The sequence below is a fragment of the Pezoporus wallicus genome, unplaced genomic scaffold (genome assembly GCF_028554395.1).
Source record: "Pezoporus wallicus isolate ANWC-B61680 ecotype Strahan unplaced genomic scaffold, APGP_CSIRO_Pwel_v1 contig_11133, whole genome shotgun sequence".
NCBI classification, from domain to species: Eukaryota; Metazoa; Chordata; class Aves; order Psittaciformes; family Psittacidae; genus Pezoporus; species Pezoporus wallicus.
In genome coordinates, this window is record NW_026636583.1 from 2,295,053 (window position 1) to 2,363,306 (window position 68,254).

General features: G+C 58.0%; 2 protein-coding genes and 1 long non-coding RNA gene across 6 annotated transcripts; all 3 read left to right on the forward strand.

Annotated features, from left to right (window-relative positions):
* Positions 1–3,409: 3,409 nt before the first annotated feature.
* On the forward strand, positions 3,410–29,758 carry ZNF512B (zinc finger protein 512B). 2 transcript variants are annotated; one of them, XM_057400951.1, is made up of 17 exons: positions 3,410–3,452; positions 6,996–7,118; positions 8,628–8,707; positions 9,413–9,541; positions 9,883–10,055; positions 10,227–10,480; positions 11,200–11,271; positions 13,303–13,437; positions 14,544–14,668; positions 17,141–17,233; positions 18,003–18,101; positions 18,735–18,905; positions 19,556–19,747; positions 25,459–25,560; positions 26,907–26,969; positions 28,968–29,066; positions 29,362–29,758. In XM_057400951.1, exons 2-17 carry the CDS (start codon positions 6,998–7,000, stop codon positions 29,653–29,655), a joined length of 2,202 nt encoding a protein of 733 aa, XP_057256934.1. In that variant the 5' UTR covers positions 3,410–3,452; positions 6,996–6,997; the 3' UTR covers positions 29,656–29,758. The 2 variants fall into 2 exon arrangements, with proteins under 2 accessions (XP_057256934.1, XP_057256935.1); XM_057400952.1 differs by lacking the exon at positions 3,410–3,452 and having other exon boundaries at positions 6,338–7,118; positions 18,735–19,019.
* A 5,373-nt stretch (positions 29,759–35,131) lies between these two features.
* On the forward strand, positions 35,132–57,797 carry UCKL1 (uridine-cytidine kinase 1 like 1). 3 transcript variants are annotated; one of them, XM_057400955.1, is made up of 15 exons: positions 35,132–35,217; positions 42,380–42,573; positions 43,032–43,138; positions 43,323–43,493; positions 43,648–43,719; positions 45,440–45,629; positions 46,127–46,188; positions 52,883–52,902; positions 54,908–55,006; positions 55,263–55,356; positions 55,587–55,649; positions 56,027–56,149; positions 56,385–56,492; positions 57,091–57,247; positions 57,715–57,797. In XM_057400955.1, the coding sequence occupies exons 1-15, from the start codon at positions 35,168–35,170 to the stop codon at positions 57,789–57,791; spliced, it is 1,587 nt and encodes a 528-aa protein (XP_057256938.1). In that variant the 5' UTR covers positions 35,132–35,167; the 3' UTR covers positions 57,792–57,797. The 3 variants fall into 3 exon arrangements, with proteins under 3 accessions (XP_057256938.1, XP_057256936.1, XP_057256937.1); XM_057400953.1 differs by lacking the exon at positions 35,132–35,217 and adding an exon at positions 38,546–38,878; XM_057400954.1 differs by lacking the exons at positions 35,132–35,217; positions 52,883–52,902 and adding exons at positions 38,547–38,878; positions 49,339–49,355.
* On the forward strand, positions 46,204–48,543 carry LOC130594793 (uncharacterized). Its single transcript, XR_008971168.1, has 4 exons — positions 46,204–46,481; positions 47,142–47,181; positions 47,846–47,865; positions 48,326–48,543. It is a non-coding gene; the product is annotated as an uncharacterized LOC130594793 (long non-coding RNA).
* Positions 57,798–68,254: the final 10,457 nt, after the last annotated feature.

Below are 68,254 nucleotides of genomic sequence, written 5' to 3' on the forward strand. Positions count from 1 at the left end.
CTCTGCACACATGGGTTAAATTCTGGGCTCCTCATCCCTTCCAGTCCGTGCACTGAGCATGCAGAGATGCTGGTGCTGGCCCATGTGAAAAAGGCTCTGCAAACCCAGAATCCATTGTATTCTACCCAAGGTACCAGCCTGAAAGGCACTGCTGGGGCCAGCTGGGTTAGTGTGTTCTAAAGTTACTCACTGCATAAGTGCCGCTTGAGTCTGTCCTGATCTCAAGGAGAGGCACAGCCTTTTGGTCCCATCACCCAGGGGAGATCTGCAGCCAGAAGATCGGATTCTTCCCTGCCTGTCCTGTAAGAGAATCCACACCAAGGACTCAGCCTCTGTGGGAAGCTGGGTACGATGCTCTGCACACCAGGATCCATCCGATGCCGGCTGTATAATTGCTTCCCCCACCGCTCCTCTTCCTGGGGTCTGTGTCCATTTAATCTGCATGCTCAGTGGCTTGGACTGTTTCATCTCCGCTGCCAAGCACCTTCTCCAGCATTTATGTGCTCCTTTCCTCTGCCCTCGCCTGCCTTGCACAGTGGGAATGGTAGGAATGGTGGGAACAGCGACCCTGGAGCCTGGCACACGTGGTCCTGTCCCCACCATGGCATCTGCGAGGATGATGCCACGAAGCAAGAGGAGATGTGATGGTTTTCCATCAGCACATAGAGAAAGGCAGCACTGTTGCCCCTGCTCCTCTTCCTCTCTCCTTCCTCCCCTTCCCAGCACAGCTCTTCCACACCGGTACAACTCTGCACGTGAAACAAAACACTCCTCAGCATCTGTTCAACATTTACTGTTCTTTTCAAGTCCATTCCTTGGCTCCCTCTGCTCAGCGTGGCCTGAAAAATAGCAGCTGTGGTTGCGTTTATATTGCACTACTTCAGAGTTTCTACACCTCAACTGCTCTCCAAGCCCCTGCATGACCCCACGGGTGACCAGGCTCCGAACATCACCCTCTCCTCCTCAAGACACCAAACTGTGCTTTGAAGATGCGGAAACCCAGTGGCACTTCCACACACACGCAAGTTGCATGCGGTGACCATTGGGATGCTGCAGCGGAGGAGTCCGGGTACCATCTGCAGCCCTGTAGTGAGGAGGAGACTCGGAAGGTGCTGAGGATGCTGCCAGGTCCCACGTGAAGCTGCCTGACAGCCCCAGCAGGCAGCTGCCTCGCTGCCTGCTGCGGGTTAACAGCTCTCCCGGCAGGCAGCTCGTTGGCTGGGAAGCAAAAGCGCCTCGGATATGCCTCGTTTTGTACAAAGGAGGTGGGTTGTGCCCGTCCCTCCCACCCCGCTGATCACCCTCCGTTCCGCAGATAATACCCAGCAATTACACCGAGCTTTCCCTGCTCTCCACAGACATTAATTAAGCTCTTTCCCCACGGTGGAGACAAAGAGGGGAACCGCAGGGGAACTTCCAGCTTGGATCGGGGTTGGGGTTTTCGGGTTGCTTTTGCGTGCCCGCACCACGGGGCCTCTCAGGTCCCGCAGCACCGTGTGATGCTGGTGCAGACTGGCCCCCGGAGCGATGGCTGCTCTGGATTTCCCTCTCCCATGGCAGAATTTGCCTGGTTTTGCCTGATTTCTGGGCTGCTGTGGGCATTCGGACGGCGGTGCTGGATCCTAGCGCTCCCAGTGAGCCAGCTGAGTGCTCCTGGTGCCAGTAAGCAAGGCTGGCTCTGCCCCGTGGCAGCTTCCTGGGTGACACCCCGAGAGCAGGAGATGGGGAAACCAGACTGTCCTATGGGCACTGCATCAGCCTCACATCCGATCTCATCCCAAAGAGCTGGAGAGGCTCCGCAGCCTCCTGGAAGCTGCCTGCAGCCCGGGGTTAGAGCAGGGATGGATGGGCAGAGCATCCTTCCAGCACCATAGGAGGCAGGATAATGGGCAGGGCACCCTGCGGAGTAAGACGATGGGCAAGGCACCGTGCCTGGATACTGGAGGGTGTGAAACAGGCAGGGCGCCCTGGAGGACCGGATGACAGGGAGGACGCCCTGCCTGCATCCTGGATGGTAGAAAGACGGGAAAGGCATCCTGCCTGCACCCTGGATGGGCAGGATAACGGGCAGGACACCGGGAAGGGCATGATAACGGTCAGGACACAGGGCAGGACAGGATAACGGGCAGGACAGCCGAGAAGGGCAGGATAACGGGCAGGACACCGGGAAGGGAATGATAACGGTCAGGACACAGGGCAGGACAGAATAACGGGCAGGACACTGGGAAGGGCATGATAACGGTCAGGACACAGGGCAGGACAGGATAACGGGCAGGACACCGGGAAGGGCAGGATAACGGGCAGGATAATGGGCAGGGCAGAATAACGGGCAGGACACCCGGGAAGTGCAGAATAACGGGCAGGATAACGGGCAGGACACCCGGGTAGGACAGGATAACGGGCAGGACACCGGGAAGGGCTGGATAATGAGCAGGACATCAGGAAGCGCAGCATAACGGGCAGGACACAGGGCAGGGCAGGATAACGGGCAGGACACGATAACGGGCAGGATAACGGGCAGGGCAGGATAATGGGCAGAACACGATAACGGGCAGGACAGGATAACGGTCAGGATAACGGTCAGGGCAGGATAACGGGCAGGATAACGGGCAGGGCAGGATAACGGGCAGGGCAGGATAACGGTCAGGGCAGGATAACGGGCAGGATAACGGGCAGGGCAGGATAACGGGCAGGGCAGGATAACGGGCAGGGCAGGATAACGGTCAGGATAACGGGCAGGGCAGGATAACGGGCAGGGCAGGATAACGGGCAGGATAACGGGCAGGATAACGGGCAGGGCAGGATAACGGTCAGGATAACGGGCAGGGCAGGATAACGGGCAGGGCAGGATAACGGGCAGGATAACGGGCAGGATAACGGTCAGGATAACGGTCAGGGCAGGATAACGGGCAGGATAACGGGCAGGGCAGGATAACGGTCAGGGCAGGATAACGGGCAGGATAACGGGCAGGGCAGGATAACGGGCAGGATAACGGGCAGGGCAGGATAACGGGCAGGACAGCGCTGCCCGCACCCTGGAGGGGTGGGAAAGGGACCGGACCCGCCCCGCCTCGCCCTGCCCTGCCCTGCCCTGCCCGGGTCATCCCTCTCCGCGCCCGCCCCGCTCCGGTCCCAGCCCCGGTCCCGGTCCCGGTCGCTCCTCGGAGCCACGCGAGATCCGCGGGCGCGGGGCCGGTGCTGGGCGCGGGGCGGGCCGGGCCGGGCGGGGCGGGCCGGGGAGCGCGCATGAGCCGCGGCGGCGGCGGCGGGCGGGAGCGCGGCAGCGGAGCGCGGTGCTGCCGCGGGTGTGGGCGCGCCGGGGAGCCCCGCACGGCCCGGCCCGGCCCGGCCCGCAGCCGCGGGTGGCACCGCCTCGCCCGCCGGGGTGGGGTGGGGGGGGGGTGGGGCTTCCCGGCTCTGCGCGCCCCGCACCGCGGCCCGCAGCCGCCGAGGTAAGCACCGAGCTGCGGCCCGGCCCCCGCCGCCGCCGTTACCGACCCCCGCCCCGCAGCCCCCGGCCCGGCCGCGCCGGGGACCCCCCCTCCCTCCGCCCCGCGCTCAGCGCCCCGCTCCGCTCCGCTCCGCCCGCCGCCGCGTCGCCATTTTGCCGCTCGCTCTTCCCCTTCCCGGCGGCGCGGCCGGGCCGGGCCCGGGCCTCCCGTCCCCGCCGGCCCTCGCTGGGCCCCGGCAGGCCGCGGGCAGAGGTGTGAGGCCCGGTGCGGCCGCGGCGCCCCCCGTGTCCGCTGGGGCTGCGGGACACCCGCTGCCCGCCTCGGCGCGGCGAGGGCTCATTGTCCGCCGGGGCCGCGCGTGTGCTTTGCCCCCCCGGGGTTCCGTGCCCGGGGCTGGGAGAAGGGGAGGGATTGGCCCTAACGTGCTGCCGACACAAACTTCACCGTGCCCGGAGCGGGAGCTGTGCCCTCCGCAGGGGTGATGGAGCACGGCTGCCCCAAGGCACGGCTTTGCGGGGCGTCACCAGCGCCTCGGTCCCTCGGTGGGAAGCCTCCGGAGAGGGTGAATCTGATCCGTGCCAAGGAGGCTCCATCGGCTTCGTTCCCGGGAGGTTGCGGGGCCGTGGGTTCAGGTTGGCAGTGGAGTTGCAGAAGTGATGGGCAAGGCAGCGTCCTTTGGTGTCGGCATCCGCGCTGGACTTGTCGCATCCCTGCCCGCATCCTGCCTGGTCCGTGGCGCCGTGGGCAGGGGAGCAGCTCTCTCGCCTTTGGAGGTGTTGGTAAATTGGAAGACATCGATGGGTGGCCAGTTTGGGTCCAGAGCATCCATAGCGATGGGACTGGGTTGGGAGACCCGCCAGGAGAATCAGTGGTCAGCACCCATGGGTGGCTTTCCTCCTGAAGCCATGAGGCCATCGTGGAGCTGAGAGGGTCACAAGCATCCCTGGCTGTGTTTGCGCTCCTGCAGACCCGATCCGAGGTCACGGATGGGTATTCATCCATGGAATTAGCTGTCCTTTTCCACTTTATTCCCACTTTCCAGGCTGTGCATGGAGAGAAAGAGCCCACTGGGGCTGTGAGCGCCTGGGACACTGTTGTTCCTTAAACCGGGCAGAGAAGCACGTGGCTGTGCTGGTGGCTCCGGAGCGGTGCCCTTGGCACAGCGGGTTCCCAACCTTCTCTCCCTCTTTCCTGTGGCCACAGGCTTCCTCCTCACCCTTGCTCTCAGCACCACCAGCTCAGCCTCTGCTCGTCCCACGCTGGTCCCTGTGTTGGCACGGGAATTCTTTCCTGGAGCTGGAGTGGGACACTCGGGAAATGCTGCTGCAAACTTGTAAGAAGTCACCTAAGAAGAGCTGGAGGCTTGATCAGTGAAGTTCCTGCTATTCCGAACCTTCCCACACCACATCCTCACCCTGCCGATACCTTCTCCCATTGCTGGATGCAGAAGGGTTTTCACCATCACAGAAGCAGGGAAGGGCACGGGCTGTTGCCCAGTTTCAGCGTGTGTTACCCTAAAAGGAGTGAGAAGTTTGGACATCACAAAGCAAGAACCAACAAGGGGCTGTTTTTTGCTCTCTGCCCCCGGGGCAATTCCTCTGGGAGCTCTGGGGTATTTGGTATGGAAAAGCAGATGTTCAGAACCTCTTATGCTGGCTGGAAAGGATCCCTTTGAGAGGACAGATGTGTTGAGGGGCAGAGCTGAGCTGAGCACCTCGTGCTGATGGTTTTGGGCAGGCAATGTTGGAGGTGATGCTCAGCGTCGCTGCTGCTCCGGTGCCTTGGTGTGCGCTGCCATAGGGCATGCCGGGTGCAGGACGTGGGCACTTGGCCATCACTGGGGTCTGCCCTGTGCCATCACCCTTTGCGAGTGCTCCTGGAGCTGCCCAGCGAGGTGGACACGGAGGTTCGTGGTCCGACAGCAGCCCTGCACTGGGGTCTCATTGCTTGCTGTGCTGGTGGCCACCATTCGGTGTGTGGGGTCCTTGCTCTGCCTTTGCCCTGGTGCTCACAAGGGGCAGGGTTGCATTTCAGCACTGGCCCAGGTTGCTGTGTGCGTTCCCCCCTTGGTTTACACCCTGTTGTAAAGCACTGAGGTCTTGTTCCAGCTTTCAAGTCGCTGGTCTTCCGTGAGTCTTCTTTGAGCAGCTTGTCTGAGCATCACTGAGAGGTGCCAGGAGACAGCAGAGGAAGGAAGGGACTGGCATGTTCATCCATGGAGGGTCAGGGTTGGTCTCACACAAGTGAGAGTGGAGCTGTGATTTGGGAAGGGGCCGCAGGGATCCGAGCATCCCCACGGGCAGCTCAGGTCTCCCATCAGAAGACTCCAAGTTAGCTGAATCAACGCTGCCTGCGTTCACCAGCACACACCAGAGAACCTGTTGCCAAGGCTGGAATGTCTCGCTTGATCCCATTAACCTTTGTGTCCCTGCCACCACATACATGTCACCAGCCGAACGCGTGCCGGAAGCTTTGGCCAGCTCTGGCAGCACGTGCGCTGCATGTGATGGGCCTGATCCCGCATGGAAAATCCCTGGGGCACCTCAGAAAGGACTGATGGGCCTTTGTGTCTTACGTGTTGATGGCGTGGCCGATGAGCCGGGATGCTCTCCTGACCTCTGCATCCCTCTGGGGACAAGGAGAGGCAGGATGAATGCGGATGCTCAGTGCATCCAGTCCGTTGAGTTAAACGGTGCCAAGTGTGATCTTGGTTGGAGGAATTTGGGAGGAGGAATCAAATCTCTCTGTGTGGGTTGAGCATGGGTGAAGAAGTGATTAGTTGGCACTTCCCATAGTCACGCTGTCAGTGCCTGGCTGAGATCAGCGTCCCGTCCCATCCAGGGTCTCATCCATGGTGGTCCAGGGAATCACCTCCCAAGAGCCTGATGTTCCCAACACAGCCCCATCCTCAGATGTGTCCTTGCTTATGCTGTTGGGAAGGGAGGAAGGTGCTTGAACCCACCCCAAGGCACTGCCAAAGCAGAGGGCTGTCCTGCTGCCCGCTTCCGTTGGGAGCAGGCGTGGGCCTTGTGCGATAATGCCTGATGTTCATTATTTATAGAGCAGCCAAATTGAATTATTAATAGGGAAAATTCAGATAACGTCCCCACTCCTCAGTTTGTAACAGTTTCCCATTAATAAGGAAAATTGGAAATTTATCACTACATCTGCTCATTAAAACTCACTCCGGTTTTCTTTTTCCTTGGGTGTCTCAAATGAAAGGCGAGGAATAAACGACGAGGAGAAAGCCATTTATTCCCTGCTTCTCGGGGCAGAGGCAGCCCATCATTAAAGTCTTTGCTGTTGGATGTGGAGGGGAAACCAGCCTATAATAAAGCAGCTTTTCAGCCATGTCCGTTGTGGCGTTGCTCGACTCTAGAACAAACCCTGGGAATCGCGTCCTGCTGCTTCTCTCTGTGGGACTCTGTCGGCTGTGGGATAGAGCCCGGCTTTCCCTCCCTCCCCAGCAGCTCTCCTTGCGTTCAGCATGTGTTGCTCCCGGCTCCGAGGAGTGAATTTTAGTGCCTCTCCTGCTTCTTTCAGAGATGGCGGATTCCTATACCTATAAAGGTGGAAGGAAAACTGCAGGCTCGCACAAACCCGCTGCCAGCAAGGAAAGCAGGACAGAGACAAGGATAAACCCACCGGCAGAGCTGCCCAAGCTCGGTAAGGACATGGTTTTCCTTTCCGTGGAGGTGGATGGGGCAAAGGGGATGAGGCTGGGGGGCAGGATTGGGGGGGGTGGCTGCCATAATGAAGGGGTGTGAGTGCATCTGATCGTGCCTTTGCTTTAATCCACCGGGGAGAGCTGTGCCGGTCCAGTAAATCCCCTTGGAGCTGCAGGGGGAAAGGGAAGGGAGCGATGGAGCCGGTGTCTCCCTCGGTGGCTTAACGAGATGGGTGTCTCGCCGCTGTTTATCCTGCTGGTAGCTGAGTGGGACATCAAAGGAGGGAAAAGGCTTAAATGAGTTCAGCCCATCTGCTGTCTCCTGGGTCGGGGAGGCTTGTGAGTCGATGAGCCCCGGGGGAGCCGCTTGCTAAGGGCTGTCACTCTGATGGATGGCTGATTGCTCTATCCAGGAATCTCCAGGCCCGAGGAGATTCGTTTCCTTCTGTCTGCTCACACTGGGCTCATCCACAGAGGGGCTCTCACTGCCTTTACGGTGCTCAAAGCCAGGTTGGGCACAGGGGCTTGGAGCAAGCTGCTCTAGTGGAAGGGGACCCTGCCCGTGGCAGGGGTTGGAGCTGGATGGGCTTTGAGGTCCCTTCAACCCAAACCAGTGTGGTTCTGTGGTTCTGTGATAGTGAGGGGTTCCTGCACCCTGGGTGAGGGTCAGACCTCAGTGATGTATCTGGGACCAGGCACCCAAAATCAGCAGCTTTGCAGGGAAATGCCTGTGCCCTAAATGCTTCCCAAATGTCCCTCTTCCCTTGAGGGGCTTGAAGCTGTAATTGCTAACAGGGGGCTATAACTTATTACTGATGGGAATGAGCTCCAGCTGTCCCCAGTATGAGCATACCTGTGTTCAGGAGTGGTTTTCCCTGCACCACGTATTAGCAGCCCTTTTTTAGCCCTTGCTTCTGGCTTGGATGGACTGAAAGTGATGAGGGGGAGTGAAGGACACTTTGTGATGAAGATACTGCATTGTTCTCGCTGGGATGGGGCTGGAGGTGGAAATGGCTGACAGGGCTCGTGTCATCGGGGTGAATTAAGCTGGATGCAGTCACTTTGCTGGGATGCAGCAGCCTGTTGGCACAGGGAACATCCTTCCCAAGCCAGGTCTTGGTCCGGAGAAGGGATGGGATTTCTGTGCTCAACAGCCTGCCCAGACACAGATTTCTTTTGCTAAGTGGCGTAGTTGTTGAAGGATTTCTTCCAATGCAAGTGGAAGGATGGATTCCAAAGCACCCCGTGGCTGTGCTGAAACTGCTCTGTGGAAATGAAAGGAGATGTGTCAGTGGGTACCAGGAGAAGCCACTGCCTCCTGTGCAGGTATCTGCGGGTGTAGGGGCTGTGCACTGAGCTGCAGAGGAGCTGGCATTGCCTTCCAAAGGGGAATCTCCATCCTTGCCAGGGCAGGGACGCTCAGCCCAGGGCCCTGTGTGTGTCCATAGACTGCGTGGAGCGAGGGAAGCGGGATTGCAGCAGGTGATGGGCGCTGCCTCTGTTTGCAGGGAATGCAACCAGTGACAAATCCGAAGGCAGGAAGAAAGGACGACCCAAGGCTGAGAACCAGGCACTGAAAGACATCCCTGTAAGACCCCGGACCCTCTGCTCCCCAGTGCCCTCCCTGCCTTGCCCTCCACATCTTCCTGCACTGCATGCTCCAGCCAGCCCCATTCCAAGGTTAAACCTGCCCTTCCCGGGGGCTTAATCATCAGAGCAGCCTTGCTGTGGGCATAGCAAGATCTTTGCCCCTCCATCCCCTCCATGCAGGCATCCAGCATCTTCCAAAACCCTGGTTAGGGAACACAAACCCCCTCCGGGCTCCCCTTCCCAGCGCCATGCCCAGATGAGCTGGATTCTCTCACAGACACGTCAGGTTTGACTGGTGATCTGGGAAAGGGGTGATTTATTCCCCACAGAGTTGTGCAGTTTCATTCCCACACGGACAACACAGGGAGCAGTTTGTCAGGAGAGCGTGGCCATGGGGTGATTTATTGCCTAGATGAAATATGGGTGATTAAATCACTTAGGTGGCTTCTAGCCTGATTTATTCCCTTAGCCTGGCTGGGAGCGTGCGTGTGCTCGGGGAGGCACATTAACCTGTAGAGCCTGCAGCATCTGTCCCAGCTCCTCTGGCTGGAGGGAGCACCACTGCACTGCAACACAGCCCTGGGTTCCCTTTGGGGCTGGAAGGGTTGGACAGGGATGATCAGAAGGTCCCATGTGGCCCCTCAGGATGCAGCTGGACGCATGCTCTTCCCTCACCAACGCGTCTCGTGTCTCCTGTTCCCAGCTCCCCCTGATGAACCAGTGGAAGGACGAATTCAAAGCCCACTCCAGGGTGAAGTGTCCCAATGCAGGCTGCTGGCTGGAGTTCCCCAGCATCTATGGCTTGAAGTACCACTATCAGCGCTGCCAAGGGGTAAGGGGACCAGAGGGATGCCTCTCCTCTCCAGTGCCCTGCTCATACCTTACCCTCTACAGGGTAAAGCCCCTCTTGGGCCTTATACCACCAGGAGAAACATGACATTAAAACAGGGAGGGCATGGCTGGGCCAGAAGTGGTTCATGAGATGTGCATGAGGGAGACTGGGGTCCCTCCAGCTCAGTGTGAGGTTTGGCTTTGGGGATCGTGGGCTGTTGGTAACCATTTGGAGGGGCAGAAGGATGCTACCCGTGATGTGTGTGCATACCTGCATCAGGAAAAGCCCGTCCCTTTCATGGCCTCACATCCACGCTCCCCTGTCTCTCCCTGCTCACACAGGGTGCAATCTCCGAGAAGCTGACGTACTCGTGCTCGTACTGCGAAGCTGCCTTCACCTCCAAAACCCAGCTGGAAAAGCATCGGCTCTGGAATCACTTGGATCGGCCTGTGCCAACCAGCAAAGCAGAAAACAAAGTGCCCAAGGCCATTGGGAAGAGCAGTGGCAAGAAAAGGTACCAGGCTGTGGCTGGGCTGCGTGGCGGTGGTGTAGGGATAGCTGGGAGAAGGGGAATGTGCCCACCTCCATTCCCCATGATCCAGGCTGGCGAGGCGGGGGGGGGAGAGGTGTCAGGACATCTGTGTAACAAGCCCTCTTTAAACGAGCCCTCTGTGCTTTGCCCTAGAGCTGCTGAGAGTTCAGCTTGCCCCACCATCCATCCCAAACAGGCAAAGACGGACAAAGCCGTGGGCCAGGGCCACGCGGAGAATGGCGAGTGCCTGGCGGAGAGCAGGGAGAGCAAGGAATTCCACATCGCCGGAGCCGAGGCCATGGCAGCCGCCACCCCCACGGCCAAGTCCTCCAGTGGCAAGGACACCATGCAGCAGGGGAGCAGCCAGGCCTCGCTGCAGGAGGAAGACCCCGAGAGGATGAAGCACAGTAAGATTAGAGCCCGGGGCTACGCTGGTTCCAGAGCGCAGAGAAGGGGTGTCCTTGGGGAAGGGGCTCTGCTCCAGCCACTGCGAGTGTCTTCCTGAATGTTCCCAAGGTTTAGCATCCGGGTGACTTGCCCCCAACTCAGTTTCTTGTGGCTCCACTGGGACTTAAAGCCTGGTGGTAGCTGTGGTAGGTGTATGGGGGTCTCCGAGGTGCCAATACAAGAGGGACGTGGAGCTGCTGCAAGGGCTCTGCTCTGGAGCCAGGCTGAGAGAGCTGGGCTGGGTCAGCCTGGAGAAGAGAAGGCTCCTGAAGGGGAGAGCTTAGAGCAGCTCCAGTGCCTGAAGGGGGTGCAGGAAACCTGGAGAGGGGCTTTGGACAAGGGATGTAGGGACAGGCCAAGGGGAATGGCTTTAACCTGCCAGAGGGGAGATCAGCTGCTGAGGCTGTGGAAACCACTTGGCTTCTGGCACAAGACCAAGCCACCACTTCCACTCTTTGAAGGAACCCTGGATCCCGTTATTTCTCCTGGGGTTTTGGGGTGGGAAGCAGCATCCTGATGCTGTTTGGTGCCACATGTTTCATCGTGGTAAAGGCCTCCTCAAGGCGATCCACTCCTGACATAGAGCACGTGCCCACCCCATGCCCTGGTGCTGCTGGATCCCCCTGGCAGTGCAGGTATTTGACCAAATCTCTCTCTCTGTTTCTCTCTTTTGAGTCAGGAAGGAAACAGAAAACTCCTAAGAAGTTTACGGGGGAGCAGCCGTCCATCTCGGGGACTTTTGGGCTCAAAGGTAATAGAGGGATGGCTCCGGTGGCTCTAGGGTTGTAGCTTCATCGTGGGGTGTTTCAGGGAAGCCCCTTTCCCAAGAGCACTCCCTGGGGAGGAGGAACGTGACAGACACATGGGGACATCACATGGGAGGAGCTGGTGCCTTTGACCATAGGGGTGTTGTAAAGGGAATTGAAGGCGGCGGTGGAGCTGGCACTGGTAACAGCCCTGGCTGCTCTGCTTGGAAGCCTGTTGCTGGGAATTAGGGGAAAGAGGATAGGATCCGGGTATGTCCAGCTGTATCACAAGAGAAATGAGCTGCTGACACAAGCAAGGCACGAGAAGCACCAGCTCATCATCATCATCCCACCATCCTGGGAAGTCACAGCATTTCCAATGGCATCGAGGGGGGGTTCTGTGCCTAGAAAAGCTGCGTGACGCATCCATCCCTCAGATGATGCTCCAGTGCTGGTCGCCCACAGTCAAGAAGATGAATTCAAGGGAGAAGAGAAGTGTTGCTGGGATGTTTCCTGTGAGGAGGCTCAGGAGTTGCTGTTTCAGCCTGTCAAAGCAAGAGCAAGTGGGACTGTGCTCATGCTCCATAGGTATACCCAACTGGGATGGAAACCAGGAGCATCCCTGCTACGAGAGCAACTGGATTCGGATTGCCCATGAAATATGCTTGATGAGGGAAACAAAAAGTGGATTTCCAGGCAGGAGGCAGCGCCTTCCAGTGCGAGAGGCACTCGGGGGAGAGGCACTAATGGCTTTGAAGGACTTAAACACGTATTGACGAGCAGTCTGGATGTGGTCTCTGTGACTGCCTTTCCCCTTGCTCCTGGGATGTCTGGGGTTGTTCCCCTTAACAGCCCCAGAGACACTGCCACAGGCTGAAACGTCTGCTGTGGGTTCCTCAGGGAGAAGCTGGTCCCCCACTGACCCACTTCCTCAGGTGGAGAGTGAAGATGAGGCAGGCGTTTGCCTCCATCCCACTGGGCTCAATGTGGCAGTTCTCTCCCCAGAGACAAGGCTGCCACCAGCCCATCACGGGTGCTGTCTGCATTCAGACCCAGGCTCACAACCCACGCTTTCAGAGGGACGTGGACCCTCTGCCCCTCACGTTTTCCATTTCTTGGATATGCCAAAGGATTCTGTGTGACAGAGCAGGATCGGGCAGCACTGCTGCTGCTCGCAGGCTCCCAGCACGTGCTGACCCTCCTGCTGCTCACTTCACCCTGCTTGGTACAGGGATGATGCTTTGGTGGTTGGCAGCGATGCCTGTAGCAGGCTGAATGGGAAGCACATGCTTTGCCCAGGCAGGGATGAGGCACAGACAAGTTGGGATTGTGGATGTGTTTTGGGGAAGCTGGCGGGGAGCCTGGCACTCTGCCTGCACGGAGAGCCCTGCCTTTGATGCCTCTCTGCTTTGCAGGCAGGCTTGGTGACGGTCACCAGCAACCCAGGGAGCCAGACCAGCTTTCCTCTTCCCCATTTGCCTGTCATCCAGTCACCCCTCTTCTCCTGCTCCTTCCTGCCCCTTCCCAGCGCACACTGGGATGGGAAGAGATCCATGTGCATCATAACAAATGCATACAGATCCAGGGATGGAAGGTCCTGCATCTCTCTGGTGTCCAGGATCCCAGAGTTTACCCAGTTTTATAAGAGGGACCACAATTCCTTGGCGTAAGCGATCAGCCTCTCCAGTGCAGGAGCAGCAGCAGGAACTTCACTTTTATATCCTGCATTTGCTGCTTCAATTCCCCATTTCAGTTCGCCTCAAAGTGCCCTTCTGCCTCCTCCTGTCTTTCTCCCAGTCTTCCTTTCCAGCAGCACCCTACCCCACTTTGCCATGGTGTTTCCACAGTTCATAAACTGCCTGGGTTGGGGGAGACGATTCTCTTCGGAAACCACCCCAAGCTGTTACGATTGCTTGGCATGATTCTGGACCTGATCCCATGTGCACATCCTTGGCAGGGCTGCAGCCAGTTTGCTGCCTCTGGATTAGTGGAAGGGATTTTTTTCCCTTGCTAAATGGGAGTTGGTCTCTCTACAGGTCTCGTTAAAGCAGAGGATAAGGCAAAAGCTCATCGAGCCAAGAAGCTGGAGGGAAACACCAGCGTGGAGGAGCTCAAAAAGAAACCTCTAGGAGCTGCCGTGAAGAAGGAAACGGCTGTGCATCTACCAGCAGGTGAGGCTGGGGGAGGCAAAGCACGGGAGCAGGCATGTATGGTCCCCACTGTGGTCCCCACGTTCACCTGCAGGTCCCATATCCCTCCTTGCCCAGCTGGGTGAGCTTTCCAGCAGGTTTGTGAGCAGAAGCAGTACAAAATCCAGCTCTTTCCACCTGGCTTCGCTGTGGCCACACTTTGGGGCAGGGAAGATGGCATTTTTCTAACCATCATCTCCAAGAACGATGGCAGTGCAAAGCTCTAAGCATGGTTATGTCTTCTCCGAGGCGCATCCTACATCCTAGCACAGGTTGCTTGCCTTGCCTTAGGAGGTGTGACAGCAGGAGGAACGCAGGATGTGCGAGATAAACACAGCTGCAGTGCCTTGCACTGCTTTCAAATGCAAACAGATCACCCGGAGAGCTCAAGAGCTGTGCAAAGGCATCCAAATAAACAGACTTGGTGGGTTTGATTCAGGCCAGGCTTCCCTTGCTGGAAGCCCAGCATCGCTGTGCTGAGAATCAGTGTGAGCTCTGGACCTGGAGCAGGTTTTGACCCCATGAATCCCTTATTTTAGGTAGTTTTTAAGCCAGGCACAGCCATTCAAATAAGCAGATGCTTGAAAGCTAGCACTCCTCTTGCTGCCTGTGTGTCTGCTGGGAAGGGGATTGCACCCATCCCAATGGAGCCGAGATGCTCACCTTTGTTTTACTCCTGCTCATTGTTTCATGTGGCAGGGGGAGGTTATTCCACACATGGCAAGGTCAGGCAGCCAAGGACGTCATCATGTTTTAACTCCCAGCTTGCAGGATGTAGCAGGGTTGGAAAGGGGGGGGGAAACCTCCTTTTCCCTATCAAATGCCACCAGGTCAGATATATGAAGAGACCCGGGGACCAGTTTGTTCAGGCAGCTTCAGGAGCTGTGGGGCAGGTAGAGCTGTGTGGTTTGTGCCTGGTTTGGGCTTGACCTATGCCTGGGAGAGTGTTTCTTCTTTACCATCAAGAACTTTCCCCAATTCAGTGCTTTTTAAGGTGATAAACAAGGCTCACAGCAGGGTTGTCCTCAGCCCAGGCAGGCTGGGGGCTCTGTGGCTGGCTGTAACACCTCTCTCCTGTCCCTCACCAGCAAACCCTGAGGACCAGTGGCAGCGGGAGATCAGCGAGAAGGGAGAAGTCGCCTGTCCCACCTGCAGTGTTATAACCAGGAAAACTATCGTGGGGCTCAAAAAGCACATGGATGTGTGCCAGAAAGTAAGACTTGCTTTATCCAGTCACCCACATATGGATTGTGTAAGGGAGCGGATGCATAGGTGTGCCACTCATAAATGTGTACTGGTGCTCGGGGCTGGGGTTGATCTAACACTTGCTGGTCATCTTCAGAGGGAAGATGATTGCCTCGCATCGATTCAGAGGGAATTAGACACCTAATTCCCTGGAAGTGTTCAAAAACCATATAGATGGAGGCCCTTAGTGACCTGGTTTAGTGGTTTCACTGGGGTAAAGGTTGGCCTTGATGATCTTAAAGGTCTTTTCCAACCGAGATGCTGAACCCCTTTGTGGTCTGAGGCCCTGGCCCCGGTGTCTCCAGGTATTTCTAGTAGCTAAATGAATGGCTGTGAGGCTGGAGAGGCTGTTGGAGCTGTGTCTAACCTGGCCTCCTCCTGAGTGCTGGCTGAGGGATTTCAGTGTCCCACGCTTTGCATCAGGCCGGATAAATTGTGGCCGAATGAGAGCACGTCTCGGGGAGGCATCGTGCTTGGATGGGCTCAGGCGGGCTGTCAAGAGCAGGGCTTCAGTAACGGTGCAGTGAGCAATGGTCTCTGTGCCACGCCACCATCCATCAGAGCAGAGGATTACGTCCTCATCCGTCACCTGGCGCGGTGCGGAGCCAGCACCGCAGGAAGGCAACGTGGGATCGATGCCTCCTGCTTGGAAAACATGGGGCTGGGCTTCGATTCCACATCCATTTTCTGTGAATGCCCTCCTCAGCCTTTGCCTCTCGATTTAGTGGGAGGCTGCTCTCCCTTTCAAACCCTGGACTGCAGCGATGCTGGGCAGAATCAGAATCCTGCCTCCTCTGGTGTCCTCCGGGCTGCGGTGGAGTGGGATCTTGGCCATCACTGCTCATGTCTCCTGTGCTTTGGAGCATCTCCCAAGCTAAACCAGGCTCCATGCAGGCCTGCTGAGGAGCGATAGGCCACTGTAAATAAGCTTCATCCCTTCAAGTGGGTGTTTTGTCACCCTTCCTTGGGAGGGACAGTCCTTGCTGGGGCTGGGATGCTTCACAGAATCCCTGCCAGAGCAGTCTGTGGTCCATTGAGGACGGTCCCTAAGCTCTGGGTGTATGACCACAGGCCCAGCTCTCAGCATTTCACCTCTAAGAGGAACCTATGGCACATCCGTAGGGAGGTCCCACTGCTACAGGCATGTGGTATACCCACCAGAAGTGACCCTGGAGCAGAGGCACTCTCTCAGCTTGCTCTCTGCTTTAATGACTGAAGTATTTCTTAGCTGGACAATGGGAAGAGGATGTGCAGGCTCCCAGAACTCTTATAAACCAACAGAAATTGGTTTCTCCATTCCTTGCTTGTCGCTGAGCAGTCTGCTCTGTTTCCCTTGGGTTTGGAAAGGAAATAAGGGATGGGGACAGTGGCAACATGCGGGGGCCTGAAAGAGGCGCGAGCAGGTAAATCCTGCCAGTGTCCTGGGTCGGAGGGCTTGTTAGAACATGGACATGGCATTCTTCAGTGTGGACCTGAGGGGTAAACCCCAAATTGGCTGGCATTGGTATCTGGTGAGTTAAGTGGCTTTTAGCATCCACCCTGTTAGGATCAAGCGCTTGGGTCTGGAGCAAGGTAAACTGATGGGAGCACAGGTACATGTGAGTCGTTCCCAACTGGCTGCAGTGAGTTCATTCTTCATTTCCCCAGGACTTCGGGATGAGGAGGGATTTGCAGCTCCATCTTCATTCCCTCTCCAGCTTCTAGTCCAGGCTTGACTGAAGGGGGAAGTGGTGAAGGTGAAGCATCAGCCAGGCAGGAGGAGCAGGAACGGCTGCAGCCATCCAGGCACCAGTTCCCTGTCAAGACATCCTGTCTCTTGGTGCCCAGAATGTTCACCTCCTGAGTCAATACATGCTGGTACCTGCCCCAGCACGAGTCATGTTCTGCTTATTCACTTTGCAAGTTCCCCTTGCACATCGGTGTGTGCATTCAGTGCCTCTCCCCAGTCACTCAGGAAGCCAAGTCAGGTCAGAAGCAGAGCAATAGGTGGTGGCAAGTGCTCTGATTGTCCAGCAGCATCTGGATTTCAAACAGCCCAGGCACCCAGAAAGGGGTTTGTACACCAGCACCTGCAGTAGTTAATAGTGCTGCAGAGCACAGTCCTCTAACATACTGATAGATCAAAGCTGCTCCTCTGTCCTAACCCTTTAACAGGAGAACTCAGATACCGGGTCCAGATGTTTGCAGCCAGCGGGGCTTTAAATCTGCATCCAAAATGGAATGTTTTCCAAAGCCTGGGGCATGTGGGTTTGATAACGGTATCCAGGACCACAGAGAGAGCACCCCTGAGCTGCAGGCTGGGACTGGGATGGGCGACAGGGTTGCCTGCTGGGTCCCGCTGCTGGGTGCTTGCTGCCTATGGGGCTTAGTGACAAGCAGCCCTTGGAGGAATGAACGGTGGCCTCTGCCCCCCGGGGTGACTTGTCTTTGATTCCTTCAGCTGCAGGATGCCTTGAAGTGTCAGCACTGCAAAAAGCAGTTCAAGTCCAAGGCCGGGCTGAATTACCACACCATGGCTGAGCACGTCAGCAAGGTAAGAGCTGGGCTGCCCTCTTCTCGTGCCTCGATTCTTGATGCAGATGCAGGAGGTGAGGCTCTCAGCAGTCTCTTCCCTTTGGGTGAAGGAAGGGTTCACACCATCACCTTCACAGCATTTCCCATGCTGCTTAGTCCAGACAGTGGCCGAGCGCAGCCGTTCCTTCCCTGGCAGCTCCTTGTTGATCCTGGGAGCAGAGCAGAAAACACACCAGGATTTCAAATCCCGGGATGGGGGAGATGCAGTGAGTGCGGTGAGGTGGATTTTGAGTGGCAAAGCTCTGCCTCCAAAACCGCCTGCAGAGCCGGGGCTGATGGGCTCTGCCTTGCACGAACCTCTAAATCCAGCTCTCCACTAAGAAGCAGGCACAAAATCTCTCATGGATAATGTTTGGCAGGTACCAGTTTAGATGCTGTGCTTGAAAACCTGGTGGTGTACCTCCAGGATACCAGGGCAAGGCACAGCCTCATCTCTATGTGTCCTGTGCTTACCAGTTGTGACTTTACCTGTGCAGTAATCTCCTGCTCTTCAGTCTGGCTGGGGAATCCTCTGTGCAGGAGCTACTCCTGAGTTTCTCAACTGGCCCTTTGGGTGCCAGTGCAAGAAGGGCATGAGCAGGTCCGGCAGCTGACAGTGCAGGTGTTGGTGTGTGGTGAAGCAGTGGGAGATCCAGCTCTTCTACGGCAGAGCTTTCCCACCTCCTCCTGCCGCAGAGGACACGAGTAAATGGTTGACTCTGTCACTTCTGTTACTTCCTTGTTTCCAGCCTGTTCCTGTGGAAACCACTGGACTTGGTGAGCAGGAAGAGCGGGAAAGGCTGAGGAAAGTGCTAAAGCAGATGGGAAAACTGAAATGCCCCAATGAGGTACAAGAACGATTCCTGTTTCTCCTTCTGTGAAGGGTGGAAGGAGTGCTCCCCAGTGCAGAGGGAGACGTGCACTCTCCAGGCATCCCTTGGCACGTACTCCACTTCTCCACCTTAGCTCAGCCATCCCGGTCCCATCCTGCTGGCTCTGTGCGCTGGGGCAATGGGGCCTCCCAGCAGGAGGGGGGGCACAGGGCAGGTTGAGCAGCACCGAAGGGCAGGTTCTGCTTGCTGAGCTCAGGAAGGGGCAGAGCACAGCATCCAACCAGACCAAACCACGCTGAAAACGGTGGTGAGCTGCTTGCAGACAAGTCACCACCAGGGCGTGTGGCAGAGGCTTGGCCCTGTGGGTGCTTGGCTCAGTGCAGGCAGTGCCTCCCGGTGCCTCCTGTGTGTCTGTCTGGAGGGCTCTGATGCTGTGTCGGGGCAGGTAGAGCCAGAGACAGGGGATGCTCCCTCCGTCCTGCACTGCCGTGGCTCTTCAGGGGTGAGGGGCTGCTCAGTGATCACACATCACCGCAAGGGGATGGGTTGGTGGAGCTGTGTGTGGAGGGCTCTCCTTGGGTTGTGTTCCTCCCTGGAGCAGCGGCACATGAATCCCCAACCTTCCTTATCCTCTCCTTATCCCTGCAGGGCTGCGTGGCCAACTTCTCCAGCCTGATGGGCTACCAGTACCACCAGAAGCGGTGTGGGAAGCAGCTGGCCGAGGCCGACAAGCCCGTGTTCAGCTGCCCACACTGCGGCAAGAAGTACAAGTCCAAGGCTGGCCACGACTACCATGTGCGGTCAGAGCACACGGCCTCGGTGAGCCCCCCGGATGCCTCCACAGCCCAAGGAGCGGGGCCATCCCCCCCCACGGGGGACTGCAGAGCTGCAGAGCCTCTGGGCAGGACAGAGCCAGGCAAGGCAGGTGCAGATGTTGAACCGATGCTGTTGTCTCCTTCGCATCCCTGTGCATGCGGTGTCCGGGGGGGTGGAGGGGGGGACACAAGCTATAGACCCCTATGAAAAAGCAGGAGGCTGTTTATGGGAGCAGGATGCTCGGCAGTGTTCCCTTTCCCTGGTGCCCGCAGGGCTGTGCTCCAGTCCCACCCTGCATCCGTGCTGTGCAGGGAAGAAAACCAGAGCTCAGGCCACTCCCTCAGCAGTAAGCAAGCGCCGGCTGCTTGCCAGCACTGGGGTGGCAGGATGCATCCCTGGGGAGCATCCTTTTCTGTTCTCTTGATGCCTACTGACAGTGCATCCGACTCTAATAAACTCCCTAACTCAAATAAACGGAGACGTTTATACACGTGGGAGCACCAAAGGATGCAGTCAGTCTGATGTTGGTGGCTCTTCACCCCCCCCGCATGATGCAGGTCGTGCCAATGCGGAGCCCAAACCCCAGTATCCCATCGCAGGGGGAGCTCCTCTTCTCCCCTCGGCATCCCCATCCTGACTCTGTCTCTTTGCAGCCTCCGGAGGAGCCAGAGGTGAAGCCAGAGCCTGGTCCCATAGAAGATTTCGAAAGGACCCCGAGCGGCCGCATCCGTCGGACGTCGGCACAAGTGGCTGTTTTCCACCTTCAGGAGATAGCCGAGGATGAGCTCGCCAAGGACTGGACCAAGCGGAGGATGAAGGATGACCTGGTGCCTGAAACAAAGCGGGTGAGGAGCCTTTGTTTCTCCTCTTCTCTTGCAGCAGCTGTACATGGAGCTCCTGGGAGGAGGCAGCGTGGCTCAGGGCTCACGTGTCTTGTTTCTGTGCGTTAAATCAATTAGCTCTGATGGCAAATCTATTGCTAAAGAGCCCACCCAGCCTCAGCAGTCTGGAGGCTCTATAAGAGCCTGGCAGCCTTGCCCGTTCCATTGCCAGGGCTCAAGTCTAAATGGAGCAAAAGGTGATGCTTTGTGGGCAGTGCAGGGATCAGAGGGTGTTGTGGAGAGAGTTCAGCTCTGGTCCATGCTCAGCAGTGAAGATGGCACTGGCAGCCAAGAGGAGTGTGTGGAGAGAGTAGAGGTGGATGTGAAACCATTTCCCTTCCACTGCCAGAGAGCGAAGATGCTCCAGGCGGAATTTCCTCCCTTCCACATGGAGGTGATTCCCAACGTAAAGGGAGCTGGAGCCTGGAGCTGCAGCATGCAGTGGTGCACATGTGTCCTGGTGCTGTGAGATCTGTGTGGCCAAGTCGGTGCTCTGCTAGAAGTGAGCTTCATGGAGGCATCGGAGTAACACGGTAACCCGAACATCCCTCCTGGCTGTGGGAGGAGGTGATTCCTGGGAATGTCCCGAAGATGAAATTCCCTCCAGGAATGCTCCTCCTGGACCATAGAGGGAACGGAGCAGCAGCAAATCATAAACCTCTTCAGTGTAAATGGGGGAAAAAGAGGAGTTGGGGGTTTTTAATCCTGTGGTCGATGCTTTTCGGTGAGCACCAGGACTGAGCCCAGAGGCGCCGCGTGAGTCTCGGCAGCCTTTTCCCTGCAGTTAGATCCCAGGTCTTTCCCTTGCTCCGAACCCTTGGGCATCTCCTGTCCCGTGCTCTGAAATTCACCGTTGCAAAGATGGGAGCAAGGGGCAGAGGGCAGCGGGATGAAGCTTTGCGGCAGCAGGAGAGCATGGCAGTGCTTCTGCCACGAGCACACCCAGTGCAGGACAGCTCCAGCCCAAAGGATGGACGGGAGGAAAGGAGCCCAAGTGCCAGAGCCAGCCTGGAGGAGCGATCCCCAGGGACAATGCGTGGCACCACAGCACAGCTTCAGTCAGAGCGCCTGCCCTGTCCTGGTGCATGTGTGTCCCCAGCAGAAGTGCTGCTCCATCATCCTGCAGAGAGCTGGAGCAGCTCAGCCTCACTCAGCTCCCATCCTGCACGCAGTGGGCAGGTGAAACCAGAACAGAAATAAACCAGCATCTCCTTTACCCTCCCGGGCATCCCGTGAAGCAGCTGATGCAGGAGAGGATCCAGGCATGGTGCTGCCATCCGCCCTGAAGCAGAACTGAGGCTTTAGGGCCACAAGTGATGCAAACCTCAATGCTTTGGGTGCTGTTGCTGCTTTCCAGATGCCTTCGGCTGCGCTGCATTCATAAGGTTAAAAACTCAAGCCCAAAGTAGCTGTTTCATTTTGCATGCAGCGAGAGGGGAGGTGTGATGCTCTCTTCTCCCCCTTCCAGCCTCAGCGCTTGCATTCCTCTTTCCTCCTTGAATTGCTCCCCTTAGTCTTGACTTTGGGCATTTTCTGTTTGAATGGAGGGAGTCCCAGGAGCTCCAGGCCTGGACAAGGGGCCCATGTGCAAGCTGACGTACAGAGGCATCATAAATGAGCTGCTGGCATAATCCTGTGAGAAATGCTGCTGCTGCTGGTGGTTTTTATGAGGCATTTCTTGTGTTACGTTGAGTTGAGCGCCATCTCAGCACTAAAACCCAAAGAGGGTCGTTGTGAGCTTGGAGGAAGCAGGGTGGCACTGAAGATAGGCAGTGGGAGAGCTGGATTTCAGAGGAGGTCAGTGCAGTGGGAGCTGCCTGCAGGTACATCCTGCAGCGACTGTCACGTTCCCTTGACAACGCTCACATCAGCTCTTCAAGTCTGTGCCATTCTTTCCCGACGAGTGATGCTGGGAGGCAGGATTTGGCTGGGGGGGGAGCCTGCTGTCTTCAGCACGCTTTGTGCCTCTCATGCATCGCTCAGGACCCCTCGACGTTCACGAGTTGCTTCAGATCAGAACGCTGCCCTGGCTTGGACCTGGGGAGAGGGGGGTGTGAGGGATCAGTGCAGATTTCAACTGCTCCTGCATCATCTCAGCAAGACCTGGGCACTTCCAGAGATGGATGCTTCCCAGCTCTGGCCTGTGACCAGTGATGGCTGGATGCGCCCAGACGTGCTGCAGCACAGGATGCGCTCCATCCCCAAGCTCTCCAGTTACCCCCCACAATCCCAGCAGTCAACATGGCTTTCAAGGGAGCTGATGAAGAAATCCAGCCCTCCTCTCCATCCCTTTGCCAGGCAACAATGCTTTTCCCTAGGGAGAGGCAAACAGCTCCTCAGCAAGCCGGTGGGATACAGGGGTTCACAGCCCCACTGCAGCCCCTGCACCATGCTCTGCCCTCGTGGCCACGTGGCAGCCAGCCCTGGCCAGGGAGAGGGCCGTTGGGTTTGGATCCCTTTGGTGGCCCGTGGTGGGATGCGTTTGCCTTTCCCCTGGAGGGTGGATTCCTTCACACCAAAGCAATGGCATTAGAATAAACGATTGCTGCTCCATCCCAGGCCCTGCGCTGCTCCATTCTGCACTAACCAAATCCAGCACTTCTAAATATACACTGGAGCCTTCTTTTCTCGCTGGGATCTTTCTTTGCCTCTGGATAAGCTGAAACAGATGGGGTGTTTCACAACGGCCGCTTGCTGGGGATGGCAGATGGGGAAGGGCACACCCCTGCTGCTTTTCTGGGAAAAAATCCCCTTTCCAGAAGCTCCAGGAAGATGATGCTGATCCTCGACCCTCCTCTGGCCTTCGCTGGGGCCATGGCGTGACCAGGAGCATCTCAGGGCTGTTGTAGAAGGAGCAAGAGGCCAGCGGGTTCCTGGCTTGGTGGTGCAGGCAGGCACTGGTGGGTTCTGGGGGGGTGATGTCCTTACCCATTTTAGAGGCTGCACTGGGAGAAACAGTCTCCTTGAGCAGAGGGAAGAGGCATTTAAGAGGCAGGAGGGGAGAAAACACCGTGGACATCCCACAGTTTGGTTGTGTGATGCTTTCCCTGTAGAGCTCAAGGTGGGATTGCTTGTTTCAAGGTGCTGTGAGCTTTGCGCTGGAGATGGTGATGGCTCCTGCAGCCCAGGCAGCTGCTGTGTTGCAGAGAGGAGGATGCAGAGCTCTTCTATAGGGTGCGAGGGGATCCTGGTTACATCCCAGTGGCTTGGGTTTGGGTGTTGCTGCAGCAGCCTTGGAGACTGCATGTCTCTGTGGGGCTGGGCACTGTGTTGTGGGGTAATGAGGGTCCAGAGCAAAGGGCTGCCATAGGCAAATAACGAAGCTAAAGGGGAAAAGTCACCTCCAGGCTTGAGCTGTTAAGAAACCCCCTCCTGGCAGCAGGCTGCATTCCAGAGCAGAAGAGCCCGGCTCGGGTTTGTCCCCCAAAACAATGGCCCTGTGATCTGGGCAGGCACCAGGCTGAGCCCTGTGGACTCATGTCACTGATGGGCTGAACCGGATCCCAGCTCAACGGGGACCGGTCCATCCTTCCTCCTCCCGCTCATGGTGTCACCCGGCCACCCGGAGCCACGCAGGGGACCCAGCTGCCAGCCAGCACCCCTGGGTGAGCCTTGGCCTCGCATCCAGGACAGCATCAGCCGGGGTTTCCATAGGGGGATGCGAGAGCCTCGCGCTGGGGACCTCGGAGAGGCTCCAGGGGCGCGTTGTTGGCCGGGGCCGAGGCAGCTGCATGGTTCTCATTTACTGCTCTGCGTTTAGGGGAAGGGGAGAGAGCCTTGAAATATGAAAGTTAATGAAACAAACCCATCAGTCAAAGAAAACGAGCCCTTCCCAGCCCAGCATCCTTCGACTGTTCACAAGAGATGGGCCGCAGCCAAAACCGGTTGTAATCGTTTAATGATTTGGCCATGAAGATTTTCACTTACAGGCTGTTTGAGGAAAATAAATGGGGGGAAAAAAAAAACCAACCCGGAGATTTAAATATTCCATGCCTGGGGCTCCCTCTTAATAGAGACATAAAGATGACTTTGACATTCCCAGAACCGCAGCGCCCTGGGAAGGCATGGGATTTGCATGTTATTGTACAGGCCTGCTGGAGGAGAGCAGGGAGGGATTCTTTCTCCAGAGTGGGAAGCTGGAGCAGCAGAGTCCACGTCTCTGAACATCCCCCCCCCTTGTCTCCTCCCCAGGGATGTGCAGAGGGAGAGGCTGTTGCTGGGGCTGCATGCGGTTCCTCTTTGCTCATTCGTGGGGTTGGTTGGGTTTGACTCTCGGTATCAGTGGCAGAAAGGGACTCCTGTGTTCTCCCCTGGAGGTGCCATTGCCTTCCTCAGGCTGGGGACCAAGCGGTTTAGGTCCGTGTACCATCCCAGAGCTTCAAAGAGCTGGGCTGGCATCTCCCCCGGCCACGGAGCACAACAAGAGCAGCACACTGGGGCTCGGGGCATCTTCGCATCCAGTGCTTAGGACACCACTGCACAAGGCCCTTTGCCCCTCACATTGAGCCTGGCTCTCTCCAGGCTCCCTTCCCCGTGGCCACGTGCCGAGGTGGGCCTGTGGATCACTTAAATTCAAGTGGAAATGAGTGGTTGGTGCCCGAGCACTTGGTGAGAGCTCCTCTTTGCAGGGAGGTTTGGGAGCAGCCTCTCTGGGGGAGCTGGACAAGGGTAAATCCATGTTCATCAGCACATTCAGGAAAGCCTCCGCTGGAAAAGAGCTCCAGCTGCCTCCCTGCAGCATCAGAGCCAGGAGCTCCACGTCCTGGGGGTGTTTCAGGAGCAGAGCCTGGGTTTGCATCTGTGTGAGTGTTGTTTGTGCCTCCTCCTTGGCCAGCCGGATGCATTGAGCTCAGAGGTGCCTGTGCTGTGAAGTCCATCACTGTGCAATGCCATGGGCAAAGCTCTCCCAGCTCTGCTCTGAACTGGGGCAAGTCTGGGGCTGGAGATCCAAAAGCCATCGATCCTAGAGCTCTCTAGAGCTGGGAGACCTGGTTGTGCAGGCAGGGGCTCAGTGTCCCCTGTTGATGGTGACACGGGGACGGGCAGAGCCCAGCCCCACAGGTAGGAGCAGGCACAGGGATCAGGCAGCACAGAGATGCCACGGCCACGTTTGCTGCTGCTGCCCATGCAGCAGTGGCACTGGGAAGGCCGAGTCTCTGTGCTGAAGCTCCGAGTCGTTAATGAAGCAGTAATTAAAAGCACTTGGAAAGAGCAGCCCTGCCAGAAGGAGAGGCAGAGACACAAGAGCCTTTCATTGTTCAGTTGTGCCCATTCATGGATGGAAAGCAGCCATGGAGGCTCTCGGTGTCCATCCCCTCTGTTTGCTCTCCCCGTTACAAAACGTGGCAGAAGGGGTTTGCTGATGGGATGCACTGAAAACGCAACGGGGCATGGCCCTGCAATGGGGCATGGACCCGGGAGCGGGAGCAGGAGCAGGATCGTCCCCTCTCCTGTTTGCCATCAGCTGGAGGTGGCTGCAGCACCCCTGGCTCCTGCTCTGGTGTGCCTGGAGGGAGGTGACATCCCTGGGGGAAGCCTCCCAGCTCATTTTCAGCTCAGTTTCACTTCTCCTGGGGTGGGAGGGGGGGGAAACAAGAGCCATGTGAAGAGCAGGGAGCCCACCAAGGCCCACACTGGTGTGTGCAGCTCTGCTCACTGTCTTCTATTGTTTGCAGCTCAACTACACCCGACCGGGGCTTCCAAAGCTCAATCCCAGGCTGCTGGAGAACTGGAAGAATGAAGTGAAGGAGAAGGGCCGCATCAACTGTCCCAACAACGTAAGGACCGCCTCTGCTTGTCTCTGGCCTGGCCGGTCTCAGTCTGCAGGAGGAAAGGGGAGGTTTGGGGGCACAAACCCACCGAAGCCAGGTTCTGTTGGGCCCCAGATGGAGCTGGTAGAGGCCCTCCTCTCAGTTCATCTCCGAGGTGGCTGATGTGCCTGGTTGAAGCGTATCCCACCTTTGGTGTGCTCCAGCCACTGGGGTTGGGGATGAGGCCACCCTCTCCCCACGTTCCCTTCGGGCTGATGGTTTAGTATCACCCCATTCAGGCTCTGGAGCTGCCTTTGGGAAGCTCCCGAGATCCGGACAGGGTGAAGGCTCCACGTTCTGCCCTCCAGAGCCTTTTCATGGGGGGAACCTGCTTTACCCAGAGCCAGGCTGGGGCTGGTTTGAAGCTGTTTCCTTTTGAAGCCCTGCGACAAGCACAGACCCCGGGGATGTGCTCCATGGGCTCCATCCTGCTGCAAAGCACAGCCTTGGCCTGAGCTAGCGGGGAGGTGACCTCCACCCTGGTGCTGGGCCCTTGGTTTATCATCTCAAACAAAGCCTGGCTAAGGGGGGGTCTGAAGGAGGCCTCGGGGGGATGCTCTGGCTGGTGAATGGCACTTTGAAACCGGTCATGGAGAAGGGAAGGCTGCGTGGAGACCTCAGAGTAGCTTCCAGTATCTGAAGGGGGCCTATAGGGATGCTGGGGAGGGACTCTTCATTAGGGACTGCAGTGACAGGACAAGGGGTAACGGGTTCAAACTGAAACAGGGGAAGTTTAGATTGGATCTAAGGAGGAAATTCTTTCCTGTGAGGGTGCTGAGGCACTGGAATGGGTTGCCCAGGGAGGTTGTGAATGCTCCATCCCTGGCAGTGTTCAAGGCCAGGTTGGACAGAGCCTTGGGTGCCATGGTTTAGTGTGAGGTGTCCCTGCCCATGGCAGGGGGTTGGAACTGGATGATCTTCAGGTCCTTTCCAACCCGAACTGTTCTATGATTCTGTGATTCTCTGCTGCTGCCAGGGTGATTTCTGTCTCCATTAAGCATCTGCTGTGGCTCCAGGAGCTCCTGTAGCCCAGCAGGACCCTCCCGGCCGCTCACAAATGTACGTTTTCCATGGAGACATTGAAAGGAGACGTTTGTCATCCCGTTGCAGAGGGATGTGCCCACATGACTCCCATTAGCACTAATAGGAAACGTGTGACCAGAGCCCTCCGCGTCTCTGAGAGCATTAACCTCACGCTGCTCAGCCTGGACCCGTGGCCTTGCTGGCACAGCAGGCTCCTGGCCCCGGCGCAGAGGAAGGCACGGAGCCGATGGGGGGGATCGTGGCAAACCCTGCTTTGTTTCTTCCTGCAGTGCTGTGAAGCCATTTACTCCAGTGTCTCGGGGCTGAAAGCTCACCTGGCCAACTGCAACAAGGTGGGTCCCTCCGCTCACAGCCTTGGGGTTGGGGTTTTGGTCCCCCCCTGCCCCGGCTCGTTTGGAAGCAACAGGCCAAGGGGCAAGGGCACAGGTTGAAGGAGTGTGGCCACTGGGAGGGCTGGGTGAGCAATGCCGCTGTCACGGCTCAGCCTGGTGTTGCACCATCCCCGGCAGCTGCTCAGCCTCAGCACCATCCTCATGGGCAGGATCAAAGCCCCAGATACAGGCAGATGAAGGCAGAGAGGCTGGAGCTGAGAAGGGATGGAGGGGACTTGGGTACTGGTCCAGTCTTGCAATGCAGATACCTCACCCAAGAGCCCAGACCTCTGGTGCATCGAGTGCCTTTGGGACGGGCAGCATCCTCCTGCCTCAGCATCCCCATCCCACCACAGCTCCTCCTGGGTTCCTGCAGCCCCTGGGTCATGCACAAGCCTTTGGCTACCCAGCGTGACTGCAGCAGCTCAGAGGCAGGGAGCTGGGCGCTGGGAGCTGAACCTTCCCAAGGCAAATGGGATCAGGAGTCTTTCTCCACAGCCCTGCAGCCCCTCTGGGAGCTTCCCCAGCAGGAGGGATGCTGGTGTGGTCCCTGCTGGGGATGGAGCCGAGGCCGAAGAGGCGGCTCCTGCTCTGTGCAGGGCTGAGCAGCAGTGCTGTGAGCTCCGGTGGCCTGCAGCCACCACAGGGGAGGGATGCAGAGCTCAGCGTAGGTCCCTCCGATTGGAACTGAGAGCTGGTAAAGCTTCAAGCATGAAACGCTTCCAGCTGCAGCTTCCATTGAATGGAGCTTCCAGGAGGCAGCTCCAGCACATAGCCCGTGGTTATTAAAAACACAAACTCCAGCGCTAGCTGGAACATCAGCCCCTAATGAGATCATTTAGAAAATGGGCTGCAGAGATCCGGCAGAAGGGGCTGTGTTTGGGCAGGATAAAAGTGCAAGGAGAGGAGGGCAGTTCCTTTGCTGGCCTGCAGCACCAGGCAGCCCAGCAGCAAACGGGGCCGTTTCCTGCCTGGTTCTGTGCGCTGAACACGCTGTTGCCAGCAGGACTCTGCCCTTACAGAGGATTTAGTTTGGCAAAGGACCCACAGCCCACCAGATCTGCCGTAAATCACAGCCCCTCCAGAGCTGGGCTGTGATTCCTGCTCTAAAACCCTGCAGAATTGGTTGAAATAGAGCGAGAGCCTCGCTGAGAACAGAGGATGCTCCCAGGCAGCACCCGGTCCTCAGCGGGGATGGATGCTCCACGCTGATGCCTCTTGCTGAAGCCAGCCTGCAGCAGGGCCAGCCCTGCCCGCATCCTGCCTGCTCCTGAAATCAAAGACCTGTCTTAAGGCCAGATTTACAGCACGGAGGAATTCCCAGGGAGCTCATACATCGCCTGGAGGGGCCCATCCATAAACCCCTCGTCAATAGAGAGCACATTATCTCTGCGGGTGCCGTGAACTGCGGCAGAGCAGGAGATCAGTCATCCCCACAAGGGCCCTAATGACAGGAATCCAGCAGTGGCTGCATCTCCGACAGCCTCCGAGGGAAAGGAGGTGAGTCTGTTGGACATCAGTGAGATGTGGTTCAGCCCCAGGAGATCACAGATCTGCTGATGGAGAGGAAATGGGGCAATCACTCGCCCCCCCCCCTGCCCCGGCAGCCTCCTGCACACCCCGGGGGCACACACACGGTGTCAGTGGTGACTTGAAATTGGTGCCTGGGACACACAGGCAGCAAAACCTGCTGCTCGCTGCTTGCTCACAGGGCCTGGCACTTGGATGCTTGACCCGGTGCCACCATGGGGACTGCTGCAGCACAACCAGCGTGGGCTGAAATAGATGTGGCACTGAGGGCTGGCAGAGATCTGGTGTGTTAGGAATGAGTGTTTCTTTTCTGTTTCTCTTTGAGGTTTAAGCATCAACTTCCCCTCGAAGAGGGGGAGCAGGATGGAGGGGGGGTCACCATGGTTTTGGCTCTGCATGTGGCTACAGGAGGATGCTCTTGTCTTGCAGGGGGACCACTCGGTGGGCAAGTACCGCTGCCTCCTGTGCCAGAAGGAGTTCAGCTCCGAGAGTGGGGTCAAGTACCACATCATCAAGGCTCACTCCGAGGTAAGGAAGCGGATGGGGATGCTCCGGGCTGGTTTGTGCTCCATCACACCCATCCTCGGGCTGCCCTGCTCCATCCATCCATGTCTCCCAAGAGCAGAGACAGCAGCATCAGTGCTGTGATAATGCAGGAGGGACATCCCTGTCCCCCTTTGGGTCCCTGTCACACATCGGGCCCATTGTGGCTGCTCAGCCCTGGCCAGCAGGGCAGTGATACCAGTGGGGCATGAGGTGGGCTGTGTGTGATGGCCACAGCCCCAGGACGGTCCCTAACCCCCGTGTCCCCCCACGGGCACAGAACTGGTTCCGAACCTCCTCAGAGGCCAGCCGGAAGAAGAAGAGCAGGGAACCCCTTTCCTGCAGCAAAGAGGAGAAGAAGAAAAGCACAAACGGGAAGAAAAGGGGGAGGAAACCCAAGGAGAGGCCTCCGGAAACGTCCCCGAAGGGCAGAGAGGCCGTGGCAGCAAAGACTAATCACAAGAAAACCCTCGAGCACTGGGAAGGCTCCAGAGGCAGCCCCGAGGGGGACGAGCGTGGCCCCAAGCCCCCGAGCCAGCGCAAGGCAGGAGCCAGTAAGATGCCTGAGAAGTGAGCAGCTCAGAGACTCCTCTCCGAGGATTCGTTTACAGCCCAGGGTAACAGGGTGGGGGGGTCCCGGTTTTCTGTCCCCCCCTTCAAATCCCACCTCCCCCCCCACCCCCTTTTTACAAAAAAAAAAAAAGAAAGAAAAGCAAAAAACAACAACAAAAAAAAGGGGACAGAAAATCCCATGGAACCACTTGGAGCAAATCCCGGCCCTTGTTTCACACTGGAAAAACAACCGGATCGAGCAAGCTGGACCGTTCTCCACCCCCTGCCCATGTACATACCCCCCATCCCTCCCTATTCCCTGACTTCCCTCCCTATTCCCTGACTTCCCTCCTTGCTCCCTGCACCAAACTGGTGACGCTTGAGTGAAAGAGAAGTGCAATAGCAGCAGGATGCCCTTGCCTGGGCTCTCTCTGGCTGCATGTGCTGGGCTGGGGGCTGTCCAGGCAGGCTCCGAGCTGCATCCCAGCCCCTAGGGTGATGTTTCCAAAGATGTTTGACCCATGCATGCAGGCGGACAGGGGCAAAGGGATGGCAGGAGGATGCTGGCGGGATGTGGTGGTGCTTTCCTTGGGATGTTGCAGCAGGGACCTGCTCTGTGGCGTTGGCTTTGTGGCTGGCTCGGTGCAAGGGGGTTGTTCCAGGGGATGGAGCTGGCAGAGCATCCTCCGGATGCATGGGGCTGGATGTGGTTGTGGAAGGGCTGCAGGAGGTGTGGGCATCCCTGGAAGTGGATGGGAGAGGGGGACGCTGTAGGATGATGGGTCGGGTTGGAGGGATTAACTGAATGTTTTGGGAATGGCGTGAGCAGGGAGCGGGGTGATGGAGGAGCTGTGCCCTGGTGCTCATGGAGGAGCTGCAGCAGCAATGGCAGTGCTGGGGTGGCCGAGCCTTAGAGAGGAGCAGCTGATGGAAAGGGTGCTTCAGGGTCCCCATCCCAAAGGTGCTGATGGCCCAAATGGGGGTCTCTGTGCCCCATTGGAGGGACGGAGGGGGGGGCATCACCAAGTGACAATCATGGGTCCTGCTTTCGGGTGAGCCCCAACCGCTGCCCAGGCTCCTTCCACTCACCTTGTCTGTGGGGCTGGGACCTGCAAGGGGTGAATCTTAGCTCCCCCAACCTCCTTCCTTGGGAATGGAGAGCCCCTGCCCGTGCTCCATCCTTTGCTTGTTCGTTTTCCATGGGCTTCCCTTTGCCTCTGTGCTGACACCATTGTACCACCTCGCTCCAGCCTGGAGGGAAGCATCCCTGGAGCGGGATGTGTCTGTCTCCAGACAAAACCAGGCTACCTCTGTCCTTGGGAAGCGGGCACGTTTCCTCTCACTAATGGGATGGAAATCCTCACTTTGAGTTTGGTTTGCCCCTGTGCAGAGCTGGGAAGGTGGCATTGGGGTGGGGAGAGCTTCGGAGCTTCTGCTTTAATCCACTGCAACCTCAACCCTCAGGTTCCTTCCCTGCTCTTCAGGCACTGGAGGCTCGGGATCATTTCCCTGCTCCATGGAGCTGTTCAGTTGTGATTAGCATCCTTCTCCAGGGGAGGTTGGCACAGCATGGAATCGGAGTCATGGAATGGTTTGGGTTGAAGGGACCTTAAAGCTCCTCCAGCTCCAACCCCTGCCACAGGCAGGGACCCCTTCCACTGGAGCAGCTTGCTCCAAGCCCCTGTGTCCAACCTGGCCTTGAGCACTGCCAGGGATGGGGCAGCCACAGGGGATGATGTGTTTGGAGCCAGGGTTCTTCCCATGGGAGCCAGAGCTCCTGCTCCAGCCACAGCTTTGGAGCAGTGGGTGAGGAAGCTCCGTTGGTTGCTTTGCTGCTTGTGCCTCATCCGATCTGTTTGGGCAGTGATGCTGGGACTGATCCTGCCCCGCTGCGAAGGGAACAGGTTGGGAGCAGCAGGACCCGTGTGCTCAGGGCTGTGTTGGTCCTTGGCACAATGGGGACGTGGTGATGCTGTCCTGGGCTGTGCCAGAGCAGGGACGGCAGGAAGGGCCGGGGTGAGGGACCCGAGGAGGATGCTCGGGGTGCACATTGTGGCTGTTGGGTGTATGGGAAGGGGAGAATGGGCAGAGCCAAGGACCAGACATGGAGCTGGGCACTGCAACCTCCATGGAGGAGTGGAGGGAGCCGCTGGATCCCAAACCCATGCCCCACCATGGGGGGAAACCCCCTGGCAAAGCTCCCTTCCCTTGCCCTGGGTGTCCCAGGCTGCGGGTTTGGATGTTCACCCCAGTCCATCCCCACCACCTCCCGTCGGGCACAGCACAGGGCTCGATTCCCATTGACACTGATGGGCAGTGGGAATGGGGATCCCGGTGCAGATGCTGTCCCCATCACCTCGGAGCTGGGGATGCACCTCAGCCCCCTGTGGTCAAATGGGAGCTTTTAGGAGGAAGTGAAATCTTCAGGGTCTGTTTTTCCCCTTCAGAGGTGTTTTTCCCTATCACACACAGAGGGATGCGTTCTCCCATCGCCGCCTTTGCATGGGACACCCTTTACCCTCCCGCTTGGCCTTGCAAGGCTCTGGAGTGATGCTGGGAATACCCATCCCATGGCATGAGAGCAGAGAGTGTGGGTTGTGCCCATTTGGGTGCTTCCAGTGAGGCAGCGACCATGGGGAGGACCTCACCTCAATCCAAAGGGACAAATGCATCCTTCCCCTTCCATCCCCTTGTCCATAGAGGTTTGCAGACCCTGAGTTCCAGGCCCCCCCCCATGTCCTCAGTGCTATGGGGTTAATACAGAGCCAACAAGGGTAGAGGGATGCTGGGGAGGGCGGCATGGTGGGACCCATGGGCTCGGTCACGGTAAGTAAATGGGGGGCAGAGACACCCCCCAGCACCCAGCACCCCCGGGTATGGGCAGCCCCATGGAGCTGGAGCTGCCCCATCCCGGAGCATCGCATCCAGGGGCATTGGGAGTGTCTGGGGAGCGTTTTGTTCTTTTCTTTCCCTCCTGGAGCCACCCATCCCACGGCACAGCCGGATGTCTCTCGTCGGTGCCAGTTATTAGTGCATAAGTGTATTGGGGAAGGGGGGGGGGGAGGAAAAAAAAGGAAAAAAATAGAAAAAAAAAAATCCAATTTATCACTTGTAACCATATATATAAATATATAAATATATATATTAAAAAAAAGTGTTTATTTGCAAAAAGATGGAATTGTTTTAACAGTAAAAGTATCTTATACTAAACTCCCTGTTTGTGATGCTCTGTTTTTGGTAGCCATGGCCCCCTGCTCAGTGCTGTGCAGCCGCGCTCGGGCGCTGGGCTGGATGTATTGAACAGCTCCATCAATAAATGGGTATGGATTTTGTATCAGCAGCAGCCGCAGCAGTGTTATTGTGCAGGTCGTTGGAAGGGTGGGAGTGGGATCCCAGGGGTTTCGCTGTCCTCGGGGGGGGGCTGAGGGAATATCCCGGTGCATCCCAAAACGGGGATGGGGAGCTCGGTACCTGCGGCGTTTACCGTGCACGCAGCACCCAATCTGTCCCTGATGCACCCCATGAGCACCCATGGGCATAAATCCCCCTTCTCTTCCTAAGGTCTGCTTTGGTTCCGGATCCAGGTAAGCCTGATCACTCATCCCATGGTTCCCATGGATGGTCTTGCTTCCCAGGTGTGGTGGGGACCATGGACCCCCTCGTGCTCGCAGCTTCCACCCATGGCCCGAAGCACCCACCTACACCCCACAGCACCCACTGTGCCCACAGCAGCTACCTGCACCCTACAGCACCCATCCATGCCCACAGCACCCGCATGCACCCTTCTGCACCCTATAGCACCCGTCTGCATCCTATGGCACCCAAACATGCTCACACCATCTACTTGCACCCTATAGCACCCATTTGCATCCTACAGCACCCGTCCATTCCCACAGCACCCATGTACACCCTACAGCCCTCATCTGCATCCTATGGCACCCAAACATGCCCACACCGTTTGTATCCTACAGCACCCACCCATATCCAAAGCACCCACTGACGCCCAAACCACCCCCCATCTGCACCCATTTGAATCCTACAGCACCCATCTGCATCCTATGGCACCCAAACATGCCCGTATCGTCTACTTGCACCCTATAGCATCCATCTGCATCCTATGGCACCCAAAGGTGCCCATATCACCTACTTGCACCCTATAGCACCCATCTGCATCCTACAGCACTCGTCTGCATCCTATGGCACCCAAAGGTGCCCATATCACCTACTTGCACCCTATAGCACCCATCTGCATCCTATGGCACCCAGAAGTGCCTGCATCATCTGCTTGCACCCTATAGCACCCATCTGCATCCTATGGCACCCAAAGGTGCCCATATCACCTACTTGCACCCTATAGCACCCATCTGCATCCTACAGCACTTGTCTGCATCCTATGGCACCCAAAGGTGCCCGTATCACCTACTTGCACCCTATAGCACCCATCTGCATCCTATGGCACCCAGAAGTGCCTGCATCATCTACTTGCACCCTATAGCACCCATCTGCATCCTATGGCACCCAAAGGTGCCCATATCACCTACTTGCACCCTATAGCACCCATCTGCATCCTACAGCACTTGTCTGCATCCTATGGCACCCAGAGGTGCTCACATCATCTACTTGCACCCTATAGCGCCCATCTGCATCCTACAGCACCCATCTGCATCCTATGGCACCCAAACATGCCCGTATCGTCTACTTGCACCCTATAGCATTCATCTGCATCCTATGGCACCCAAAGGTGCCCATATCACCTACTTGCGCCCTATAGCACCCATCTGCATCCTACAGCACTCGTCTGCATCCTATGGCACCCAAAGGTGCCCATATCACCTACTTGCACCCTATAGCACCCATCTGCATCCTATGGCACCCAGAAGTGCCTGCATCATCTACTTGCACCCTATAGCACCCATCTGCATCCTATGGCACCCAAAGGTGCCCATATCACCTACTTGCACCCTATAGCACCCATCTGCATCCTACAGCACTTGTCTGCATCCTATGGCACCCAGAGGTGCTCACATCATCTACTTGCACCCTATAGCGCCCATCTGCATCCTACAGCACCCATCTGCATCCTATGGCACCCAAACATGCCCGTATCGTCTACTTGCACCCTATAGCATTCATCTGCATCCTATGGCACCCAAAGGTGCCCATATCACCTACTTGCGCCCTATAGCACCCATCTGCATCCTACAGCACTCGTCTGCATCCTATGGCACCCAAAGGTGCCCATATCACCTACTTGCACCCTATAGCACCCATCTGCATCCTATGGCACCCAAAGGTGCCCGTATCACCTTCTTGCACCCTATAGCACCCATCTGCATCCTATGGCACCCAAAGGTGCCCGTATCACCTACTTGCACCCTATAGCACCCATCTGCCCCCCACAGCACCCATCCATGCCCATAACACCCCATAACACCCCTCTCCCGCCCCAACCCCATCCCCGCACTACAAATCCCGCACATCCCCGCGGCAGCTCCGCCTCCGTCCGCCCCGAGCCCGCCCATCCCCGCAGCGCCATGGCCGCGGCCCCGGTGGCCGAAGGGGCTCCAGCGGAGCCGCACGATAGGTAAGGACCCCAACACCGGACCCGTTGCAACCCTTCGAGAACGGGATCGCGATCCCGTTCCCCCCCCTCCCCGATGCCACTTCCGCGTATGGGGCCTCCCCATCCCATCGCTGCTTCCTATTCCCGCACCAAACCCTCTTCTCCTTCATCCCCCCCCCCCCTTAATCCCGAGGTGCTGTTGGAGGAGCTGAAACGGCGTGTTTTCCACCCAAAACCATGTGTCTATGGTGTGTGTGGGGGGGAACCGGGAGCTGTGTCGGAGGCGTTTGGCACCATGGGGCAACTGAGCATCCCCTTGGGGCTAATGGTTGTGGAGTCGTAGGCACGTCACTCCATCCCATGGCTTATGCTCTTCCATCCCATGGCTGTGTTTCTCCATCCCATGGCTGTGTTTCTCCATCCCATGGCTATGTTTTTCCATCCCATTGCTGTGTTTCTCCATCCATGGCTGTGTTTCTGCATCCCATGGCTATGTTTTTCCATCCCATGGCTGTGTTTCTCCATCCCATGGCTATGTTCTTCCATCCCATTGCTGTGTTTCTCCATCCCATGGCTATGTTCTTCCATCCCATGGCTGTGTTTCTCCATCCATGGCTGTGTTTCTCCATCCATGGCTGTGTTTCTGCATCCCATGGCTATGTTCTTCCATCCCGTGGCTGTGTTTCTCCATCCCATGGCTGTGTTTCTCCATCCCCTGGCTATATTCTTCCATCCCATCGCAGTGTTTCTCCATCCCATGGCTGTGTGCTTCCATCCCTTGGATGAGTTTCTATCCCAAAGCTTGGCTTCTCCATCCCACAACGTGGTTTCTCCATCCCTTGGGCACGGTCCCCATGCTGTGGATGGGTTTCTTCATCCCATGGCTATGTTCCTGCATCTCATGGCTGTGTTGCTGCATCCCACAGATCAGTTACTTCATCCCATGGCTGTGTTCCCCTATCCCATGGCTGTGTTCCCCTATCCCATGGCTGTGTTCCCCTATCCCATGGCTGTGTTCCTCTATCCCGTGACTGTGTTTCTCCATCCCTTGGGTGGGTTCTTCCATCCCATGACTGCATTCCTCCATCCCATTCCTGTGTTTCCCCATCCCTTGGATGGGTTCCTCCATCCCACAGCTCAGTTTCCCCATCCCATGGCTGTGTCCCTTCATCCCTTGGGCAAGTTCCTCCATCCCAACACCTAGGGCTTCCTGGAGCCTTTCCTTATGCACATCATCCTCTCTGGCCTGGCTTGCTCACAGGGTGCTGGGATCCATCCCTGTCTCACCCAGATCCCTGCACGGAGGGTTCCTGGTTTGGTGCCACCAGCAATATATGGCTTATAGGGACCAAAATGATCCTTAAATCCCAAGGAAAGCCCAGTGAGCAGCTTCCCATCACCTTTAGGATAAGGGGACCCAGCCTTTGTGCTGGCTTTCCTATTTCTCCCAGTTTTAAGCCCAGTTCCTGGAGGCTGCAAATAGAAAGGACGGATTTGTGCTTAAAAATCATCTAGAAGGAAAAAAACATCCAAAACCCGGGAATTTTGGCCTGTGCAGGAGCTCAGAGATGTGAAAGGGAATTGGGAAGCAGGGATTTACAGAGGAGCTCATGCCAGGAGGGGGGGCTCGCTCGCTGCTGGGGTTTGGAGCCAGTGCAGGAGATTCCCATCCCTGTCTGGGATGTCGGGTGAGCGCTGGGAATGCTGCTCCCATCACTTGGAGCCTTGGAACAAAGGCAGGAAAAAGGGCTCCGGGGAGCGTGCGATAAGGAACAACAATGCTCCCGGCCTCCAGGCTCCTTGTCCCTTGTCTTTCGCTTCTTCCGTGAGAAGGAATGGGAATGGCTTCCCAAGGGAATTGCGTTCTTGGACTTCTGAAGGAGCTTTCCCAGGGGAAGGGGGAGCCCGCGTGAAAGCACGGATGGGAAAAGGTTCCTTTGGTCATCGCTCGCTTCGCTGCTCCCATCCTCATCCCGCTGCTCCTGCAGCCCCTGCTGAGGGACCAGCCCCTTGTCCCTGGGTGCTGCTCTCCTCTGGGGTCCTGCCGGAGCAGGAAGGGGCTGGTGCCCCCCCGTGTTCAGCAGGGGTTTGCTGAGGACAGCGGGATGCAGCACGTATTCCCGGCCTCTGGAACACGAGGAAGAGGAGGAAAGGGTTTTCTCCCCGTTTTAACCCCATCCGCAGGCGTTCACCTCTGCTGGATGCTGACAGTGGGGAGCATCCTCCCCATACCCGCTCACGCTGGGTGCGCTGGGGCTGAGCTCTCACCTCACTGTGCCAGGGCTCGTTTGGGGACCACAGGACCTTGTCCTGTGTGTTTTGGGGCGTCCTCCACCACCTCCTCTTTGTCCCGGGATCCAAGCGCTCCGTGGTGGCGGCTGCTGTGCCTCAGGAGCCTCTGCCACGGTGCCAGAGCATCCCAGCCTGGTTTGGGTTGGAAGGGACCTTAAAGCTCCTCCAGTTCCATCCAGGGACCCCTTCCACTGGAGCAGCTTGCTCCAAGCCCCTGTGTCCAACCTGGCCTTGAGCACTGCCAGGGATGGGGCAGCCACAGCTTCTCTGGGCACCCTGTGCCAGCGCCTCAGCACCCTCCCAGGGAAGAGCTTCTGCCTCAGAGCTCATCTCAGTCTCCCCTCGGGCAGGTTAAAGCCATTCCCCTTGGCCTGTCCCTATGGGGTCTCCATCCCCACCCTGCCTGTGCCCAGCTCTGGGTGCTGCTGGCACTGGGTACTGGGCTCCCTGCCCTGCCTGGCACAGGGAGAGGACGCAGGGGGGAGCTCAGCACCCAGCAGGACGTTATTCTTAGCCCGGGAGTGTTGAGTTTCACCCACTTGTTTATCCCAGGGACGAGGGGACGTGTGGGGCAGCTCTTCCCTTGGGAGCTGAGCTCCGGTGGGGGGGTGCCCCACATAGATCTCCCTCTGCTGGGATCTATGGGAGTGGGATAAACCCTGCTCCAAACCCCACCCCAGCAGCACCCTGAGCCTCATTGGGCTCCATAGGCTGGATGTGGGGTGCTGGTGGGAGGCCCCCCCTCCATCCCCACCCCGCACTGTCCCCCCCCTTCAGCCTCCTCCTCCTCCTCCCTGTTCCCCATAGCCACGCACTCACCGGCCGGGGGGGGGGGGTGGGCAGCGCTGTCCCCACAGAGCCCCCCACATCCAAAGGGAGCTGCGCGAGCCCGATCCCGGGATGCAGAGGCGCAATGGGGGGGGATTGGTGTTTATTGCCCTGTGCAAAGGGCGGCGAGGGGAGGTGTCAGCTCACCCCCCCGCACCCCCCCGCTTTGTCTTTAATCAAGCCAGTGCTATTAATATCAGGTAATGAACGTAATCTGGGGTTAAGCCATCCTCTAATGCGCGCTGGCCGCTGCACAGCCACAGCAGCGACGCTCCCCCCGCAGCCTCCTGCCTCCTCCATCTCCCATCCCTGACCCCCCCCGGAGCTGCTGGCACTGGGGGGGGGGGGGTCTGTGCCTGTCCCCGTGCCTCGGGGACCCTCCTGTGCATGGCTCCGTGTGCTGAGGGTCACCAGGGACCCCCCGTTGTCCCCTGGCACCGGTAGCAGCAGGAGGTTGGGGGCCGGGGGTGACCCCCTTAAGCCCTGCTGGGGACATGAGCAGCCCCCCCGCCTTCTCCAGTGTCCGCATTTCGGGGTGCTGGGCCCTCGGCACGGACGGTGGGTGAGTTCCTGCCTTGGTTTTTGGGGGGGGTTCTGGTGTGTTTCACCCCTTTGCCGTCAGTCCCTGCGTGCTGGAGCCAACCCCATGTCCTGGTCCTGCTTCCCTGCAGGCAGCAGCCGAGGGAAGGATCAGCTTCCCATGGGACATGGGGTGAAGGCGGTCTGGTGCAGGGGCTCTGTGGGGCATTTGGAGGGGTGGGTGCGTGGTTGGTGCTTATGGGGTGCAGGGATGAGGATGGGCTCTGCTGTTTGCTTCCAAGCTCACGTCTGGGGCTTTGCCGTTTTCCCTATGGGATCTGTTGGGACCTGCTGCTTTTCCCCTTCACCCGGCATGGATCTGGGGTGCTCGGGGTTGGAGGGCGGTGGGATGCAGGGAGATGTAGCATGGAGGGCACAGGGATGGGAGCGCAGTGGGAAAGGGGAGAGCGGTGCCCCTCTCACCCCAGTAAATCCACGCTTGGGTTGAGTGGGAGCAAAACGCGTCCCTCAGACCCCACCACTGAGCATCCCATGGGATCAGGCTTCCTCCTGGCACCCTCCAGCAGGTACAGGGAGGGCAAAGGGTCCAGGGAGAGGGGCTGGCAGCCAGGAAGGCTTCACGGGAGAGGGGTTACAAAGCCTAGGAAGATGCTTCCTTCACATGCACCTTGCTGGGGGTGCTGCTGGTACCCAGGGGTGCGCTCTGCTTGGGGAGGGTCTGCATGGGGCAGGGAGCATCCTTTGGGTAAAGCAACAGCATTGACTGCCTATGTACACAGAGAGGCCCTTCCTTGGGGGGCTCTACTTGCAGGCAGGGGGCATTGCATGGGTTTTGTGGCTGATAAAGCAATAGGAAGGGGCCAAGCGGGATGGTTGGGATGAGCCGTTCCTTGGGAGGGGAGGAGAGGCCCTTCCTGGCAAAGGCAGGCTTGGGAAGCATCTGCCATGCTTCCAGTGTAACATTAGGAGAAAGTGACCTTTGCAGCCCCACAGGCTCCCCACGGCCCGGCTTGTCTGCCATAGATCATGGGCAGGGCTGGTTGGGGGGGTAGAGTATCCATGTCTTGTATAGGGAGGGATGGTGCAGACAGGGACCTGTGGTGGAAGTCCTGAAGTGTTTGGGTAAGGGGCAGAGCCTGGGAGCCATTGGAATGGGGGAGAGGGGAGACTGAGCTGAGCTCTGAGGCAGAAGCTCTTCCCTGTGAGGGTGCTGAGGCGCTGGCACAGGGTGCCCAGAGAAGCTGTGGCTGCCCCATCCCTGGCAGTGTTCAAGGCCAGGTTGGACACAGGGGCTTGGAGCAAGCTGCTCCAGTGGAAGGGGTCCCTGCCCGTGGCAGGGGTTGGAGCTGGAGGAGCTTTAAGGTCCCTTCAACCCATCCCATTCCATGAGGAACGCAGAGGAGCAAACCCAGACCGGGTGTTCCAGTCTCCCACCAGCAGCGCTGAGGCACCGTTCGCTGTCCCCATCACCGGTGCAGGCAGGCGTCGTTTTGGCTCGATGGAAGCAGAGGTGGCACAAACACAGTTGTTTACCAGGAAATAAACCGTCTCCTCTCACCCGTGTCCCTGCCCCTCTCCTGGGAACGCGCCTGCTCCAGAGCCTGGGGCTGCTCAGCTGGATTTCCTCTGGGAATGCTGCCGGGCTCCATGAGACAGGCGAGCGCTGCGGGATGCTCCGCGCTCCGGAGTAAGCACTGCCAGGGATGGGGCAGCCACAGCTCCTCTGGGCACCCTGTGCCAGCGCCTCAGCACCCTCACAGGGAAGAGCTTCTGCCTCAGAGCTCATCTCCATCTCCCCTCGGGCAGGTTAAAGCCATTCCCCTTGGCCTGTCCCTACATCCCTTGTCCCAAGCCCCTCTCCAGGTTTCCTGCAGCCCCTTCAGGCACTGGAGCTGCTCTAAGCTCTCCCCTTCAGGAGCCTTCTCTTCTCCAGGCTGACCCAGCCCAGCTCCAGAGCAGAGCTGCTCCAGCCCTTGCAGCAGCTCCTTGCCCTCTGGGCTGGCTCAAGCAGGTCCGTGTCCCTCTGAAGTGGTGGTTGGGGTGCCCAGGGCAGGGGCAGGAGCTCAGCAAATCCCAGTGAATCCCTGTGTCCATGCCGGGGATGCGCTGGTTTGGGAGATGGGCATCTCGTGGCGGTGGGATCCTGCTTGGTCAGAGCAGTAGATATCATGATGTATATCAGGACATACATCTTGGTCAGAGGTATCCCATCCCGGGATCCCATCCTGTACACATGGCTGCTCCCAAATCTTCCGTTTTATCTGAAATCACCCTAAAAAAGGCTGGGGGGAGGGAAGGGAATTAACCTCCATTCCAAACAGGCTTAAACCCAACCCCGAAGCTGCAAAGCCCTGCGCTTTAAGCCCTGTTAAGAGCAAAAAGCCCCACAGAGCTGTACCAACCCGTGCCGGGTTTGGTGCCCATGCTCTGACCTTGCATCGGTTTCACTTCCAGCCCTGTCGTGGATGGGCAGAGGAGCTGTGTGAGCAAGGAGAGAGCCCTTTGGCCCTTCTCATAGGGAGGAGACAGCCCTTGGTGAGCAGGGGAGGAGCAGGAGGTGGTGTAAATAACACCCCCCCTCCATGCCCCTGCTTATCTCCTGGCCACCTCCCCGCTGCTGCTGTCCCATTGCCAGGCTGGAACGGGCTCCGCAGGGTGCTCTGTGCCTCTCCCTTCATGGGGCTGTGGTGGGAGGGGAGATAAGAGGGAGGCATTCCGGGCTCTGCAAGCACAGCAAAGCGGCTGTGAGGGGCTCAGCACCCCTTAGGTTCAGGTCTAAAGTAGGGGGGGAATTAGAGGTTTTGGTGGGGATGGAGTGCGCCGAGTGGGGAGCGCTTGTGGGGTGAGGGTGGGTGAGCTGGAGCTTGGGTGTTTGGCTTCCACCCCCCCAGGAGGGACCCTTAGTGCGTCAGGGCAGGTGATTGCCCTCTGTAACAGCACCCGTCCGTGCTTTAGAGAGCTCACTGGTGTGTTCATCTGACATTGATGGTCCCCGAGCAGCAGGGCTGCAGGAGGGGATGCTGGGGAGGGACTCTTCATTAGGGACTGCAGTGACAGGACAAGGGGTAACGGGTTCAAACTGAAACAGGGGAAGTTTAGATTGGATCTAAGGAGGAAATCCTTTCCTGTGAGGGTGCTGAGGCACTGGAATGGGTTGCCCAGGGAGGTTGTGAATGCTCCATCCCTGGCAGTGTTCAGGGCCAGGTTGGACAGAGCCTTGGGTGCCATGGTTTAGTGTGAGGTGTCCCTGCCCATGGCAGGGGGTTGGAACTGGATGATCTTAAGGTCCTTTCCAACCGGAATTGTTCCATGATTCTAAGTGATGCCTGTGTTGAGCCTTTTCCAGGCTCAGCCTGGTCCTGTGTGACAATTCCATGTTTGCCATGGGATCGCGGCGGGGCTGCGCTTGCTTCTCCCCCTTTCCCATCGCATCCCTCACCCATGCAGCCTGCGGTCCCATAAAGACCCCGCAAGCCCCTTCCCCACCACTGGTAACCGAGCTCCTTCCTCTCTCCATCCCCAGCAACAGCAGCGCCGAGTCCCTGGACCGGCTGTACCCTCCCGTGGGCTCCACGAAGCCCCCCCGGAAGAGGACCACGAGCCAGTGCAAGTCGGAGCCCCCGCTGCTGCGGACCAGCAAGAGGACCATCTACACAGCGGGGCGGCCGCCCTGGTACAACGAGCACGGCACGCAGTCCAAAGAGGCCTTCGTCATAGGTAGGCAGAGGCAGCGGGAGGGGATTCCTGCCCCACAACCAGGTTTGGCTCCTGATTCCAGGCCGGGGGTTGCAAGGAGGGTGCCCGTGGTCAGTGCGGCGTTGAGGGTGAGCCGTGGGGTTGAGCTTGCGGGTGGTGGTGATGGGTTACAGCAGGCACTGGGCACGCCACGCTCTGTGCTGGTTGTTCCCTCTGCTCTTGTTGTTGGGGTTGTTACGAGCTCCCCGGGCTGGTTCTGGTGCCCGCTGTCCCTTCGTTACACAGCCCTCCACTGAAAGGGTTCCCATCGCTGTGCCCACGGCCTGCAGTTACAGCCTGTGCCGCTCGGCATCTTCAGGGGTGGTCTCTGGTTTGATGCTGCCCCTCTTTGGGTGTTCCCCCAGCCCAGCGCAGCAGGGCAGGACCAGGGCTTTAGCCCCTGCTTGGGGTCGGTGCCTTCATCCCCTTTCCCCTGGCAGGCCTGGGAGGAGGCAGCGCCTCGGGGAAGACCACGGTGGCCACCATGATCATTGAGGCTCTCGATGTCCCTTGGGTGGTTCTGCTGTCCATGGACTCCTTCTACAAGGTGAGGCTGCCCTTGTCCACCCAGGCTGATCCTGATGGGAAACACAGTGTGGGTTGAGCATCAGCCTCGTGTTTTCCCCTTCAGCTGGTTCCTGGGACACGGGGAGAGGTCGCTGGGGTGGTGGTGGGAAGGGAAGGCTGCTGGTGGGGATGGCCCCGTGCGCTGACCTCTGCTCTATGGGCAGGTCTTGACCAAGCAGCAGCAGGAGCAGGCAGCCAGCAATGACTTCAACTTCGACCACCCCGACGCCTTCGACTTCGACCTCATCATCGCCACCCTGAAGAAGCTGAAGCAAGGCAAGAGCGTGAAGATCCCCATCTACGACTTCACCACCCACAGCCGGAAGAAGGAATGGGTACGGGATGCCGAGGGGCTGGGACAAGGGGGGGTGATAACCGAACCCCCCACGGCCTCAGCCCTGGATTTTGTGGGTGCATTTTGGGGATGAGCTGTCACGGATGTCTCTGACCGCGTGTTCTGTGCCTGACTGCATCCCTTTGGCTCCGCAGAAAACCCTGTACGGTGCCAACGTGATTATCTTTGAGGGCATCATGGCGTTTGCAGACAAGGAGCTCCTGAAGGTGAGGAAGGGCTTGGAGCTGCTTCTGGGGAAGCCCAAGTGCTGCAGCCCAGTACAAAGAGTCCCAAGTGTGAGACCTTGGTCTCAGCCATTCATTCCCAGCTACTAGGAGCAAGCAGGGACCTGCTCCCTGGCAGTGGTTGTGCATACATAAGGAACCCACCTCCATGCTGGGTGCGTGCACAGCCAGAGGCAAAGCTGCCGTCCTGCTGCACGAAGCCTGGTGTTCCTTTCCGGGGCTTTCCTGGGAATCCTGTGGATACCCGAGCAGTGCTGCAGGAGCAGGGAGCAGCGCACCCTTGGCTCAGCTCATCCAGGAGGTTTCCTCCTTTCCAAGCTGTTTGGGTTGCACTTTCCTGGAGCAAGGATGACCTCCAGTGGACAGCTGGGAAAATCAGTTCCTAAGAGCATCCCTGCTCTTGTCTCATGACTGGGGGCAGTGGCATGAGCTGTGCTTGGCTCCCTGGGTTATGAGTGTTATTCCCTTGTCTCCTCCTTGCTCTTTAATAGCATCCAGAGGGTCGGAGCTGCTTGGATGCGGCGATGGGGTTTGGGGGAGGACAGGGGTCAGGCGCTGCAGAAGCAAAGGTCCCCAAGGCAAATCGGAGCTGAGCTCTGTTAGAGCTGCTCATGGGGCTCAGAGCTCAGGTTGTGGCTGGGGGAGAAAGAGGCTCTCTTTGGGTTACCCATCGAGCATGGTGGTGATGGTGGTGGTGGTGGTGGTGGTGGTGGTGATGGTGGTGGTGGTGGTGGTGGTGATGGTGGTGGTGGTGATGGTGGTGGTGGTGGTGGTGCTGATGGTGGTGGTGGTGGTGGTGGTGGTGGTGGTGGTTGTGATGGTGGTGGTGGTGGTGGTGGTGGTGGTGGTTGTGGTGATGGTGGTGATGGTGATGGTGATGGTGATGGTGATGGTGGTGATGGTGGTGGTGGTGATGGTGGTGGTGATGGTTGTGATGGTGATGGTGATGGTGGTGATGGTGATGGTGATGGTGGTGGTGGTTGTGATGGTGGTGGTGGTGGTTGTGGTGATGGTGGTGGTGGTGATGGTGGTGGTGATGGTGGTGGTGATGGTGATGGTGGTGATGGTGGTGGTGGTGGTGCTGATGGTGGTGGTGGTGGTGATGGTGGTGGTGATGGTGGTGGTGGTGGTGATGGTGGTGGTGGTGGTGGTGGTGGTGGTGGTGGTGGTGGTGATGGTGGTGGTGGTGGTGGTGGTGGTTGTGATGGTGGTGGTGGTGGTTGTGGTGATGGTGGTGGTGGTGATGGTGGTGGTGATGGTGGTGATGGTGGTGGTGATGGTGATGGTGGTGATGGTGGTGGTGGTGGTGGTGCTGATGGTGGTGGTGGTGGTGGTGGTGGTGGTGCTGATGGTGGTGGTGGTGGTGGTGATGGTGGTGGTGGTGGTGGTGATGGTGGTGATGGTGGTGGTGGTGGTGGTGGTGCTGATGGTGGTGGTGGTGATGGTGATGGTGATGGTGGTGATGGTGGTGGTGGTGGTGGTGGTGCTGATGGTGGTGGTGGTGGTGGTGGTGATGGTGGTGGTGGTGGTGGTGGTGGTGGTGGTGCTGATGGTGGTGGTGGTGATGGTGATGGTGATGGTGGTGATGGTGGTGGTGGTGGTGGTGGTGCTGATGGTGGTGGTGGTGGTGGTGATGGTGGTGGTGGTGGTGGTGGTGATGGTGGTGATGGTGGTGGTGTGGTTCGTTTCATTCCCCTTTCAGCTCCTGGACCTGAAGATCTTCGTGGACACGGACTCCGACATCCGCCTGGTGCGGCGCCTGCGCAGGGACATCAGCGAGCGCGGCCGCGACATCGAGGGCGTCATCAAGCAGTACAACAAGTTTGTGAAGCCCGCCTTCGACCAGTACATCCAGCCCACCATGCGCCTGGCCGACATCGTCGTCCCGCGAGGTACCGCGTCCCTGTGCCCATAGCGCCGCTGCGCCAAAGGGAAGGCCCCTCCAGGCTTCAGGAAGAGATCCCCTAAATGCGTATTTAGTAATCTTATTGTTATTTTATTCATTATTAGTATTTTTTCTTTTATTATTTTTATTTCTTTTTTAATTTATTGCTCAATCGAAGCAGGAATGTCTCCTGCTTTTCCAGGGAAGGCGTCTTTGGGGAAGCAGGGTAAGGAGAGGGTCTCAACACAGAGTGGGACTTCTTAGAATCCCAGCCTGGTTTGGGTTGGAAGGGACCTTAAAGCTCCTCCAGTTCCAACCTGGCCTTGAGCACTGCCAGGGATGGGGCAGCCAGGGCTTCTCTGGGCACCCTGTGCCAGCGCCTCAGCACCCTCACAGGGAAGAATTAGATCCTAATATCTAAACCTGTGGAAGAAACCTGTTCCAGGCACTGCTGGCTCCGTGTCCTGACCAGGCCGTGTCTCTTTTGCTTTTGGTTCACCCCAGGCAGTGGAAACACGGTGGCGATCGACCTGATTGTGCAGCACGTCCACAGCCAGCTGGAGGAGGTAAGATCTGCCTGGTCCTGTGGTGCTCACAGTGGTGCCGCTGCAGGAGGCAGTGCTCTGGGTGCCATGGTCATGCTTTGGCTTCCTCCTGTGCTCCGGATGTGTGAGCACGGTGCTGTCCCCATGCACTCCTCCCAGCCCTGCTCCCTGTGTTTCAGGGGAGGAGGCTGCCTTCTCCCTGTGCTCGGGTTAGTGCAGGGCTCCTCTGGGCCAGCACCAGATTCCTGCCCTCCTTTGGAAGCAGGTCATCTGGGGACAAACCAGCCGTCCTCCAGTGGTGGGAGTGATGTGATGTACCTGCACAGGGAGTGATGTACCTGCACAGGGAGTGATGTACCTGCATAGGGAGTGAGGTACCTGCACAGGGAGTGATGTACCTGCACAGGGAGTGATGTACCTGCATAGGGAGTGATGTACCTGCACAGGGAGTGATGTACCTGCACAGGGAGTGATGTACCTGCACAGGGAGTGATGTACCTGCACAGGGAGTGATGTACCTGCACAGGGAGTGAGGTACCTGCACAGGGAGTGATGTACCTGCACAGGGAGTGATGTACCTGCATAGGGAGTGATGTACCTGCACAGGGAGTGATGTACCTGCACAGGGAGTGATGTACCTGCACAGGGAGTGATGTACCTGCATAGGGAGTGATGTACCTGCACAGGGAGTGATGTACCTGCACAGGGAGTGATGTACCTGCATAGGGAGTGAGGTACCTGCACAGGGAGTGATGTACCTGCATAGGGAGTGATGTACCTGCATAGGGAGTGAGGTACCTGCACAGGGAGTGATGTACCTGCACAGGGAGTGATGTACCTGCGCAGGGAGTGAGGTACCTGCACAGGGAGTGAGGTACCTGCACAGGGAGTGAGGTACCTGCACAGGGAGTGATGTACCTGCGCAGGGAGTGAGGTACCTGCGCAGGGAGTGAGGTACCTGCACAGGGAGTGAGGTACCTGCACAGGGAGTGATGTACCTGCATAGGGAGTGATGTACCTGCACAGGGAGTGATGTACCTGCACAGGGAGTGATGTACCTGCATAGGGAGTGAGGTACCTGCACAGGGAGTGATGTACCTGCACAGGGAGTGAGGTACCTGCGCAGGGAGTGAGGTACCTGCATAGGGAGTGAGGTACCTGCACAGGGAGTGATGTACCTGCACAGGGAGTGAGGTACCTGCACAGGGAGTGAGGTACCTGCACAGGGAGTGAGGTACCTGCACAGGGAGTGATGTACCTGCACAGGGAGTGATGTACCTGCGCAGGGAGTGAGGTACCTGCATAGGGAGTGATGTACCTGTACAGAGTAGTGATGTACCTGCACAGGGAGTGAGGTACCTGCACAGGGAGTGAGGTACCTGCATAGGGAGTGATGTACCTGTACAGAGTAGTGATGTACCTGCACAGGGAGTGAGGTACCTGCACAGGGAGTGAGGTACCTGCACAGGGAGTGAGGTACCTGTACAGAGTAGTGATGTATCTGCACAGGGAGTGATGTACCTGTACAGGGAGTGATGTACATGTACAGAGTAGTGATGTGTCTGCACAGGGAGTGATGTACCTGCACAGGGAGTGAGGTACCTGCACAGGGAGTGATGTACCTGCACAGGGAGTGAGGTACCTGCATAGGGAGTGAGGTACCTGCGCAGGGAGTGAGGTACCTGCATAGGGAGTGAGGTACCTGCACAGGGAGTGATGTACCTGCACAGGAAGTGATGTACCTGCATAGGGAGTGAGGTACCTGCACAGGGAGTGAGGTACCTGCGCAGGGAGTGAGGTACCTGCGCAGGGAGTGAGGTACCTGCATAGGGAGTGAGGTACCTGCACAGGGAGTGATGTACCTGCACAGGGAGTGAGGTACCTGCACAGGGAGTGATGTACCTGCACAGGAAGTGATGTACCTGCATAGGGAGTGATGTACCTGCACAGGGAGTGAGGTACCTGCACAGGGAGTGAGGTACCTGCATAGGAAGTGATGTACCTGCACAGGAAGTGATGTACCTGCATAGGGAGTGAGGTACCTGCACAGGGAGTGAGGTACCTGCACAGGGAGTGATGTACCTGCACAGGGAGTGAGGTACCTGCACAGGGAGTGATGTACCTGCACAGGGAGTGAGGTACCTGCACAGGGAGTGAGGTACCTGCATAGGAAGTGATGTGCCTCCCTGCCTGCAGCCGTCCCAGAGCCAGCATCACCCCAAACCCTGCAGTACTTCAGTCTCTGGCTTTTCCTCTTCACCCCCTTGCAGACACTGCTGCAGTCTTGCCAGTCAAGAGCCCACTTTCCCACTTCTGCATTGGGTACAGCCCATGGGTTTCAAACCCCAAAGTCCCGTTTGACACCCAAGCCCTGCTCCACGCACGTGCTCCATCACTGGCTTTAAGAAGTCATCTTCTGGGGGTCCTGGGCCACTCCTGACCAGTGGTTTGAGCCTGAGGCCATTGATCACTGCTGTTGTTTGATCAATGTTGTTGCTGTTCCCTGAGCAGCAACACCTGCCCCATGTCTGTAGCTTGGATGCTTCAGTGGTGGAGGTGCTCAGAGCGATGGAGGGAGCACGACCTGGAGTCGGAAGCACCTGGAAGTAGTAAAGGGCCTGATTCCTGCAGGGCTTTCTGAGCCCCCAGGCAGCAGGAGCCACTTGGATGGGAGCTGGCAATGGCAGCATCGTGCTTCCCAAGGCCTCAGGGTTAGGCAAAGGCATCTTGGCAGGACCCCATCCCGGAGCATCCCACGCTCCATAGGGCTGCGGTTGGGACCTTCCGGCTGCCCGGAGTTACAGCACTGAGATCTGGCAGGTTGGGAAGCTGGCTTTGAAAGTCTAGGTCATGGGAGCAGGGAGCAGAGCCCCACTGTTGTCACTAGCACCGGGATGAGGAGGGCACAGGCCAGGAGATGGGCAATGGATGTTTCACCCATCCTCTGGCTGGACACCGCAGCCAGCAAGCGCAGCAGCTCCTCGCCAGGGTGCTGCTGTGAGGGGTTGGCTCGGGGGGGCTTTCATTTACCTGGGGAGGGGAAGAAGGGGAAAAGGCTACCTGGGAATGCAGGAAAATATTCCTATTTCTCCTTTTCTTTTGTCTTGAATCGCCCCTGGTGTTGACAATGCTTAATACCGGTTGCATTGTGTCTTTGTGTTGCTGCCGCAGCGTGAACTCAGTGTCAGGTAAGAGCCCCTAACTCTGTCCTGTCTGTGCAGCCAGAGGCATTTCCAATGCCAGGCACTGCTTGGCCTAACCCTGACCTGCAGTCGAGACCGAAGCTGCCTTGTCCTTGTCTTTGGGACCAGCAGGGACAGGGATGTCCCGTAGGGATGTATTCATCCTGCAAGGGTTGAGCCTTGAAGGTGGGGCAGGACCAGGTTTGTGAGCTGGGGACCCCCAAGAGGGGAGGTTTGCATCCTGGGATTCTCTTCTATTTCCACCATCAGAGCCATCCTCCATCCCTGATGGTTAACCACCATTAACCATCAGTTAATAGATTAACCAACGTGGCTCGAGGGTGGCAGGAGCCCTGGATCCCTGCTGCGTGCAGAGATGCTCAGCTCCAAGCCTGATGACTCCCAGCTTCAGCATGGAGAGAGGTACCCGCTTCCCTGCAGTGCCCAAAGGCCACGCAGCAACTGCCTGGGGACCACGAGGGCTCTTGGGCCCTGATCCAGCAGGATTCCTAATTTGGCAGTGTCTGTGGATGGATGCTATAAAGTACACGCTGACTGACTCAGCCTCTTCAGTGCGGGGATCCAGATGGGGCTCCAGCTCTCTTGCTTCCAGGTGTTTCTGTAGGGAGCAGAGGGGATGCATTACTGCAAATGGGTTTCCATTTAGATTCCATCGCTGCACGGAGACACTCGAGTAACCCTAAAATTCACATGGGCCATACAAGAAGCTTTTAAAATACCTGAGATGAGCAGGAAAGGGCTTCACTTATTCCTGCTGCAGCCCGGGTGCTTTGTTTTACTGCTGCTGGCTTGTCTGACCCCAGCACGGGGCCTGACGTTTACATACAGACAGTGAGAGCCTTCCTGAGTGTCTGCAGGTCCAGGTGGGAAGGTGCTCTTCGGGATGGAGAGGAGGCTGGTGCTTTAAAAAGGGCAGGGGTAACATGAAGAGGGTAGATGGATGTGTGTGTGTATGTATATATGTGTATATATATGTATATATGTATGTATATATGTATATATACTTGTGTTATATATATACACATATATGAAATGCCTTTCTCTCCAGTGATTCTCCTCTCTAATCGAAGTGCACTCAGTACAGGTAACTTTTTGGTGCACCTTAAATCAGGTATATGATAACATAGAATCATAGAACAGTTTGGGTTGGAAAGGACCTTAAGATCATCCAGTTCCAACCCCCTGCCATGGGCAGGGACACCTCACACTAAACCATGGCACCCAAGGCTCTGTCCAACCTGGCCTTGAACACTGCCAGGGATGGAGCATTCACAACCTCCCTGGGCAACCCATTCCAGTGCCTCAGCACCCTCACAGGAAAGAATTTCCTCCTTAGATCCAATCTAAACTTCCCCTGTTTCAGTTTGAACCCGTTACCCCTTGTCCTGTCACTGCAGTCCCTAATGAAGAGTCCCTCCCCACCATCCCTATAGGCCCCCTTCAGATACTGGAAGCTGCTCTGAGGTCTCCACGCAGCTTCTCTTCTCCAGGCTGAACAGCCCCAACTTCCTCAGCCTGTCATACCGAGTAAGTACTGGTAGTGTCAGGATAACAAGTTTGGAACGGGAGCTCTGACCTGCACAAGTAACTCTGGGGTAAGCACGGCCACAGTTTTATATCCTAAAGCTCAGGGTTTTATTTGTGCCTATGCCGTGAAGTCTGGGAGGAAAATCCCTGCAAAACCCAGTCTGTTTTCACTCCTGGAGTCCTTGTGCTGTGCTTCCCCATCAGCTCCTCTGCGCTCCCGACAGGAGCGAGGTGGATGGAGACGCGCTGAAGCGAGATGCGCTTGGCAAACACGGGCCTTTCATCTCGAGCAGTTCCCTGTGCTCTTGTCCTGGATGGCTTCATCTAAATGTCAGAGTTGTTGTTCCGATGTCACCTCCTTTTGGTGGCCCTGGGGACGCAGTGAGGCCTTTGCAGCTGGTGGAATAAAACCTGGATGCTTGGGTCTGCTCCCAGTCCCAGGTGCTTCTCTGGTCCTTGCGCTCCTGGCTGCCTCTCCTGACCCGGAGCGTGGCTGGGACAGGCAGGGAGCTCCTCTCCCTCCTTCCCAGCTGATCAAACGGGTGAATTCCAAGCAGTTTAATGGTGCCATTTAAAGACCTGTTCTCCTCCTGTAATCATTGCCTGCTGAGGAGCATCCTTGCCCTCCTCGGTATTCCCCCAGAGCACAGGTCAGACCTGGGTGTCCTGGCAGCTGGGATATTGTTTCCCAGCTTCCCACATGTTTAACCATGTCATTACGTGCAGGCCCTCCCTCCCCATCCATGCCCAGGTGAGTATTTCTCCTGGAGCAGCCCTGCCACCGGGACACAGCGCTCCCAGCCTGGTCCCATCCCTCCTGCACTATTACAGCAGCCAGCCCAGCTCCCGGGGCCGGAGCTGGCTTCAGCCCATTCCCCTCTCCCATCACTATCCCCCCCACACCTCCCAAGCTCTGGATCAGCTTGGCGTGCCCTTTGCCGGTTGTGTCTTTAAATACCAACCCGTGGCACAGTTTAATAGCCCTTGTTTGAAATGTCAGCCCTGAAAGCCAGCCGCTGTGCCTGTTTGAAATGCCTTGACTGCATTAGCTCCTTTGTCGCTGGATGCCTCTTGTCTGCTTCCTGCTTGACAACGTGCTCAACAAAGAGCCGAGGATGTTCCCTGAAGCCTTCCTAAGAGATGGGCTCCCCTTTCTCTCCTCTCTTTCTTTCTTTCTTCTGGCTTTTTTTACCTTCAAAGCTTTTGTTCTGGTGGGAGCGGGGGGGAGAAGCATCAGTTTCCGAAGTGGAACGTGTTCTTGACGTGCTCGGAGCTGCCCGCCTCAACTTTCCATTGTGGTCCTGGGGTGGGGACAGGAAGCATCACTCTCAAACCAGGCTGTCTGCAGGTCCTGGTGGCAGCGACCTGCTCCCTCCATCCCTGCCAGCGCGGCTGGATGCGGGGTATCACCGCAGGGAGCGCGGTTATAGAGGGGTGACTGAGCTCTTCTCTCTGCCTCCATCATCTCCAAGGGATGGTGATGCCGGGGCAGGCACTCAGGGAAGGGAGGTTTTCCTTCCCTGGTCAGAGCTGGGTTTCTCCCTGTGTTCCCAGTGCTCTCGGCATTCCAGGGCTGGAGCAGATCCCCTCTCCAGGACGGGGGTACCCACATGTGTTCGCATGGATGCGGGGCAGGTTGGAGGAAGGGATTGCAGCACTTCCCTCTGGGCTTTGAGAGCTGCAGCCGGGGCTGCAGGGATGGGCCAACGTCCCTGCCATGACTCCGGGGTGGTGAGAGCGGATGGAGCCAGGATTGGAGCCATGGAGAGCAGCCCTGACCCGACTTGGTCACCCAGGGAGGAGCGCTGGGGTCTGTGGGGTGATGAGGAAGGTCCAGGAGCCATAGATCAGTCGGGGCTTCTTTCCCCCCTCTGACTAATGACGGTGCTCTCTCCTTTGTTTCATGTCACGTTTGTCCCTCTCCCTTTAAACTCTCGTTGTCTCCTGTCTTGTGTCCCTGACCATCCCTCCCACCCGGGGACCAGAGGAAGCTGCGCTGGGATATGTGAGGAGACAAACGCTAACAGACAGCAGTGGTTTTGGTTGTGCCACTAACACCAGGGCTGGGGACAGGGGCTGGGAACCGCGGCACTAACCCGGGCGGGTGGCTCACGGGGTCCTGCTTTGCTGGGGCTGTGCGGAACAAACCGGGGTGGAGGGACTGGAGAGAGCATCTTTATCCCAACCCCAACGGTGGGACCGGCTGCTGTTCCCGGTGGGGATGCCCACAGCGCTAAGTGCTTCCCTGCTGTTGGGGTTGCACCCAGCACCAGTGCCTGCATGGGTGTTGTAGGAAGGGGTGGGTGACAAAACACTGGCAGCGTTCCCCATGGGGCTGTTGGTAGCTTGGGATGCAGGAGGGGTGTTCCCAGGCACCCAGGGTTGGTACCAGAGCAGGGAGCCCTCACTGGCATCAGCAGCAAGGCGCAGGAGCCGGGGCACACCGTGTCTCGACCACCGAGACCCCGCAGGAGAGGGGCTGTGATGTGGTGGGATGCCGTGACGTGGACCTGGCAGTGATGGAGGGATGCCCATGGGAAGCTCAGGGCTGTGATGGGTAGGAGGCAGCCCTATGGGGGGCTCCTCTAGTTTGGGCAACAGCGCATTGTCACCTTGGCAAACCCATCAGGGCCATGAGTGTGTGGCTCTGTGTTGGGGGGGTCAATCTCTGCCCCCCCCCAGAAGCAGGCAGCCCCATGCAGGCTCCATCCTCTACCAAAGACAGGGCTCAGATGCTCACCTGCTGCATGGTTCTGCATCCCTTGCGGGGGGGGGTCAGGCAGGGCTGTGCCCCAGCATCCATCCCCAGGCCAGGTCTGGCAGAGGGAAGGCAGGGAGCTGCCGGCAGCACATCCCTGGTGCAGGAGCATCCCTGAGGGCACCGAACCCGGCTTTGGGGACAGACAGGGGAGCTCACTCCAACAGCAGCAGGGCCAGGGCCTTGAGGGCTGCTTGTCCCAAAGAGGCAATGGGGTTTGCAGGCAGCACAGTCCCAACACGATTGCCATGCCATGAGTGAGCTGTCACGGCTCTCGGGAGCGTTCCCTGCATCGAGGCTCTCTGATGCCACGCAGGAGCTGGCAAAAGCAAGGAGCCCCGAAGCACCCGCAGGCCTTGGGAATGTCTCGTTTGGTGCTGGTTGCCCAAGACCAGGAGATGGCTACGTGGATGGAGGCCTCAAGTCACCCAGCCCTGCCCTCCTCCATTCCTGCCAGTCATCTTCTCTGTCTTCCTCCCCGCTTGTGTGCCTCTGTGTGTGTGATTAACCCAGGTTTCTGCTTGGTTTGAGCCTCAATCACCCGGTGCTTCCGTCTGTTTGCTCCCTTCTCCTCCCAGCATCTCCCCGACCGGGATGCAGCACGTGTGTGATCTGATGTGTGGCTTTCGGACCCCAGCCCTCCTCCCAGACACAGTTGCTCGTCCACCCTGCCCAGCCCTGTAGAAGCCAAATAGATGTGACCTTCATCCCATGGCACCGCTCTCAAAGAGCGAGGTGGCTAATGGGGCTCTTGTTCCCTTGATCCAGGAATAGCTCCACTATTGCTTCTGTGGGGATGAGTCACACAGAGCCAGCCCTGGCCGGCCCTGACGGCTTGAAGCTGTTCCCAATGTGGCATCAATTCTGTCCCTGAACGGACCAGGCGCTCTCTGCAGTGGTCTCATTCCTGGCTCCGTGGCCAGCGCCGTGAGCCCGGCTCCTGCCCTGTTCGTGGTGCACATACAACCACAGCAGCCCCTCCTCACCCCATCAGCTCAGGACCCACCAGGGAGCGGGAGAAGGGTTTGATTTTACCTTCCCCTTTCTTCCCAATGGATGCCCAGCGAGAAGGGCAGGTCCTTGGTGCACGGGGTCCCTGTGGCTCCACCGACCACCATTCCCGGGAGCAGGTCCCTTTGCCATTGCAGGGCTGGACGGCCTCGGTGTGCGTTTGCAATGGGAGGATGGCTCCGGCCGTGCGCTCTGCCCCAGCCTTGCCCGGGCACCTCCTCATCCTGTGTTTGCTTTCCAGGGCCGCCCTGGCCTCTGCCCATCAGTGCCACCCCCTTCCTCAGACCCTCAGCGTGCTGAAGAGCACCCCTCAGGTGAGGGGCATGCACACCATCATCAGGTAAAGCCCCCGCCGCCGTGGCTGCCCCGGGCTGGGATGGGGCTGGTGCTTTGGACTCCCACATCCACCCTGGGGACGGGGGACAGGGCAGCGGTGGAGGAGCTGTGCTGAGAGCGCTCCGTGGCCTTGGCAACAGCTTTCCTACCACTGCGATGCGCATGGGTCCCATGCAAACAAGGCTCTGGGCAGGGGTTGACCTCGTCCACACATCCCTGGCTCCGGTCTGCAGCTCACGGTGCCTTTCCCTCCCCTCTAGAAACAAGGAGACCAGCAGGGACGAGTTCATCTTCTACTCCAAGCGCCTGATGCGGCTGCTGATTGAGCACGCGCTCTCCTTGCTCCCGTTCCAGGTGGGTTCAGGGCTGTGGCTGGGAGGCACCAGGCACTGTGATTCCTCTCCCATTCCTGACCTGTAACTGCCGGGGAGCTGGGGTTGTCCTGGTGCTTCTCCTCCAGCCTTACCCCATGTACCAGCCTTTTCCTCGCGGAGTGGAATAAGGCTCCCCTTGGCCACGGCTCCGGGTGCCTCCTCCGAGAGCCACATCAGCCCCTGGTAACACTTCTCACCTGGCTTTTGTAGAGCTGCACAGTCCAGACCCCTCAAGGACAGGACTACGAAGGGAGGACGTACAGTGGGAAGCAAGTAAGTGGGAGCAGAAAGTACTGCTGGGACCAAAAAGCCCTATCTCAGACCACTGGAACTCGATCTTTAAGGTCCCTTCCAACCCAAACCGCTCTGTGATTTATGATTATAGCCCATGGGGTTGCATCAAAAGCAAGGGCAGCCTGGGGCTTCCATCAGGCCTGGGTTAGGTGTTTGCTCTCCTGCCTATGGTTGGTGGCCAAGGTGCCGTCAGCAGCATCCCTGTGCCGCTGTTGCCTTCGCACTGAGGGAAGCGGGACTGACACAGCCCCCTTGGAAGGGCTGTGCTTTGGGGTTGCCCATGAGACACCCACCCCCCCCCCCCCCAGTGCCATATGGGTGCTGTGCAGCTCCCAGCCCATCCCTGTGCGCTGCAGATCACCGGGGTGTCCATCCTGCGCGCGGGGGAGACCATGGAGCCGGCGCTGCGCGCGGTGTGCAAGGACGTGCGCATCGGGACCATCCTCATCCAGACCAACTGCAACACGGGCGAGCCGGAGGTAGGGCCTTGGGGTGCCATGGGTGGTGCTGTGCGTGCCGGGGTGACTCAGGGCTCTGCTGATGGAGCTGGTGCGGGGAGGGGGTCCAAGGGCGTGCGCCAGCGCCTGGCTCCAAGCTGGGGTCTGAGAGATGGAGATGCAGGAAGGAGGCTTCACCCCTGCAAGAGGAGGGCTTCGGGTTTGTTCCGTCCGCCTGCAGGCTCTAAGCTGCTCCTTTCCCCCCCCCCTTGCCCAGCTCCATTACCTGAGGCTGCCCAAGGACATCAGTGAGGACCACGTCATCCTGATGGACTGCACGGTGTCCACCGGCGCAGCGGCTATGATGGCAGTGCGGGTGCTGCTGGTATGGAGAACACCGGGAACGTGGCGTGGAGAGGGGGGGGTTGTTCCCAAGTAACGTGCAGAGCATTTAGATTGGATCTGAGGAGGAAATTCTTTCCTGTGAGGGTGCTGAGGCACTGGAATGGGTTGTCCAGGGAGGTTGTGAATGCTCCATCCCTGGCAGTGTTCAAGGCCAGGTTGGACAGAGCCTTGGGTGCCATGGTTTAGTGTGAGGTGTCCCTGCCCATGGCAGGGGGGTTGGAACTGGATGATCTTCAGGTCCTTTCCAACCTGAGCTATTCTATGGATCTATGATTCTAACATCAGGCACGGCCATGGTGAGGGGCTTTGGGGTGAAACTGCCTCCTCCATGGAAGGGTGGTGTGATGGGGGACAGCGCAAGCTGGGGTGACTGTAACCATGTGCTGACCAAGTCACCCCATCCTTGTGCCGTCGCTGATGGGATTTAGTTGGTTCTGTGATCAGTAACCCCAGCTGGCCACAGAGGGGAGCAGAAGATGTGGCTCCAGGAAGGCCATTGGGTGCTTGGAATGCTGCTCGCTGGAGGAGTGGGCCATGAAGCTCCACAGATACCCCAACGCGTCTCTGCCTTTATGTAGGATCACGATGTCCCAGAAGACAAGATCTTCCTCCTCTCCCTGCTGATGGCAGAGATGGGTGTCCACTCAGTCGCCTACGCTTTCCCCCGGGTGAAGATCATCACCACTGCTGTGGACAAGAAGGTGAATGACCTATTCCGGATAATCCCTGGCATCGGTGAGTATCTGGGCAGGAATGACCTGGTTTGGAGGGGGGGTTTGGTGCTTCTGGCCCGCTCACCAGAGGAAGTGAAGCCCTGGTTGTCAGCAGCACCTTAAGTGTGGTCTTATTGGACTCGGGTACCCACTGCCTCTCCTGGCTCCTGCTGCCACGTGGGTGCTGGAATCGATGCAGCCATAGCCTTGTTGGCAGAGGGAGCTGCTCCCCGTGGTCCTCCGCCAGCCCCACATGGAGAAGCCGAGCTGGGCCATGGGGAGCAGCCCTGTGCCCACCCCATCCCCTAAGCTGCCACCTCCAAACCAAGCTCCGTGTTCTTGTGCCCTCACCTCCGCTGTGCCAGGAAACCCCTGCCGACGGGAGCTCACGCGGCCTCCGGGATGCTCCGGTTCTGCTGCTGCTCGAGCTGATGGATAAACCTTCTCCTGTTCCCTGCACTGTGACCGCATCTCCCTTCCTCCCCACAGGCAACTTCGGTGACCGGTACTTCGGCACGGATGCTCCTCCGGACTGGAGCGACGATGAAGATGCTCTCAGCACTTAGCTGGCCGGGCAGCTTCAGCACCGCACCTTAACCCCTTCAGCCCCCTCCTCACCGAGCAGAGATATTTTTTTGCAGCTCTTACATTGGAGATGTAGGGCCTATTTTTTCAGAGAACACAGATCCTGGTTTGTGCCCCAGCGTAGAGCGGAGGTAATTTATTTTAATTTAAATACTTGCCCATAGATAACTTATTGCAGAGGTTTTATAAAGGAAAAGAATAAATTTTTCTCTCTGGTTTCTCTTGTATGGAGCTGCTCCTCGTCACTTCCATCCGGGATCCGCAGCCCCCAGCTCCTGGTTGCTTCTCCTCAGGGAGCACTGAGGCTCTTACACCCCAGCGAGAGCCTGTCTATGGGATGCGCTGGCTCTGCCTGCTGCTCCCGAGGCAGGGAGGGAGCCTCCACCTCATGGGAGCTGATGGGAGCAGAGAGCTCCCCGCTACCCCTCTTCAAGGGCAGGGTAACCCCCCTCAAAAGCCCCCTCTCCCATTCCCCAGCTCCCTCCTCTCACTGCCGTACACCAAGGAGGCAATACCGTGCCCTAGGTCCAAGAGACGAGCTGGTACCAGCTCACCGCGGCTGCAAGGAAGCTGAAGTTCAGCTCAGATCACATCACTCACTAGCTTAAGCAGCACCCAGTCCCTGCTCCGGTTCAGCAGCCGAAGTGCATCACATCTCACCCCAGCAGCAGCTTGCTCATCCCGAACCAGAGCTGCTCAATACACGGTGGGCAGCAGGAGCATCTCCTGGTGGTCTCCAGGAAGCTGTAAGCAGGCTTAAGGAGGCTTTGACACCAATGCAGCATCCCTGTGCCAAGAGGAGCATCGGGGTGGCTCCGGAGGGGTTTGATCTGTCAGGAGGAAGGGGGATGTTCTCCTTGCCCACATGCAGTGACCCGGGGGTACCTCGGTGTGGGCTCAGGTGTGGTGAGCCCACAATAGAGACATCCTCAAGGACCCGGCTCCCTGCGGGCACCCGGAGCCAGCACAGCCACAGCGGCAGCACCGGGTACGGGGGGAGCAGCCATGCGATGAGGGCAGCAGCACCAGGCACGTGGAGGAGCCCAGGGCCGGGGGCTCCTTTCTACACCGTGCTCAAGCCACAGTCGTCCTCCATGCACCAAGGCCCAGCAGACCCTGCTTGAGCAGCGCCGGCAGCATCCTTGAGGGACACAAGGCCTCGTGTGGGTCTTGAGCCCTGTGGAGATCCCACAACGCTTCCTTGGAGGGAGAGGGGGGGGGGAAGCAACATCCTCCATCCCAATCCACGCACCCAGACCCCTTCGAACACCGTGGATGCAGCCCCTCGTAGCAGCCCTCCATTTGTCCTCAGCAGATCTGCATCTTTCCCCAGCAGATCCCCGTTTATCTCTGAAGTTCTGCACTTTTCCTTCAGCACACCTTTTTCCTCAGTAGATCCATGTATTCCCTCACCAGATCCACGCTTTCCCTTCGCAGATCCACCTTTTCCTTCAGCACATCCACACTTTCCCTTAGCACATCCACGTTTCATCCAGGTTTGGCCACCACGCAGCCATGCTCTGCCTCAGCAAACCCAACCCCTATGGCCAGCTGCTCCCACCTCTCAACGCAGCACCTTCCCCTCCCCTCCTTGAGGTGCCAGTGGTGACTTCAGCCCCAACCCTGTCTCTGGTGGCTTTGACCCACCCCCATCACCCTAACCCCCTGCACCACAACCATCTCTATGAGGTTCAATGTGTTTGGGACTGGTGCTGGCAGCAGCATCACATCGGAAACCCTGCGTGGGAGGGATGCGGGTGCGCTCCCCAGGCCAGCCATGCTGCTGACAGCAACACGACCTGCTCCTCCCTTACCCAGGGACCCATCTGAGGCATCAGGGGCATCCCACCGGGGCCACCGGTGCTGCCCACGGGGGTCACACCGTCTACAGTGACAGTAAATGGGGTGCTTTGTGATGCCTGCTCCCCAGACCCCGACTGGAGGCACGCACCCAGCTCCAGATCCAACTTTGCTGCCTCTGTTGACCATCGGCACAGTGCAGCACATAGGAGCATCAAGCAGGACCGCAGCTACTGTGGTCCACACATCTTCCTGCCAGGACGTGGGGACAGGGGAGGAAGGGCAGGGGGGAATAACCCCCTTTTTGTCTCATTGCACACCCAGGCGATGCCACGCTTGCAGCTCTCCCATTAAAGCAGCCAAAAAAGCCTTCTAAAGGTATTTGATGTGAGGGTGCTGAGGCGCTGGCACAGGGTGCCCAGAGAAGCTGTGGCTGCCCCATCCCTGGCAGTGTTCAAGGCGCTTGGCACAACCTGCCCTAGTGGAAGGTGTCAGTGAGCTTTACGGTCCTTTCCAACCCGAATCATTCCATGGTTCCATGATTTCTTGCCCATGGGATCGTTTACATCCCCCTACCACAGCCGGGGGTCACCCCATCTATGCAGGACCCCCAGCCTCAGCATCACCCACAGACACAGGATGGGCTTTGTGTGACTTCCTGCCCAGCGTCCGGAGCAACCCAAACCGCATCGGGTCTGACGGGCAGCAGAGGCTCTTCACCACCACTCCCCCCTCACCAAAAATAGACCGGAGCGGTTAAAAAGAAGAAAAACCAACAAAAAAGAGAACAAAATCGGCCTGACCATCAAAGGCATCGCCCTCATCCCGAGGCGGGAGCCAAGGGAGGACAACTTTTGGGTTGCTTTTCTCTTCCTTGCAGCGGATGGGGTTGGTTTTCTTTGCAAGAGATGAAACATCCCCACCAGCCCATGGTAACCGCCTGAAGCACCTCCATTGCTGCTGCCTGCCCCCTTATGGGCTCGGTGGGGCTGGAAGGCAACGCAGGGCTCAACCAGGTCAGAACAAAGGACTCATCTTCCTTCGGAGGCTGTTTCCTATCTGCGCAGAAAGAAGTAGAACCCGTGGGCTGAAGCCTGCACTGCTCGCCCCATGGCTCATCCCAGAACGCAGCCACTCACTGCAGGAGCGGGCTGCGCTGCTGCCTCCCAGCCGAGCCCCCCCGACAGCTCCCTGCGAGGCACAATCCTGCCCCATCGCTGCACAGAAGCTTCGTTTCTGTGTTATAAACCGCGTTACAAAGCAGGGTTTGCATTGAGGACGCTGCTTTGCTCACGGCGGGGGTGCTCAGCACAAGGCATCATCAAACCAGCAGTGGAAAATGGGCTGCTCCGAAGCTGCTGCGTGAGGGGTGCTTGGGGCAGGATGCTCACAGCGCACCCGACACTGACGTCTCCGCTTGGAAACGGCTTCACCAGCCCCCGGAGCTGATTCATTGGGGACCCCCCCCCCCCCGGCCCCTGCCCTGAGCAGCTGCAGCAGGGAGAGAAAGGGCTGGGGAGGAGCCCGAGGAAGGGATGAGAAGCACAGGAGAAACCCGGGCTCTGCTGCAGTGGCCACGGGTCGAGCTTCCAGCGTTTGGGATTTGAAAGGGGGGCACTCGGGAAGCTGCTCCCTGTTTTGAGACGTTTCCCCCTGGTTTGGGATGCTTATTCTTGCTCTGGGGCGTTTCTCCTTGTTTGAGATGTTTCCCCCTGGTTTGGGATGCTTCTCTCTGTTTTGGGGACATTTCTCCCTGTTTTGGGATGCTTACTGTTGTTTAGGGCTATTTCCCCTTGTTTTGGGGCATTTCTCCCTGGTTTGGGACATTTCCCCCTGTTTTGGGATGCTTCTCTCTGTTTTGGGCCATTTCTTCATGTTTTGGGATGTTTCCCCCTGTTTTGGCATGCTTCTCCTTGATTTCGGACATTTCTCACCGTTTGGGGACATTTATCCCTGTTTCGGGATGTTTCTCCCTGTTTTGGGATGTTTCCCCCTGTTTTGGGATGCTCCTCTCTGATATGGGGCATTTCTCCCTGTTTTGGGACATTTCTCCCTGTTTTGGGACATTTCTCCCTGTTTGGGGACATTTCTCCCTCTTTTGGGACATTTCTTCCTGTTTTGGGACATTTCTCCCTCTTCTGGGACATTTCTCCCTGTTTGGGGACATTTCTTCCTGTTTTGGGACATTTCTCCCTCTTCTGGGACATTTCTCCCTGTTTGGGGACATTTCTTCCTGTTTTGGGACATTTCTCCCTCTTTTGGGACATTTCTCCCTGTTTGGGGACATTTCTTCCTGTTTTGGGACATTTCTCCCTCTTTGGGGACATTTCTCCCTCTTTTGGGACATTTCTCACTGTTTGGGGACATTTATCCCTGTTTCGGGATGTTTCTCCCTGGTTTGGGATGCTTCTCTCTGTTTTGGGCCATTTCTTCATGTTTTGGGATGTTTCCCCCTGTTTTGGCATGCTTCTCCTTGATTTCAGACATTTCTCACTGTTTGGGGACATTTATCCCTGTTTCGGGATGTTTCTCCCTGTTTTGGGATGTTTCCCCCTGTTTTGGGATGTTTCCCCCTGTTTTGGGATGCTCCTCTCTGATATGGGGCATTTCTCCCTGTTTTGGGACATTTCTCCCTCTTTTGGGACATTTCTCCCTGTTTTGGGATGCTTATTCTTGGTCCAGGAGCCCTTCACAAGCCCCATGGGTGCAGATGTCTCAGCCATGCTCAGGACCACGCAGCCGCCCTGCTCTTCCCGCTGCCCTTGTGCAGGCAGAGACAAGACCCTGGCGACCAAACTGCTCAGTGCCAAGCATCATCCGCAGCAGCACAGCACCACCCGGGCCCGGGCTGGTTGTGCTGGGGTTCTGTCGGCACAGGGTTCAGCACACACACACGTTCAGTGCCCTCCAGCAGCCATTCCCAGCTCCCCTCATTCCTTTCCATCCTCATCCCTCCTGTTCTATCTGCTTCATCAGGATGCTCTGAAACTCGGTGCCGCATCCTTGCCAAGCAGCGCCGGTGGCTGCAGGAGTGCTTCAGGGGCTGTTTCACGTCCCAGAGCCCAGGAATCCCATCAGAAAGTGGACACTATTCCATCTTCCTTTCCCTCTGCTGCTTCAGTATTAACTCATGGGGAGCAATCGGGTACAAAGCAGCAGATGCTCACACACCACGGTGAGGCAGGCAGTCACATCCATTGATGTGACCATTGGTTTTGATCCATAGCACCCCAAGCTGTGCTGGGGAAGGGCGTCTTTAGCATGGAGCACCCACGGGTGCAGGCTCCCCACCGGCTAGCACGGGGTTGGCTCACGCCAAGGGCACAGGTCCCTGCTGCGCATCCCACTGCTGTTCGCCTCTGATGGAGATAAGTGGGCGCTGGGAAAAGCATGGGTGTTAAATGCATGGAGCAGAGGGAAACCCCCTGGATCCGGAGTACCCCTCCTCTGCTTTTGATGAACTGAAAGAAGAAACAAAGAGCATCAAGGTCCCCTCCCTTCCTTTCTCATGCAAGCAACGGCTGCGGTGGCACAGGAGGGTTCGAGCAACCTTCTCTTGATGGGTTTAGTGCAGGGACAGCTCGGTCCATGGGCAGCCCGGGCTGGGCAAACTCCTTCATCTGGCCCAAACAGGGAGCAAAACCCAAAGCCCTGAGATGAGGGCCTGCGGGGCAGGGATGGGGATGGGCTGGCAGCTTCCCCGTGCGATTCCATCCCCAGGGACCGCAGGAGCCCGAGCTGGGGCACAGGATGGAGATCTCCACGTGCACCAGCAGGACCCTGAGCCTGCTGCACCACCGCTGAGGTGGGTGAAGGATGTGACTCAGTGGGTCCATGGTCGGCACTGACCACCGGTGCTGGTACCGCAGCAGCTCCTGCGCTCACCGCAGCCTTGATGGTGCAGAGGGATGAGCTCGGGAAGAGCTGGATGTGGCTCCACAGCCCCTCTGCCATCGGGAAGGGTCACTTGGACATGGAGGAAGGCAGCAAAGCAACCCCAGCTCCTCAAGCCCTTGGACTACCCCCATCCACAGACACCACTGCTTACGCCGCAGCCCCATTTCAGCTCAGCAAGCGGCACCGGGGGCGTTTTACACCCTCTAAATAGCAGGGATCAGCACAGAGCAGAGTGAGGCCCTTTGGTAGCATCCGTGTTTTCATGGCAGGCAGTTTTCCACCTTGTCCTTTGCTCTCCTTTGCTCTACAGCCAAAACAGCTCTTTGGGCATGGTAAGGAGAAAGGAAAGATCCAAATGCATCCATCCCCTCCAGATCTGCTCTCTTAAAGCCACAGGAGCTGCTCTCCACTCTGTTTGGCCTCCTTGGAGGGTCTGCTGGCTGAGCTGGAGTGGCTTTATGGTGGCAAGGGAGCAGACACACACCGCAGGGCAGGATGGAGCATTGCCTCACGCTCTGGTTCCATTCAGAGAAGCAGCGCTTAGGAAACACCCTGAGTTTGATGGGTAGGGTGGAAATGAGGGACGGGACCTCCCCATCCCCTAAGGAGCAGGGAGAAGGCACCCAGGGCAGCTTCACGCCCAGGCTGGACCCAAGCACCGGAGGATGCTCTGCACCTCCCGCATCCAGCGCATCCCTCCTCACCTCCCCAGCAGCACCCCCAGCGCTTTCTCCCTTGCAATGGAGTGAAAAGAGCCCCCGGAGCGCAGCCCCGGGCTGGGGCTCGGTGGCTTTGGGGGTTTTGCTGCTTCCCTCCCCTCTGCCCGTCCAGTGTGTAATGGAAAGTTCACCCCAGCGCCCGCTGCACAAACAGGAAGCCCGCAGAGCGCGGCAGCGCTGCAGCCGTGGGGCAGGGCTGTAACAGACACCGGGGGAGGGTGGCAGGGCGCAGGAGAGGGGACACGAGGGGACGAGGAGCTGGGATCTACCTCCCCGCCTGGACCGCGTGCTCGCAGGTAAGGCAGGGGCTGCCCTGCAGCATCCTTATCGCCCTGATGTGGTTCCCAATGGTTCTGTGGCTTCCTCGCCGCATCCCTGCTTGGCTCCGTGCTGCGTTAGGAATGCTCCTTCCAGTCCTCAATTCCCAGCTAAAAAGCTCTTGGAAGCCCCTCTCTTCTCTGAGGTTACTTTGCACTGGGTGAGGTGGGCAGCGCCGGCAGCAAGGACCCGAAAGTGCACCAGCCCTTGACTTAACTGCTCCTAAACCCCCATGGGAAGGAGCCGGGGTGCTTTCCTTCCCATCAAATCCATGCGCACAGATCCTGCCCTCAGGGTGGCTTTGATTTCTGGTGTCGGCTCCGAGGGAAGCTGCAAAGACCCCTTAGCGCTGGTACCGCACTGAGAGGCGGTGGCTGCCCCAGCCCTGGCTCTGGGTTGAAGATGTCCCTGTTCATTGCATGGGCTTGGACTGGATGAGCCTTGAGGGTCCCTTTCCAATCCATTCTAACGGGGGGGGGTCAGGAGGAACCCGCTGCTGCCCCATTGATCTGCTCCATCGTTACTAAACCTTAACGCTGGAAACTCGCTCTGTTTGGCTTTTCCTCTTCCTTCTGCCTCTGCAAGCCCACACAAAGCTCAAACACCCGCAAGAGCCCGAGTTTCCAGGAGAGCTATTAGAGAAGCTAAAGCTTCGCGGCTGCTCTGCATCCCCTTCGTGCCTGCCTGGTTCCTCTTCCTTCGCTCCCGAGCGACCCCCTTGCAACAGCCTCGGGATGCCTGCAGGTGCCTCCAGCCCGCTCCATGCGGCACCACACGTGGGAATGCGTCAGGATCCAAAAACAAAGCCAGAAACCCGGGCAGGGGCTGAAAATGGATCACGGCTTCCTCCGTGCCTCTCGCTGACAGCTTCCGAAGCCCCGCTTGCACGGAGCTTGTCAACGCCGAGCTCGGAGCATCCTCCGAGGGCGCTCGTTTCGGTTGAGGAGCTTTCAGCCTTCATTTTTCCGCACTTAGGGCAAATCAGGCTCCCAGAAACGGCAGCCCCGCATCCCCTTCCCCAGGGAAGCCGCTTTCAGCGTCCCATAGCGGGAAGCAGCCAAAGCGGGGGCTGTACCCGCCTTGCACCTGCAGACACAGGCAGAAGATTCCTGTTGTTCCTCATCCCCAAATTCAAGGCAGCCCCCGCAGGCTCTGCTGCTCGCAATGAGGGGAGGGGGATCTGCTCTTCCCTGCCTGGAGCAATGGTCCAAGGAATGGCAGCAAGGGAAGAGCATCAGACGTGAGGGCAGCCTGAGGACCGGGAGGTGCTGGGGGGGGGTGGTCCTATGGGGCAGGCAGGCTCCCCATCAGTGATGCTTCCACTCAGTCTGAGTGCAGACTGAGCCCCCTGCAGCCCCACGCGTGGCTCTGCTCCCAGCCTGACCCCCATGTCCCAGTTTAGCAGCGGCACTGGGATCTCAGCCCCTCCATGCCCACGGAGCTGGGCTCTGCCCCACGCAGCCGGATGCAGGGCTCTGTGCCACCGGACCCGGCTGCTCCACGTGCTCCTCTCCCATCACCCATGAAGTGCAGCCGATACCTTCCCATTCCCAAACAGCTCCCATCCAAGAGGCTGGAGCACTCCCGGGCATCCCTGCTTTTAATAGGGAGATAAATGCACACCGGAGGGAAGCAGGGCCAGGGTTTTGAATGCCCCACGCTCCTGGGCTGACCTTCCTTTCTGCACCCATTAAAGCAAAGGCAAAGTTTTCCTCCGGGACTGGATGGCTGCGGATGCTAGGATCCATTGGAAAACGGGTACCGGGTAACACAGAGCAGAGCATCCCGCACCCCATGGGCTGTTGAACCCATGGGCACGGCCATTGAGCTGCCACGTGGCTGCACGGGCCCTTCTCCTGCTCCCCTCCCGCAGCACGTTCCTTGGGATGCTGAGCCCAGGAACAGCCCCGGGAGCTGCTGTGGGTGGTGGGAATGAGAGCGAAGGGGAAAGCAGGGGTTCAGCCATGACAGAACCCCCCCTTTTGCACTGCGACAGCCTCGGATCCATGCACTGAGGTGTCCCGAAGGGGAGAACAGCCTCACACCAGCATCCCTATGGGAAGGGGCTGCTCCATGCCGAGCCCAGGGATGGAGAAGAGCTGGAGCAGAAGAAACAAGGGGCTGCTTCTCTGCTTTCCCATCCAAAGGCCACAGAGACTGGGGGGTCTGGGGGAGCACATGGTGTGGGGCAGGGGATGATGTGGGGCAGGGGATGTGGGATCCGGCACTGCCCAAGTGAGGGGCACCTCGAGGACTGTCTAACCTGAGAATGGTGAAACACGAGACTCAATCTCAGGTCCGTCAGCCCATGAGATGCCTTCTCCAGAGCGGGATGGGCAGCGCCGGAGCCCTAACCCTAACCCTAACCCTAACCCTAACCCTAACCCTAACCCTAACCCTAACCCGTTCCTGACACACATGGGATGGATGGAGGGGAGCAGGGGGGGTTATACACGTGTGAACCCTGGTTTGGGATGCTGAGGGAGGAGCGGGGCGGGTGCCAAGGAGCAAAGTGGGTGGCAAATCCCACCCAATTCCTTTGGAGAAGCTGCTGGAAGCCTGGAAGCCGCCACGGTCGGCGAAGCTCCGGGTGCTCAAAGCTCCTAATTGGGAACCTCTCTGCCCCGCAGCAGCTCCAAAGCCAAGGCGGGACTTTGGCATCCCTAAAGCATCATTAAGGCATCGCTCCCAAGGGACGGTGACATCCCAAAGAGGGACGTTAATGAGTCCCCAGGCAGCGGCGGGGCCCTTCATAGCGTGTCAGTAACGTACGAAGGGAGCAGAGAAAGGAACGCGTGCCTTTAACATCTTCCAGTTGAGCTCCCAAAGCAAGCAGGAGCACAAGTCCCACTTGTGGGATTCCGCGTCTTCCCTACGATTAAATGCCTAATCCTAAAGCATACGGACTGAATGGAAAATGGGCTTAGAGCATCGCCAGCCCCAGTGCTGGCCGTGGGGGTGAGGGATGAACCGAGCTGCGTCTCCCCATGTCCTCTCCCAGCCACGAGGGTGTCGGTGCCGGAGCAGCTCTCCCTGCCCAGAGGGACCGGGCTGTTCCTTTGGTACCCAAAGCCCCATGAGTGATGCTCTGGGCATCAGCCCCCTCCCCGCTGCAGGCTCTGGTCCTCAGTGCTCCTTCTGCACCCTCACAGGGAAGAGCTTCTGCCTCAGAGCTCAGCTCAGTCTCCCCTCTGGCAGGTTCAGGCCATTCCCCTTGGCCTGTCCCTACATCCTTTATATCCCAAAGCCCCTCTCCAGGTTCCCTGCAGCCCCTTTAGTACTGGGGCTGCTCTCAGGTCCCCCCTTAAGGAACCTTCTCGTCTCCAGGCTGAGCGCGGCCGCAGGTGGGGACAGGAAACTGCAGCGTTCTCGATGCTTCAGTGAAGAAAAGAACCCACAGAACGCGGCGGGCACAAAGGGGGAGGCTGATGATCCCCCCCCCCCTTGGCTGCTGCACTGAGGGGTCCCCAAACCCCTCAGCCCTAGTCAGTGTCCCTCCAGGAAGCAGGAGGTGCTTTGGGGGTGGCTCCTGACCCGGAGCAGGCTGTGGATGCTCTTTGCCATCCACGCGGGTTCGATTTAACGCGGCTCGTTTGGGGCTTGGGGTGCCTTTGACCCAAATCCCAATGGGATTTGGCATCCCTGGGGGAAACCTCCCCCTGAAGAGCTCAGGGGTGACCCCGTGCACGTGTGTGCATCCCGGATGGTGA

Excerpts from the sequence above, each read along its gene's own strand:
- UCKL1 (XM_057400953.1), top strand. The coding sequence starts at position 38,811 with ATGAGCAGCCCCCCCGCCTTCTCCAGTGTCCGCATTTCGGGGTGCTGG. Across the intron at positions 46,189-52,882 it reads TCCACAGCCAGCTGGAGGAG|AGGAAGCTGCGCTGGGATAT; the intron begins GTAAGATCTGCC and ends CCCGGGGACCAG. Across the intron at positions 52,903-54,907 it reads AGGAAGCTGCGCTGGGATAT|GGCCGCCCTGGCCTCTGCCC; the intron begins GTGAGGAGACAA and ends TTTGCTTTCCAG.
- ZNF512B (XM_057400952.1), top strand. The coding sequence starts at position 6,998 with ATGGCGGATTCCTATACCTATAAAGGTGGAAGGAAAACTGCAGGCTCG. Across the intron at positions 11,272-13,302 it reads GGGGACTTTTGGGCTCAAAG|GTCTCGTTAAAGCAGAGGAT; the intron begins GTAATAGAGGGA and ends GTCTCTCTACAG. Across the intron at positions 19,020-19,555 it reads CAGGCAAGGCAGGTGCAGAT|CCTCCGGAGGAGCCAGAGGT; the intron begins GTTGAACCGATG and ends GTCTCTTTGCAG.